Source organism: Phodopus roborovskii, unplaced genomic scaffold (assembly GCF_943737965.1).
Source record: "Phodopus roborovskii unplaced genomic scaffold, PHOROB, whole genome shotgun sequence".
In the NCBI taxonomy this organism is placed as follows: domain Eukaryota; kingdom Metazoa; phylum Chordata; class Mammalia; order Rodentia; family Cricetidae; genus Phodopus; species Phodopus roborovskii.
In genome coordinates, this window is record NW_026125281.1 from 32,023,348 (window position 1) to 32,095,436 (window position 72,089).

Below are 72,089 nucleotides of genomic sequence, written 5' to 3' on the forward strand. Positions count from 1 at the left end.
ATTGGTGTGAGCACACTGTGGGCGGTACCATCTCTGGGTGAGAGGTCCTGAGTTGCATAAGTAGGCCGAGCAAGCCATGGGGAATGATCCAGAAATCAGGACTCTTCTCTGCTTTTGGTTCCTGCTTCCAGGTTCTTGCCCTGCTTGAGTTTCTGCTTTGACTTCTCTCAGTGAGGGATCATGACCAGGGAAATAAGCCAAATAAACTTTTTCCTCCCCTAGTTGCTTTTTATCAACCTCTTATCATAGCAACAGAAATGAAACTAGGATGCTAGAGTATATTGTGGATACAGTTCATTATCCTACTCATTTGGTAGTGAATCATTGGGCTTTCCAATGTCTTTAAAAGTTCTCCAGAAACACAATTTAAAATAACTCCATGAGCTCTCTTTCTCTTCCGGTCCCAGGTGCTTGGGGAGCTGCCGGATACAGTTCAGACATGGTCAAGTCCAAGAACCACACCACACACAACCAGTCCTAGAAATGGCACAGAAACAGCATCAAGTAACCCCAATTGCAAAGATACAAATCTCTGAAGGGTGTTTAACCCAGGTTCCTGAGGAACATGTACTTTGCCAAGAAACACAACAAGAAAGGCCTGAAGAAGATACAGCAAAACAATGCAAAGATAATGCATGCACGCACAGAGGCCATCAAGGCCCTTGTGAAGCCCAAGGTGGTTAAACCCAAGATGCCAAAGGGTACCGGCTGCAAAGTCAGCGGTCTTGCTTCCATCTCTCACCCCAAGCTTGGGAAGAGGATTAGAAGATACATGGCCAAGGGTTGTAGGCTCTGCCAACCAAAGCCCAAGATTCAAACCAAGGCAGAGGCCTCGGCTCCAGCAAAGGCCTAGGCTGCAGCTCCAGCTCAGGCTCCCAAAGGCGCTCAGGCCCCTGTGAAGGCCCCATAGAAAAGGTTTCTGCCACTGTGAAGATAGATGGTACTAGGGTGTTGAAGTTTATTTTGCTCTATTTTCACGTGGTCATGAAACATTCTTATTAACTCAAGGTCCAAGTCAAATGTTCATTTCTTAAATGTCTTTGAAGTGGAACAAGGCATCTCCCTTCTGCAAGGCCTCTGCATTTGATTTTCTCTGCAGCACTTCTCTGCAGCACTTGCTTCCACTACTGCAGAGGGATGATTTCTTCTTTGGAAAGCAGCCATCTTGATTTCCTCCCTTGGTTTTTCTCTGCAATGCTCAGCATAGTGCTTTATACGAAACTTTATACAAAAAAGTGTGCAATAAATGTTTGTTGTGTTAAATGAAACTTACTGTGATTTTATTTTCAAAGATGATAGATTCCTATTACCTTACAATGGCAAGCATGGAATAATTCACAAAAATCAGTTACAAATTGAATGAATAACAATAAAAATCTCACAATAAATTTCCCCTCATGACCCAAGGTTTTATTTAGCACAATAGAGATTTATGAATCCTATAATAGTTGGGTTGAAGTTAGTCACTCACAAGCCTTTTCTAAGCCATAAACTTGAGCCCATATAATTAAATTTCACTGGGAGAAATATATCAGAAAAAGTACTTTAAGTGGCATGGTTATATAAAAAAAGAGACATATAAGCCAGACAGGCACACTTAATCATAACTTCTAATAGGGTTTGAAATATGAAAACAATAACTAAACAACAAAACATCCAGGAACGTTGAGTTAAATTACCAGGACTGATTCTGGGTGAGAATAGCTTGTTTTATTTGTACCTGGGTCCCATAGGGATACCTAGTAAAGAGATAAACATAACCCATGTCTAGGACATGTGTAATGACTGGCTACTGGACAGGAATACAGATTTAAAAAATGCTTCAATTAAAAAAGTCAAGCTCCTTGATTTTCCTTGAGAAACTGATCTGACACCCTGCTTTATTTGCCAAGTGACTTGAACATCCCAGCCATGTGCTCTATCCGCTGAGCTATATCTAGAGCCCCAATACCTTGTTTTCAGGAGATTTTATACAAATGTAGTTCTAAACAGGGAGTCACAAGTAGAGCTTAATAGTACTAGTAGATGTGGATTAATATATAATAGAATAACTTGTTCTGTGGCTATCTTTGTTTAACAAGGAGTCACCTAATGTCTGGTTGTCATCACTCGTCCATAGTGTCAGAATCATCCCCTGAAGCTGGTACCTTTTATCTGTCAGGGAAATGATTACAGAACAAGAAGGAATTCAAAAAGAACATCTTCATGCAGGATGTACATTATTTTTTAAGCTTTGAAGTTCAAATGGCACAGCTTCTGTAAGAAGCAGAAGGTCTGGAGTAGGTGGCCCTTGTTTTGATAAAAAGATGAAAGCCTTCTTAACTTAAGTCAGGGGTGCAGCTAAATTCTGCCTCACCAGCCCTCCTGCTTCCTGACTTCACTCTCAGAAGCAAACTCTTTGTTGGTCAATAGGAGGGGACAGATGGAACACGTCATCCTGATTTGGGAGTGATCTTGATGGATAAGCTAGTCTTCTCAGCAAATTCCAATCCCACTGGGTAGGTAGGAGTTACAGTGATAGTGGCAAAGGACTAATGGGCCCAAGGGAGTCCTCACAAAAAGAGGATAATTATGGTCAAAGCATAAACACCACATTAGGATAATGACAGAAAAACCTTAAAACTGGAATGCCCTTTCTGACTCCAAATGAGGCAGTACTGTAATTACTCTAACCAACTCAGATCATTGAAGGCAGAGCCAAGATCAGATTAGCATCAGAGGTGTCTCTTCTGGGATCTTGTCCTCTAATAATTTCTAACTGCCCACGATTTTGTTTCTACACTTTGATCACAGGCATTTCTTATAATTACTTATTTTATGTAATTACAATATTTTCTTGAGGTCTGTTGTAGACAAACTATTGAGAGAAAGAAACAAAGGAGAAGCCATGGGTCTAGGAAGCAAAGGGTGGAATCTCAGTCCAGATCTATGCTGTGACTGCTCCACACCACAAACTCAGTCGTGCCAACTTTTTGAACAGCTTCACTTTTTCTCTTTTGATCTTTATTACAAGATAAAGTATTGATGTGTTAACTTCAAACTCTTTGATTTTATATTTTACTTATGGATTTGATAGAGATTTTAGTTCATTGCATCTACCACTGCTCCTTTTTATGCCTCCTGCGAAATCCATTATCACTGATTACCTGGATATTTTCTTTCATTTGCATGCAGAGCAGTGGGTAACAACCGGTGCTGGCCAATCAGGGCTGAGATTAAGAAGAGACCAGCATCACTGATATGGGACAGAAGGGAGCCAAGGGTACATCTCATACTGGCAGCTGAACTTGGTAATATGTAAGAGTAACCCAGATAGTACTGGTTTTAAAGACATGAAGAAGTCAGAAAGCTTGGTATTGTGTCTCAGGGCTAAAGCTCTCTTCCAAGACAGCCTGGAAGAGGCCATTAGTGAAGGTGTGGCCCAGTTGCTATGGAGATCTGAGCATTTTAGAGATACCAGTACCATGAGAGGACCACCAATGACAGAAACAGCTATAGAGTAGACCTGGTCTGAGCCTGTGAGACCAACTGTTTGTACTTCAGGTGGCAAGGCTGAAGAAATAGAACTGTTCTAAGGCCCTCTGGCTCCCATAACACAGTGAGTGTGAGGAACTGGCCTGAAGCTATGAAGGCATTGAAGTATATCCAAAACCCCTGAGAAATATAGGAGTTCCCACCTTGCTCGGGAACCAACAGAGTGCAGCAGATAAACTTCCCCTACTTCAGATGTTCCCGTTGTATGTAGCAACAGATAAGCTGACTGCTGAAAGATCCTGGACTGGACTTCCTTTCTTTTCTATGTGACCTTATAAGGGTCTTTCCCCTGGCCCCTGCAGCTCCCAAGTATGCAAATGGAGCATCCTGACCTATGACATACCACCACATGGATCCAACTGGCCAGTCTTCCAGGGTGTAACTGTCCTCTGGACCCTCCTAATGAGCTGTCCTCAGACACACTCTCCTGGATAGTCTTTGCCATCATCTCACTACTGCTCAAGATCCCCCTTCTGCCCAACTGTGCTTGACCCCTCTCCCCAAACCCACCCCAAGTCAAGCTAGTATACAATAGTCTGGCCACACACCATACAGAGAGAAGTATTCCAGCATGACTAAATCCCAAACATTGGATACTGAGTTATTTACAGTGTTGGAGTTTGGTCTTGATTGTTCACATTGAGACTGTGTCCTAATTCTTCTCAGATTAAAAACATATGTAACTTTTTTTTTTTGGTTTTGCAGACACCCACAATTGAGAAACTTTAGATGTTTTTAAAAAGACTGAGAATGTTAAAGTTTGAAGTATTTTTTATATTCATGGTATTGATATTAATATGACAATTTAGAGGCAACAAGAAAGAAAAGGTTATGCTTAATAGTGATGTATTTGCAGTATTTATCCCTAGTGTATGAGTGGAATCAGGGAGCCCATCCCACATTGTGAGATACACTCTCAACCTAGACACATGGGGGAGGGCCTGGACCCTGCTCCAAATGATGTGACAGACTTTGAAGATTCCCCCATGGAAGAAGACCTCACCCTCCCTGGGGAGTGGAATGGGGATGGGGTGAGGGGTCGAGAGAATGGGGGGGGGAGAGGGAACTGGGATTAATTTATAAAGTAAGATTGTTTCTAATCTAAATTTAAACAATAAAAATATGGTGATGTATTTGTGTCTAAAAGACAAAAGGTCAGTTGTGCTGGCCAGTTTTATGTGAGCTTTATATAAGCTAAAGCCATCATTTTGGAAGAAGGAACTTTATCTGAGAAAATGTATTCTTCAGCTTGGCCTGTGGGACATTCTAATGAGCAATGATAGTTGACATCACTAATGTTGTTTTGTTTTATATTGTGACTGGCTAAATTTACCCAGGACTATCTGTGTGAACATACAGTTGGAGTTACTCAATGGAACCCAGTGGGCTCATGAGTGATACTGAAAGCAATGCCTGCTCCTCCTGCAGTAGCTAGGCTGGCCTGTTTGTGCAGGCCCACTGAAGGTCCGCAGATGTGAGATCATGATCTTATTGGCTGTGCTCTGCTCAGAAAATGGCATTCCACTGCTGTTATGATGGTATGCAGCTCGAGGGGAACCTTATCACGGTGGGGAACAAACATGACATCAGGCAGAACTTATGTAGGAAGTTTATTGGGGGGAAGGAAAGGAAATAACAGAAGGGAAAAGAGAGAGGGAAGAGAGACAGAGAAACCTGCTTTCTCAGAGAAACAGCAGCAAGAGAGCAGCAGTAGACAGCTTGTCTCTTAAAGGGATCTTTGTACCTGCATACAGAGCCGGGGTATTGCCTGCCATGTGTGCAGGATGACCACTCTGCCAGGTCCCCATAGGGCAGGGCCAGATTTGCCTGGATGATAACACCTGCCCTACATTCTGTCTTCCAGACCTTACATCCCTTTTGCCTTACATTTCATGACGTTTTCTGAGCCTCAGAGGGGGTGGTATAACTACCCTGTTAAGGGATGAATACTTACTTTGAGAACCTTGTACAGCAGTGAGTCTCTGCATTGACCATTGGTCAATGGAAAAAGAGGCTTTGCTGATTAAAGTTGGGTGTAGCATTTGCCTATAGGAATAAACACCAATATTTACAAGACATTTCTAAACAATGGTAATCAGTTCCTTTTTGGGGCCTATAAAAGCCCTTGAATGGGTTTTTGGTCTGGATTATAGTATTAGGCATAGGTTTCCTTCATATAGGAGCTTGAAACAAGATCCTGCTCTCCTGCCCTGTACAAAACCCAACAGTTCAACCTAAACCTGAAACACTGAAGTGTTTTTAGTCAATCCTAAACAGCTAATTACAAATACTGGTAATTGAGCTTTGCCTTTAGTGTATAATAGGTTTTGCATGTGAATATAAAAGACTTCTGAGCCTCTGTGGTGATTTTAATAAGAATGGCTTCTATAGACTCATATGTTTGAATTTTAGTCACCAGGAAGTAGAACTGTTTGAGGGTTAGAAATGTTAGGAGGCATGGCCTTATTAGAAAAGGTATGTTAGACAAAAGCCTGGCAGTTTAAAAACAAAGCCTGTAGTTTTGCTTTGTTTTGTTTTCTACTGCCAGTAGGCCCCCTGCTGATGGTGTGGCTCAACAAGCCTTAGCCTGGACAGGACATGTTTACAATTGTGGGCCAGTCTATCTTTCTTCTAACTGATCAACCCTAAATTAGTGGAGGAAGACTCTGGGGGATGGGGGTGGGGGAGGAAGCCAGCCAGGTGTAGAAGGTGAGGTTTTCAGCAGGGGGTTATCTGTGTGTCTATGGCTTGTCTGAGTTTCCCAACTCCCAGTAACAGCTTTTCTTCATTCAATCTGTCTGCTGGTCCCTGTGGAGTCTGAAACTTCTCCACAGCTACCTGTTAGATATGCTTCAGGTTTTCTCCAGCCTTTTAATTCTTTAGCTGGCAGAAAACAAACAGGTCAAAACCCCGAGAGAGTAACTTTGTTGGTGGGGATTAAAAAAAAAAAAAATTAAAAGACACTTAAGAATCAGAATAATTAAGTGCATTGTGGGAACCTTGTGTTCTGTTTTGAACAAATGGTCAGGTCCAAAGTGGGCCCCCAAAGTGTTTTTTGTTGTTGTTATTTGTTTTAACAAACTGTTAGGTACAAAGTGGACATCATTCATGACAGTGCTCCAAGCAAAAGGGTCCTGAGCTGGTAAACAGGACTATTGTTGGGCAAACAGAAGCCTAAATTCAGCATTCCTCAGAAATCTAGTAAGGTGTTTTTTCTTTTTCTTGTGACCAGGCTGGCCTCAAACTCAAAGAGATCCGCCTGCCGCCTGCTTCTACCTCCCAAATGCTGGGATTAAAGGCGTGTGCCATCACCGCCCAACAGAAAAGGCAGGTTTTCATAGTGTACCATCCCTGTGATACAAGGTGTATGAAGATGGTCTCTGCTCTCAAGTGTCTTGAAATCTAGCTAGGAGGGCAAAGTGAACAAATAAACTGTGTCCTAAAATTAAAAAAAAAAAAAAAAAAAAAGGCAGGTTTTCAGTTTTCCAGAAACCTCCTTAATCTGGCCAAAAGGTCAAGGGCATCCAGATCCCCACCAATCTGAACATCCAGTATCAGCTCAAAGCGCCCCTCCCCCTCAAACCCTGCTGACTGGTAAGAACTACTTGCTTTTCTGCAGTTTTGTTTCCTCTGCCCATAGAGAGACAGTCTTGGAAGTTTGATGCCCAGTAGCATTTCTTTCCACCCATGAAGTGGTCCAGCTCGGTGGTTTCACTGCTCCCTGTAGATGAAGTAATTGCATATCAGTTACCTACTAAGCAAAACGTGATTGTAAGAGCATGCTGGAGATTTTACAATCTGCAAAACAGTGGAAAGATAAACAGATGAGGAATTATTTTTAATTATTGAAGCTGTTCTCAGGTACATAAGGTTGTAGCATTGTCTTTAAAAATCTCCATCTGAGGGTTAGGTATATGGCTCAGGAATAAGAGTTCTAGCTGCGTCTGAAGAGGACCAGGGTTAGCATCCCAGCATCCACATGTAGACATTCAGTTTTTCCAGAACTATTTGTTAAAGGTAATTGTCTAGGTGAAAGCTCCAATTCTGCTCCTGCTCCTCCTATTCCAGAACCCAGCCCTCAGAAAGCCCACTAAGGGTCAACTCCTCTCCCTGAGTGTATTTAAGGCCCCCTCTCCCTGGGGAGCAGCCTCATGGTTTCCCCTCTTTCCCAAGACAACCTGGAATACTGTGCTCAGATTAAAGCCTGGACTTCAACTGGCTTGATTGGCTTATTGCATCTGGGGGACATTTTTACTTATCAGTAATCTCCACAAGAGGAAATAAAGTAGTTCACAGTCACCTTGCCTCCAGCTCAAGGGAATCCAACACGCTCTTCTGGTCTCTTGAAGCACTTTCACACACATGTACAGATACACACATGCACATAAATAAATGATAAAACAACTCTTTAAAAGATCTGTTCTGTGTTGAAATAAGCTTTCTCAAGCCATCCTTTGTTAATAAAACAGTGGTAAATACAAATATAAGCCTAAGACTGGTTGTACAGCAAGTGTCTATATAACAAATTTTGAGGCTGTCTCAGTCAGGGCTCTATTGCTGTTGACACCAAGACCACAACAATTGCTATAAAGAAAAGCATTTAATGGGGGTAGTCCATTATCATCATGACTGGCAACATGGTGGCAAGAATGCATGGTGCTGGAGAAGTAGCTGAGAGCTACATTCTGATCCACAGTCACATAGGCAGAGACAGAGAAACTTGGCCTGTGACTTTTGAAACCCCAAAGCCCACTCCCAGTAACAGGCTTGGAGTGTATCAACAAGGCCACACCCTCTAAAGCTTTTAGTCATATCAAAAAGTCCTGTTCCCTGGTGACTAAGCATTTGAATATGTGAGCCTATGGGGCCAATTCTTATTCAAACCACTACATTCTACTCCATGGCCCCTATAGGCTCATAGCCATATCATAATTCATAAATACATTCAGTCCAACTTCAGAAGTCCCCATAGTCTGTCACAATCTCAACACACTGTTTAAAAGTTCAAGGTCTCTTTTGAGACTCAAGGCAATCTCTTTAACTATACCCTGCCCCTCTGTAAAATCAAAATCAAAAAGCAGATCACATGCTTTCAACATATAATGGCACAGAATATATATAACCATTCCAAAAGGGAGAAAGGGAGTATAGTGAAGAAATACTGGGCCGAAGAAAGGCCAAAACTAAGCAGGGCAAATTCCGAATCCATATCTCCATGTCTGACATCAAAATGCTCTTCAAATCTCCAATGCCATTCAGATTTGTTGACTAGGACACATTTCTCTCTCTTGGGCTGGTTCCCCTCCCTGTTAGCAGGTCTCTTTGACAGGTATTGTAAGGGCATTATGCTGGCCTGCTCCTGCCACCTGGTAGGATGTACTCAGGCAGTACCTGGCCAGTCCAGGGTCCTATGACTGTTACTACATAGTCTCCATGCAGGTGCAAAGGTTTCTTTAGTAGGCAAACTCCATTCACCTCCTCTCTTTTTGACATCTCTCTGAGGAGGCAGAGAGATCTCTGTCTGTTGTTTGTCTCATCCCCATCTCTCTCTTTTCTCTGTCTCTCTCTGTTTTTCTCTGTTTCTTCTCTCTCCCCCTTCTCCCACTCCCTTCCCTTCCCAATAAAACTTCCTTTCCCTGTAAGTTCTGCCTGATGACATGTTTGTGCCTTCCCCATGGGATCCACAGTGGTCCCACCTCATGGGATAACAGGTATTCCATGGTGATGAGAGATGTCATTCTATGAATATGTTTCTCTTATTGGTGAATGAATAAAGCACTGTTGGCAAATAGGAAGGTAAGATGGGAGGGATTAGGAAACAAGGAGGATTCTGAGAGATGTAGTAGAGAGTCAAGATGTAGGGACTTGAGGGAAGAGGCCTGGGCCCTCTCTCCAGTAAGATAAGACTACATGGAAACACTTAGATTAATAGAAATGGGTTAATATTTAAGACAGAGCTAGCCAATAAGAAATGCTAGTAACAGGCCAACCGCTTTATATCTAATTCAGCGACTCTGTGTTATTTGGGACTGACGAGGCTGTGGGACCAGGCTGGCGGGAAAACTGCATATAACACCATGGCTCTGGCATCTCCAGTATTTTGGAGTCTTTGAAGAAAATCAAGACTCACCTTTGCAATTTCACACAATGGTCTCTCTAGGCTTTTATGTAGACATCCAACACATTTCTTTAACCACTGAGGAAGATTCCACGATGCTTTTCCATTTTAGCATAAACGTTAGTGATGGTAAAGCCAGAACTACATGGTCAAAGCTGCCTGATAGCTGGGCCTGGAACCTGGGCTCTTTCTTGACAAGCTTTTCAACCTTTTGGTTTACTTTGAGTCTTTTCAGAGTTGGAAGTTTATCTGGGTGGAGTCTTATTCTGAGGGCACCACTCCCTTTTTTCCATTTAGCATCAGTCTTTCTTTAAACTTTTTATCTTCTTAGGCATAGGACTTGGCTCCAACATTGTATTTCTTAGTGTACCTTTTCTTGTCAAACTGTACATTTTGTATTTCTTTTTGCCTTCTTAACTCTTTTCATTTTAGATTTACATAAGACTGATGACTAATAACTGCACAACAGAGTCGATATTATGCTGTCTTAAAACCTCCTCTGCCAGTGAAATTAGTTTAAAAAAACTCTTCAATTTAGCTTCACACAGATTTTTTTTTTTTTTTTTTTTTTTTTAGGGCAAGAACAAAAGGAGCCAAACTCTTTGTGAAAATATCACAAGATATTTGGTCTCTAGGTCAATTGCTAATGTTTCTCCTCTTGTAACCTCTTAAGCTAGGCTCCCACTGTTCACATTGCGCTCAGCACAGATGTCCATATTTCCACTAGTGTGGTTCATTAAGCCCTGGTTAAAGTGTTCAACCATTTTTTCTAATCCAAAGTCCTAAAATCTTCCATATTCCTCCAACAGGCAGCATGGTCAGGGCTATCACAACAATAACCTACTTCCTGGTACAGAGGTCAGGAGGGTGATCAAGAAGCCAGCCATCTGAGTACATAACTATATCCCCTCTCCCCATCTGTCTGCCACCAGGGAATCTAACTTCTCTCATAGTTGTTCATAAGAGAACACAACGTTTTACACATTGCATTTAACTGTTATGATTCTTAAGTGTCCTTTTATTCTTTTATAGTTTGATCTCATTTCTTTATGCCATTGATTTGGTCCTGTACTTGATTGACTCCCTTTTGCAGTCTGTTTTAACTTGACCCTCCCTCCTTTATTTATATATATATATATATATATATATATATATATATATATATTTAGATGCAGACTCAGTTGCTTGGGGAAGAAGACCCCACCTGGTCTTTTGATTTTGTCAGTTATAAAACACATAGAAACTTGTTATTGTGTCAATCCTAACAATTCTAGGAGAAAGACCACCAACCCAAATCATAATGGCCAAATTAATTAAATCAAGCTTTTATAATTTGTCTACACTGGCTGCCTCCCCCTAAGGTGGGAGGTTCAAAAGGTCAGAAGTAGGGAAGTGTAGTGATATTTATGATTTATTAAAGTTTGCCTAAGGATTCAGAAAGCAAAGTCAGTCACAAGCCATAGAAGCCAGACACACACCTTTAATCCTAGCAGCCAAAACCTAGGAGGTGATTGTACACACCTTTAATTCTAGGACTAGGATTAAGAAGTACATGTATCTCTGTCAGTCCAAGGCCACCCAGATCTACACAAGATTGATCCAGTCCTAAAGAGAACCAGCTCACACAAAGATGATCTCAGCACCTGGCATTACATGCCTTTAACCCCAGCATTAGGGAGGTATATAAGACAGAAGCAAGGTCTCAGTATTAGACATTCATTCTCCAGACAGGTTGAGAATAGGAACACCCCAGCCCTGTTAGAGGTAAACCAGGTGGTGGTGGCCTTTGATCCCAGCACTCACAGGCAGAGGCAGGCAGATAGATCTCTGAGTTCAAGACCAGCCTGATCTACAAGACCTAGTTCCAGGACAGCCTCCAAAGACACAGAGAACACAGAGAAACCGTGTCTCAAAAAACCAAAACCAAAAAAAAAAAAAAAAAAAAAAAAAACACCAAAACAGAACAAAATAAACAAACAAAAAAACCTCTCTGGTATCTTGACTACTTTGCTTCCCTGGTCTTCAGCTTGACCCCCAATATCTGTAATATCTATGTCTGGGTCATTTATTTATGGTGTTATTTATGGTATTATAGGGAAGATAAGGGGTTTTATAGCTCAGGGGTAGGGGGTTTCCAAATGGGGGATTTGGCAGCCAAATAGGTGGGGTTACAGAAGCAGAACAAGATAAGGTGGTCTTAACAACAGGTAGTTATAATAATCCTTTGAAACAAAGGTAGGGTTGCAAGAAGGCCATAACTTTTTAAAACAAAACATAGTTATCATTTCCTGGGACAGGCAGTGTGGATCCATTTGTAGTTAAGGTTACAGGAGGGGCATAGCCCAATCCTAGAGAAACAGCTTTAATTAGAAACAGGAATGAACCTAGTTTGTCTTTACTAAAAAGATGGCTTTCAAGCTAAGATGGATACAGGCTGTTTCATCAGTTGGACTTAAAAATTTTATATTTTCTCCTTTTAGTTGCTATATCTCTTTAGAAATATTCAAAGTTATGTTATTCTTATTTTTCCTGAACCAAAGATTAACCCAGTTTGGATTTACATTGACAAAATTAGTAGACAAAGTACCAGTTGTTCTAGATGATGGCCTCTTAGAGAAGTTGTATTTGATGGAATTTCTCCTATTCCAATACAAAGGGATTGTCTTCACAGGCGAAAATGGGTTAGCTATTGAAGTGAATTAAATCAGAAATGTTCTTTGTGGGAACCTGTATCAAAAAGCTATCAACTTACTTTGATCAGAATAGTCTTCCCTCAAAGTGACTGTATAGAAAGAATTGCATCAACTATGATAAGTGAATGAACTTGAAAGCAAGGGCATGAAGGGAATTTCCCAGCATGTTCACATTATCTCAGTGGGAAAGGCAAAGGCCTGGGAGTAATATTCCTGGTTCTTTTTCACCTAGCCAAGATGATAAGACAACCCGTTGACCAATAAACACAGGACAGGTCATCCAAGCCCAGAAGCACACCAATCCTGAGACTGTTGCTTATGCCTAGACACTTCCCTTATGCTGCCCAATAAATTCCCTGCCTTGAAGTTCCCCTGAGCCCTTCTCCTACCATCTGATGAGGATGAAGAGCCTGAGTTAATGCAGTTAATTCATTAAACAACAATAAATGACTTTGCTTTTGCATTTGAACAGGTCTCTTGGCGATTTTGAGGTTTAGAATCTGGGCACAACAGTGCTATATTTAAAAGGGGTTATATGTGTGTATATATGCATATCATACTTACAGTCAGGATCCAACTAGCTAACAGTTAGTGAGTGATTTTTTTTTAATTACCCAGGGCATGGATTTCCAAGACCATTTGCTTCTAGGCTTTTTCCCCTTCCTGAGGACTTTTTTGGTGTTTTCTTCCTTATTAACTTCTCCAGAGACTCCTATGTGCTAATCACTGCCCATAAATTGTCCATGTGGAGAGCACAGACAAGATTATGATTTAGGGTTCATGCTGTGTTCCTGACTGAGCTAAAGCACATGAAGTTTGTACCATAGTTGAGGATGTTTCAGAATCAATGAAGAGCAGAAAGTGGTTGACATCTACCATCTGCCTGCATCTGTAGCATCGGTACAGAAAGAGAAATATCAGTCAGGATCACTGTGCCCACAGAAGAAAGAACACACACATCAGCTTGCTCCTCAGTTCCAGATGAGTTCTGTGGTATGGACATCCTGGGGGCCTCGGCCATGATGGTGAATCTGAATCTCCGGAGAACTTCTGTTTCACCTCTGTCCAGTTTCACTGAGAATGGGCCCCAGAGGCTATTTTTACAAGCTTTTGGGTGGTTCTAATGCATTTAATAAGCATTGGGTGGTTCAATTTAGCTAGAAAAGCAGAACAACCATTTATAGGCCTTATCTTGTGTACTGGGCTATACTGTAAATGTCAGCTATATACAAAAATTGTTTTCCTTTCTTCTTTTGAGACAGGGTTTGGTATGTTATTCCAGCTGTCCCAGAACTCAACGATACTTCCACATCAGCCTTCTAATTGCTAGAAAAATTGCTATGTGCTACCTTAAGAGTGAGGAACTAGTTCCTGGAAAGATGCTATTAGCCAAATATTTTGTCACAAAATTAGTTTCCTATGTAGTCTACTTGACTTCAGAAACAGGGCTTTTGAACTTATTTTGAACATGGCTGAAAACAAGCGAATTTAAATAACATAACTACAAAATACATGATAGAAAGTACTAACAGTATTTTAAAAATAGTAAATATTTTAAAATAGCACACATTACTTTGCCTAATTAAAACAATAAGGGTGAAGTCTAGAGGTGTTCCCTTGTGGTAGATCACTTGCTTAACATATATTATATACCAGGTGAGATTCCCAGTCTGTGCCTTTCTCCCAACACAAACAGAAAATGATAGTAGTGTTAGCCAGTGAAATGGTTTCAGGACTGTTAGAGACATTTTTTCTAAGCCACAAAAACCCAGGGCTCTTTTCTACTCCAACAAATTGCAATATCTTTTCCCCACCAAAGTCTTCTTATTTTATTCTCTCACTTACGTAGGCCCTTTCTTTTGTGTGTGTATGTCTTTAAAGGTCACCAAATTGCTTCCTTGATAAACAAACAAAAAACACATCCAAGATGACTCCCATCTATAGTGTTTATTCTGATACCTATCTTTTTTTCAATGAATTTTTATTTACATTAAAAACAATCTTATTTTACATACCAATCTTTCCCCCCTTCTTCCCTTCCTCCCATTCACTAACTAACCCCCCATCCCACCTCCTATCCACTCCTTAGGAAGGGTGAGACCTTTCATGGGGGATCATCAAAGTATGTCATATCATTTGGGGCAGAACCTAGGCTCTTCCCTGTGTATCTAGGCTGAAGAGTATCCCTCCATAGGGAATGGATTCCCAAAGCTGATTCGTGCTCTAGGGATAAACACTGTTTCCACTGCCAGGGGCCCTGTAGATTGTCCAGGCCTCCTAACTGACAGCCACATTCAGGGGGCCTAGTTCCCCAGCTGTCAGTCTGGGTTTTGTGAGCTTTCATTTGCTCAGGTCGGCTGTTTCTTTGAGTTCCCCCGGCATGGTCTGATAGCTATTCATAACACACAGAGCTTATCATACATGTGTGAATATGTTCAAGTGTGTACATATGTGTGGATATGTACATTGAGGGTGGAGGTCAATATCATGACTGAATCCTTCTCCAACTTATCGTTGAGATAGTGTGTCCTACTGAACCTGGAGTTCACTTGCTGACTGGCAAGTTCCAGAGGTCCTCCTGTTTCTGCTCTGCAGTCTGGAATTCTAGGCTCATCCTGCCATGCCTGGCTTTTCCATGGGTGCTGGTGATCTGAATTCATGTATGCATGACAAATGCTTTGCTGGTGGAGACATCTCCCCTAACTATTTGTTTTTACACCAAATTATATGATACATTGTGATGCTCACTAATTGGTTTATGTGTTGGAGGCTCATGTTTCTGTAGTGGGATATTCACTTTGTCTCCTTCCACAGGTCACTTCCACCCCTGGCTCCACCAGTGACCTGTGGAAGGAGGTCTGAGGAGGAGCCTGGGAACGCTCTCTTGCTGGTGAGTCGCAGAGAAGAGAGCATCCCGTGGAACTTGCTGGTGTTCATCTGTCTAGGTTGTAAGTTATTTCTCCCTGAATAAACATCTATTCGGCCTATTTGTTTATCCTGATCCTTATTTAACAGCAATATGTCTCCTTAGCTAAATTTAATTTCATGAGGATTATGATCACAGTCTACATTACTGCTTCTGTACATTTAGAAGGAGGCATACAACTCATACAAAGAACAGCCCTGTGGCCCTGAACAAGCCAGCTGCTGAGAATTTCTTTATTTCTTAAATGAAAGGGAAGTTTTAGGTTACCCTAAAGTTTCTTCTAGATTTACAGATATGACATGTAAGGAATTCTATAACATTTACAAATGAAAAGAAAAAAATGGTTTAGATCTGTGAAGAATAGAAAGCTGCAGGTGTGGGAAGAAGCAGGTGGAAGTTGACATATTTAACTTTTGTTGCCGTCTATGTGTGTATGAGCGTGACTTCATTCATGCTGTGGCAACTGTGTGGTGGTGGTCAGAGAGGAATTTGTTGAGAGTTGCTTCTGCCATCAGTCCTGGGGTTCAAACTGAATTCATCAGACTTGGGGAACAACCACTTTTATCCACATCTCCCCAGCCTGGAAACTGGTATTTTGGGTAGGAAAACATCAACTTCTCCATTCTAGCCCTGAAAAGATAGAATAGTTATTAATAAAAATGAAGTTGGGCCCTGTGTCCTTGTGATTATCCATGAACTTTATTTTTTCCTGTTAACAACTATATATATGCACAAAGTTTCTATAGACTGGTGTGTAGTAGGATGGATGGCATAAAAAGGTAAGGCCCAACAATGATTAGGGGCTGGGATGTATGTTGGCAAAGGTACCGTAAGTTAGGGGGAATAATCAAATAAACTGCTTCAGATAAAGTTTGTTCATAGTTTGTTACACATCACCGAGGATGTTCCCAATGACTACTGAGGACTTGGCTACCAGGTTCAGTAGCTTTTGCCTTCATGACCATAAATAATCTTGTCTTTCAATCTTAAGACTACTGGTAAAGAACACAGGTATAGTTATTTATGATTTATTAATGCTTGTCAGAGGATTCAGAAAGCAAAGTTAGCCACCAGCTATAGAAAGCTTTAATCCCGGCAGCCAGAAACTAGGAGTTGGTGGTGCACACCTTTAATCCTAGGACTCAGGATTAAGAAATAGATGGATATCTGTGAGTCCAAGGTGCACCAGATCTATACAACAGTGAATCAGTCTAAAAGAGAGTTATAGCTCACACCTTTAATCCCAACATTATGGAAATATATAAGACAGCAGCAAGATCTCAGAGGGGCATTTGTTCTCCAGCCACACTGAGGAGAGCCAACAGTTTGAGACTTGGTGAAGAGTTTGTGCATGGATCAGCCCTTTCAGTCTGAGCTTGAGGTGAGGGCTAGCGGCCAGCTGCTTTGCTTCCCTGATCTTCAGCTTGAACCCCAATATCTGTCTCTGGGTCATTTTTTTTTTTTTTTTGTTACACACAGGGGGCAATCAGTATCTGGGTCAATATATGTAAGGTGCTGGAGAAAGGGGGTTGAACTGTGTATCTATGCTGTACATATAGTCGATATACTTACACTTTGACTAGCAACACTTTAATTTCCCTTTAGGGAATGTCCTTAACTCAGTACCTGTGGTTTGGGTGTATATGGAAACTGGTATATTACAGCTAACTCCCTTGACATTTGTTGTTGTTGGTTGTTTGTTTGTTTCAGACACAGGCAAAAGACCCCAGCCTGGCAGTGTACATTCCATCTTGTGGTTCTAATAGTCAGTTCAGAGGTACTCACAGGATCCCAGTGGTTCAATTCTCCTTTGCTTGCTCAATTGTTGAAGGCATCTGCTGTTAGGGAGATAAGGTTCTTGCTCCTGTTTAGAGAAAACAGAATAATACAATGGAAACACAGGCAAGATGGGAAAAGAAACGGACTCTTAAAGTCATCCTTTAAACATTTGGAGGAAAAATTTTTTATATATATATATATTTATTTTATATAACCAAGTCCATTTAAATGAAAACAAACATTTATAGACAATATTTGGGAATTTGGGCGTCGTTCTTTCCAAACTACTTCCTGCTGGTAACGGGCGCTGTCATGGGGGATTCTAAGAAGATGCAGAAATCCTGGCTGTAGTCTGTAAGGCTGCTTGGTCCAGCTGTTTTGAATGTAGAATCACCTGGTACTCTGTTTCAGGTGGTCTGGCTTGATCAAACCACATTAGTCTGGAAGGAATCCACAGCTTTTCATTTTCTATGAAAACAAAAATAGAAATCCTTTTCCCCAGTAACTTGTCCTTGAACTTAAATTTTGGAGTCAAAGCATTTTTTTAAATTTATTATTTTACATATCGATCCCAATTCCCTCTCCCTTCTTCCCTCCTTCCCTCCCTCTCTCCTTCCCTCCTTCCCTCCCTTTTACCCTCTCTACCCTCTCACCTGCACTCTAACCACCCTCCCCTCCCATCCCCCCACCCCAATTCCATATGTAGGGGAATGCCATCCCCTATATCCAGTTGGGGTCATGTAGATCTGACAGGTCATGTGAAGTAGGGACTAGGGCTTCTCTCCTGTCTCTAGATTAAGGCAGTTATATCCCTCCATGGGGGATGAGTTCGCAAGGTCCTTTTGTGCACCCGGGATACATCCTGGCTCCATGTCTGAGGTCCCTTAGACTGCTCAGTCCTTCTGGCTGAGACCCACATTCTGGGGGCCTGAGTCAGTCCCATGCTGGCTTCCCAGCTATCAGTCTGGTGGCCTGTTAGTTGGAGGAAAAATTTTTTAAAAAGGAAATTTGAAAAGACATTTTTTTTTCCTGGCTAGGTTACTTATTAGTCTTTAATAAATATATAAGCCAATAAATTTCTACACTCTTCACTGTAGGTTTTCTTAAGTCACTTAGAGTTAGGACCTGATTATTAGATCAGACTAGCCTATTTTATGATGCTATTCTCTTTACTTTGGCTGCATGCTAGCCTTCTTCACTGCTTTTTATAAAACCTGGGATGTAGCTCCTCTCCATCTGGTAACAAAAACTGCTTCTACTTCTTGCCTACAGTCCCTGCACTCTACAGTGATCCAAGGAGAAGAACCGAATTGATCAAGGTTAGGAGTATAAGGTGCAAGTTCTTTGATTTAGAAAATGTCATTTGCACCCTCAGAGTCCTTCATTGGGACTGATGCTTTGGAGACCAGGCTGGATCATAACCTCTAATTGCCTCATTTTTCCTGTCCATCTCAGAATGGCCCCATAGGACTGAGAAGCAAGGGTTGGAACCAAGAGACAGAAGAGTAGCTTTTGATGAATGTTCCCTCATGCTTTTCTGCTGTGGGCTCAGGACACCTGCCGATGCTCAGAACATCCTGGACCCTCCATCACAAGTGCTGATGGAGGTTAGGAAAACAGTACTTATCACTTGGACACAGCATTTCAAAAGCAGTATTACTGAGATTTGAAGATGAAAGCTTTCTTTTAAGGTCTCCCTGAGTCCAGTTTGATGATCATGAAAGCCAGTGGTTCTGGCAATCAGGTTGGAGGCTACCTGGCAAGTGGCTATGGGAACAACAGGGTATGCATGAGTCAATGCAAGGTGTATTTGCCATTGCACTTAAAGACTCCTTCATCGGTCGAGGTAGGGGTTCAAGGGTCTTCAGTTTGAAGTGCTCAAGGGTGAGACTCTCACCACAGTGTTGAAAATGAGGAAGAAAGGAAGGCTGTACAATCAGGGGAGGAAAAACGGTCCCAGCGACTTCAGTGTGTGGCCCAGAAATAGGAGTGTTTAGTGAAGACCTTAACAGCGTGTGAGCAGTCAGTCCAAGCAAAAATGAGGTTTCCCGGGCCAGCAGCTGCAAGGCGTCCTCAGTGGAGCCTCTGAATACTTACTCCCTGGGAATGCCTTTGTCTGGCAGCTTAGGTTGAGGTGACCTGGGGTCCTGGAGCGGGAGGAGTCAGAGTTTAGACTGCCGTGGCTCCCGGGATCCTGTCTGTGCTGCCCCTCCCTCTTTCTTTGCCTCCTCCCCACTCCTCTCCTCTCCCTTACCTCGCGGCCTAACCGGCAGTGGGCGCCTTTAAGAGCAAGCGCTGGGTACCCGGGGGCGGGAGCCATCGGCAGCCGGCTAGGCGGAGGCGCTGCCGGGCGATGCCCCGACTCTCCGCCGCCGCCTCGGCCTCCTCCTGCGCCAGGGGCTCAGAGCTGCGGAGCTGTGCTGCGATGTCCTCAAAGTTCCTGGAGGGAGCGGCCGGCATCTCCCTGCGCTCCCGCCGCGGCGCCTTTTGTGCGAGGTGGGAGCGCGTCCCGGGCGGGCGGGCGGGCGGGCGGACTAGGTGGCGCGGAGCGCGGCTTTCCCGGATTCCCGCGGCTGCACCGGGCTGACTCGGCAGGCAGCGCCCCGGAGAGGCTCCCAGCGGGGCCGCGGCTTTCTGGGGCGGCCCGACGCTCTTCGCTGCTCCGGGCCTCCTTGATCCCGTGCGCTCCAGCCGGGCCCCCCCGGCGAGCAGAGCCTCTCGGAGGGCTGGGACCCTCGGGAACTTTCCCGCCCTGGGCTCTCCATTCTGGGCTAAGACTCAGCGTGTTCGCTGGAGTGTTTTAAAGAAATCTCAGCCACACAGCTTTATGAGGAATCTTCCCTAGTGCTGGCCCAATGTTCAGTGTGGTCATTTAGTCTTTGATGAAATATTTAGGCAGTCTAGAATACTTAGGACATATGGGTATCTGCCTTAGGATGTACTCCCCACCTCTCCCCGCCCAGTGAGGTAGGGGTGAGTTTAGCGGTATCTTTTTAAAAAGAGGAGTTTCTTTGTTTATGGAACAGATTGCTTTTCATCATGTTTTTGAAGTAATATTTCTAAGAATGGTAAATAAACCCTGGTTTATTGCATAATATGACTTACTTCAGACAGTTTTACCCATGGGGGAGGTAAGTAATTACTTGATAAAACGTAATAGGAAGTTCATTCACTACAAGCACGGTCTCTTCCCAAATGCCCCATAAGTGAAGGAAGCCCCCATATGCTCACCTTCTGGCCTCTGCCCTCTTGTGTTCTGTGTTCTCCAGGTAGTGTGGTGATCTGATGTCAGATGGAAATCAAAAGCGCTGACAGAGCTGTGTTCAGTGTTGCATGGTACCACATAGCCCACATTTTAGTGACACGGTTGTATCACCTAAGTCTACCCACACTTTGTACTTAGTAAAAATTAAGCACTAGCCCTTAAAGAAAGTATCCTTCATAGGTATCTGTTTCATATACAGTTTTGTGGAGGAAAGACACTTGCTACTTGTGTAGTCCGCAGCATGGAGGTTTTGAAATAACAGAAATAACCACTAATACTTGTAAAAATACTGGATTGGTTTTCATCTTGGCATATAAATTTTTCCACTTTGCTATCAAATATTCTAGAACTGAAACTTAAAACAATATTTTTCTAGTAATTTTCAATCAACATTCTTGGAGAAGTTTGCTCAGAAGTCACATACTTTAAAATCCCATCACTGGCCTCAAGGCAAGATGGTGAGAATTGGTGTTCTGAAGATGACTGTGACTGAGCACCCAGAACTGTACTTAGTGTGACTTTGAGATTTGACTTGGGACATATATTTTATAAGGATTCTTTCTGGGATTCTTCCTCTGTACACATATGTGAATTCATATGGGTTGATGTAGGTATTATAATGATGTCACAGGTATCATGTATCTCTCTGCCATCTATGTCTGTGTCACCTGGCCACAGCCAAACTAGGACACAATGATATATATTCATGAAGAACAGCAGAGCTAAATGATTAGAAGTTAAAATTCCTTTTAGGGTTTGGTATCTTTGAACTTTTTAGTCAAAGAATACTGTTTTCTAACCCATATTTGAATTCTTATAAAGGTTGGACCAGTATGCCAGATACCAATGATTTTAAACACACACTTATCTATTAAAGTGATCCCACAACTGGGTGATTGAATCAGACATTCCTCAGCTTCAAAAATTTGCCATTAGTGGGTAAATCTCTAGATAAAACTTGGTTTGTCAAGATGATATTCAGTTTTTTTTTCCCCAGCACATCATAAATGACCTCCAGTAATTCTTCACAAGTTGACAACTTAGAAAGATGATTTTAGAGGCAAACCTTTGTGAAAACACCTTCAATGTTGATGGTCTTTGCTGTTTGATTTGAGAGTGGCTCACTTATGATTGGGTTGTACCCACAATACATTACTGCAGTCATTACTGCAGGATAACAAGATCTTCCTCCTTTGGAATATTTCTCAGTCACATTCTAAACTGATGCTTCAGAATTTTATCATCTGCATGCACATTAGAGGTAGAACCTATAACCCATTAGAGTGTTTTTGATTTGGCTTTAATTTGCTGGGTATTTGGGAAATATATTTGTATTTGGTGTAAATGCTGTTTACATTGTTACAAGTGGCATTTATCATAACCTCCCCCAACCTCTGCTTTTGTGTTCTCTTGAAATACATTAAAAAGTTCCACAAAATTTACATTATGTCTGCTTAGCTTTAAAAAAAAAAATCACATTTGAAATATTTGATTAGGAAGTTCACAGCCTTTTGAAGCTGATAGGATCTTGGTCAGGTACAGTTTAAGCTTCTTGGGGAATTTCTGTTTAAGGTCAGATGTGTCATTAATTTCAACTGGATGATGCACAAAATCAGTACTTTTGCAACCACAAAACATGGAGAGCATTCCACATAATTTGCAGTGTGGGTAGCCCAGCATGCTTTAGTGTTTAGTTGGGTTAAGGCAGCATGCCGTGATTGTAAAGAAAAGAAAAAAAAAGTCTCTGAAGTTGACAGCAAGCTGCTTTTGGATAAAATGCTTTTTGTTCCTACACCAATAGATGTAGATAAAGCTGGCATTTACGTTTGTATGACAGAAGGTTTAGGAAGCTAAAGAGTGAAATTCTAGAACACTGGGAAGTTCATGATCATTACAAATGTGATATTGCAAATGTGAGGAACACTTAGGAAAGATTTTAATATAGCTTCAAGGTTTGCAGAGGGAAATATGTGTATATGACATTAAGAGGGTAATTATTGGTCACCCGTTGACATTAATAATAAATTGTTTTCAGCATGTCCTTTGATAGACAATGCAAAAGAAACTATTGAGACTAAGATTAATTATTCACAATTATTGATATTAATTAATCCCAATTGACACCTATGCAGCCAGATCCTGTATCCATCACCTGTCCTATATGCTGATGGAGACTTAGATAATTTATTTCATGTGTATTGGTCTTCATTTTCACACTGTAATAGTTTTTATCATAGTAGAAATGACATGTTTATTATAAAAAATCTATCCAGATAAGCAAAAAGAAAAGAATTATGCCTAGATGGGATTATTGTTAACATTTTATTATGCATTTCATATATATATAGAAAATATTTTACTTTCTAACTTTATATATTGCTTTGTAGCCATTTTCCATATCTTGAAATGATGTGCAATACTGTGAGTGTTGAATTTTCTATGGGTATGCTATGATTTATTGCATATATGTTATCATAACAGACAGGGTTCCACCACTGTTGCTGCTGTTCCACGTTCTGCCACCATCTCCTTTTCTGCTACTGTAGGGCAAGGGTATTTTTCATAGCCCAATTTTCAGACTCATCTGAGGTTATTTATATCGAGTAATAGCCTAACTGCAGAATTTTGTGGGAGAAGTAAGGACATTGACCTGAAAGCTTTTTATTATCCCCAGTGTAAACGCTAGTAACCCATCAGATCAGTCTCCCCCCCCCCCTCTCTCTCTCTCTCTCTCTGTAGAGTTTATTTCTCTTCAGATAGAAGACCCAACTCAGAATTTCACCTTTCTTTTTGGCACTTTATCCAAATGAAATAATCCCAGATGTTCACAAAGACTTAGCCTTAATCTCCAGGCCATCCATTAGTGTTCAGTTACTGCTGTAAATGCTATTTCCATTTAAGGAAATACAGCAATTGACAATGTGCAGTGGTAATGTTTCTCTTTTTTCAATTTCAGCCTCCTTTAGTCTTTTCATGCTTGGCTTCTGAAGGTCTACACACTTTGAGGCATACATAACTGCTCTGAGATTAAATGAATATTGCTTATTATGTAGTCAAGTTTAAAATTGAAAGATTTTTTTTTTCTTACTTATGGTACCAGCACTTGGACTCCTTGATAATAAATTTGTAAGGGTGAGATGCACAGAACTTAGCTCTAAGCTGTGTCTGCACATGCAGGTGTATATTTTATACATGCTTATATTGCTCCTTCTTCCCTCTGTCCATAATATAAAACTATAACTTTGCCAGAAATTATATTTGAAGCCAGATAAGTGACATACTGATTATTATTATTATTATTTTTTAAGTAACAGAACAAGAGATGCAAAATAGGCATCGGCAGGAAAAGAATGTGTTGAGTTTCCCACCTCATGCTCAGAACTATTTATCTTTAATCATCTAACATGAGTCTAAGGAGTACATCATTGCTGTGGTTCCCATGCTCCATGCTCATTGTTTATTTTTAGAATTTATCATCTTTGTAGAAGATAAGCAGCCAGGCATCTCATTTTCTGGACCAGCTTTTCCCTGAGGAGGCTCCTCCCCCTAACTCCCCCCCCCCCCCCCTTAGAACAGGTGCTTCTTTCTTTGTCTGTATTAAGCTTAGTTCACTGTTTTCTTCCAAACTGGTGTTTTTCTCTGACTTTGCATTTGAAAACAATTGGTGTTTTTTCTTAGTTGAATACCATTTCTCTCTTTCTTTAATATCACAAGAATTGTGTTTGGATTAGCAAGACTTTTTGTTGTTGGGACAAACACTTAATAAAAATGTCCTAATAAACCAAAGGTTTATTCTGCTCATGGTTTCTGGAGTTCTAGTCCAAGGTCACCTCCTTTATTGCATTAAGCCTCAGGGAGGGGAATCTTGTAGTAATGAACATAGGGAGGAAGAGGCAGCTGTTTACCTCCTGGAAGTCAGGAAGCAGACAGAGAGGCAGAGAGAAGCCAGCGAAAAGATATCATCTCCTTGGACATTATCCCAGTGGCCTACTTCTTCCAACGAGGTCTCATCTCAAGAGCTTGCAGTACTCCAGGATGGGCATAAAGATGTGATTGCATCTTTGGGCTAATCCATTGATTATATAATGGCTCTTAAGATCTACTCTCTCACTTGTTAGTGACCAGTCCATAACACCTGAATGTTGGGGGCAGTACTTCATATCCAAACCATAGCAGTGTCTCTGTATGTTGGCATGGATGTAATAGACATAGGCAAATTGAACAGTTGCATTTTTTTTTTTCTAGGAAGGGGATCACCATTTATGGGAAAATCAGAATATCTTCTTGGAACCAGTTTTTAATACCCCTCCATCCTAAATTATTTCATTTCTTATTGTTTTTTTTTTTTTTTTTTTAATTTGGGACTTTATGTCAATTTAACTACATTTATGTTTGTCTGTCTCTTGTATATTTGCTCACTTTTATGATATGGGGATTCATGCTAAAGTTTAGTCTTGTGTTTTTTTTTGTATGAATTTCACAATTTAATTGTATGTTTATAAAGAGGTACTTGTTACTGTTACTGTATTTCAAAAGATAGAATCAAATGACCCATCTGTTTTTTTTTTTTTTTTGAGACAGGGTTTCTCTGTGGTTTTGGAGGCTGTCCTGGAACTAGCTCTTGTAGACCAGTCTGGTCTCAAACTCACAGAGATTTGCCTGCCTCTGTATCCCGAGTGCTGGGATCAAAGGCTTGTGCCGCCACCGCCCGGCTCAAATGTTCCATCTTATCATAAAATAAGTTTCCACTTGTCTGCGGAGCCTCGTATTGTTTCTCTCCATTACTGCTAATATATGCTTCTCTTTCTTCCCTTTTCTTTTTAAACATTGTAATATATAATCTCTCTGAACTCTTAGCTTTGCCTTCACTGGGATGTGCTTGTTTGTAACTTACTTTTTATGTGTTGATTTCCTTAACTGATTTTTAGTTTTATCTCACCCTATTCCAATCTTTTAGGGTGGATGCCTTGGCTCTTGCTTTATTCAAGGACTATAGACTCCCCTCATACCACCTTATCAGAATATTTTTTAAAAAATCATGCAGCTCTAAGTATTTTCTATGGTCTCTTTTAAATTATTAATTAATTATTTTATGTGTATGGGTGTTTTGCATGTATACCATGTGTCTGTGTTTGTGTGTGTGTCTGTGTACCACATTCCTTGGGATTGATAGTTATTAGCTGCCATGTGGGTGCTGGGAATCAAACTGAGGTCTTCTGGGTGATAAACTGCAAACCATTTTTTTTTTAGCACTGTCTTATTATTTGTTTTGGTTCAAGTCCTCAAGACTGGAGATTCTGTATATGTTGATGTTCTTGTTGATTTCTGGTTGAGAAATGCTGAGCCTAATTGTTTTGTATTTTATTAGTTCTTTGATGCTTGTTAGTGTTGTGGGTTCTAGCAGGTGTTCCATTTTAATAAACATTTTATGTAGAAATAATATATTATTTTGTTTTTAATTGTGTCAGTTCTTTATGTTTATTATTTTTTTCTACTTAACCATTCAACTGCTGAGATTTTAATTATGGACTTATCATTTTCATCTAGATAATTAATGTTTTGCTTTTTGAGGACTGTTACAAACACAAGTTCAAATTTTAAAAATGTATTTGTGGTATTTATTTGTCATATGATGATTTTATCTCTGATACTGTTATTTGGCTTAAAATATTTTTCCTTTGATATTGATGAAGCAACACATTGTTCCATATAGATTGTATATTTGGTTTTCTTCCAGGCCTAGCTGTCCTGGAACTAGCTCTGTAGACCAGGCTGGACTTGAACTCATAGAGATTCACCTGCCTCCCAAGTGTTGGAAAAAAGGCGTGCACCACCACAGCTCAGCTATGTTTGGTTTTCTACGCCATTCTTCTTTCTGCAGTTGAAGCTGGTTTGGAGGTCATAGCAGACTCTGCTTTTAAATAGAGAAGTTAGTCCTTTGTATTTAGAATGAAGATTTTATATTTGTATTTAATTATGATCTATAGTTATATATATTCCCCTGCCTTTTCTGCATCTTCTTTCCTTCTTAACCTTTTTTTTGGGGGGGGGGGCTTGATTGACCTCCACCCCTTTCACTTTTAGTATTCTATTTACTAAATGAGCTTAAGTGGTTGGAAGCTCTGTATTCTTTTATATAACAACCCAAATAATTTTGTTATGAATACTCAACTTTATTCTTCTGCGGTGATTAGTGTCTTTGCCCTCTATTGCAGAATTGAATTGTGTCCTCAAGAAGGTATATACAGGAGGCCTAATTCCCAGTGTAAATGTATTTGGAGATTGTGCCTGTGATGGGATAATTCAGGTTAAATAAACTCTTATGGGTAGAACCCAATTTGGTAAGACCAGACCTGGTCCCTCCCTCTTTGCATGTGTAGAGGAGAGGCCACATGAAAGTGCCTTCAGCATGTGAAGTTGTGCAGGGTAGGAATGGACTGATCCTGATGCCACCTTCATCTTGGATTTAGCTTTCAGAGCAATGAGAAATGCTTCTATTGTTTAGGCCACTTATGCTGTATTATTATTATTATTATTTATGAGAGCTAACCTTCCTTATTAAACTCACCAATTCCTAAGAGCACTGTATATGACCCCATCTCCAATTTATTTCTTGTTAAATTTTTTAAAATTAGCTTTTCTTCTTCTAAAATTATTTTTTTGGTGTTGTATCCAGCACTTAATGTGTAATCGTCATGACCATCCTTTCTCACCTTCCTTGTGGATCAGACCTTCTGTCGGGGGAACTGTTTTTGTCTGACAAATAGTCTTTCCTTTTTCTTTGCTGAGTGAGTATGTGGGGAGAGTTTGATTATAGTAATAATATTAATTATCTTCTTTCTTGAACAGGGATCTCCTGGGTATTAAATTCCTTTTTGATAAATAATTACTTGCAGCATATCACAAAATATGATTCTGTCGTTCTCTACATTTTATTATTGCCATGGAGAATTAAACACCCAAGCCCGTTTTGCCACTTCTGCTTGGGAAACTGAGTTCTTCTAAGATGTTTTAAAGACATTCTCTCCATAAAGATAGTTTTCTGTGTGGGTACATGTGTGTGGGCACATGTATGTTATGAATTTCAATCTGTTGGTTCTGTGTGGGAATTAAAAACAAGCACACATGATCCTGTTAGGCATCAGATGGCTCTGTTTGAACATTAGTATGTTTGTAATTCTGAAAACTTCCATTTATTATCCTATGAATGTTATTTTATGATTATCTTATACTCAAATTGCATGCTTATTTGCACATCTGTATTATTTGTTGTCTCATCTTTTGTACCACTCCTCATTCACTTCTTAGTCACATTTGTCTCTTCATAGCGCATAGTCTGTTCTAAGGTATAGTTGATTCACTTCAGTAATAAGCCATTTTGTTGACTATCAGTTATTTTCACTTCTACATTGTTGTTCAGCACTTTTCCAAATCTACTTGCTATCAATCCCTTATTGTTTAATGTATTCTTTGTCTAATAATTTCTGTACCTGAAAGTCTTTGTGGGTACCTGTTTTAGCTTCCTTTCTGTTGCTGTGATCAAACACTCCAACCAAGAGCAATGTAAGGAAGGAAACGATTCATTTGTTTAGCTTCCAGGACACAGTCCATCAGTGAAGAAGCCAGGGAAGGGACTCAAGCAGTAACTTGATGCAAAACTTAGGCGGAGCCCTGCTTGTTGCCTCTGTTTCAGTTTATGCTCAGCTAGATTTGTATGTAGTCCAGGACCACCTGTTTAGGTGCCCACGGTAGGCTGAGATGTCCCACATCAATCACTAATCAAGACAATCCCCTGCAGACATTCCCACAAGACAGTCTGACATAGGCTCTCTTTTAGGCTGACTCCAGTCACTTTGCCACATTGACAGTTAAAGCTAACTAGGACAACATGTGCCTGTCCCTTCTTTCCTCTTGCTCTTACTGCTTTCTTTGCTTTGGTTGATTTGATGTTCTGTGAGGGCACACTGCTTACTGTTGCTTGGAAGTAGTGCCTTCCCTCAGTTGCAGGTGAGCTCCTGCCATGGAGACATGCACACTTGAAACCTTACTAGCTTGGGTGCCATCCTCATCTAGGTATGGTTGATTCAGATTGTTGTTGGGGAATATTTTGTTTTATTTTCCTTTTTGGGAGATATTTATGGGCACAGATTATTTAGAAAGATTGTTTAGCCTCCCCTAATTTGCACCAGGATCAAGACCTGCAGTTTTCTATCTCTTGCAGCATAGTGAGACTTTTCTTTTTAAACTTTAATAGAGGAAATGTGTTTCTTTAATATCTCTGGTTGTTGTTAAAACCTTCTAGAAAAGAGAATCTTGTAAGCACAACTCAAATCAGTCAAATTTGATCATACTGAAGAAACTTTTCTGAGGTAAAGAGACACATAGAGATTGAATTCCTTTGTTCAGGTTAATAAGCAAACCACAATTAAACCTTAGGAGACTAAGGCAGGAGGATTGTGAGTGCAGAGCTGTCCTTGACTACATGATTTGAGGATAGCCTAGGCTACATAAGAACCTGTTTCAAAAACCTGGGAAAACAAAACCCTCTTACCTAGAAAAGAGGACACAGCGATTCCTGCCGCTTCCCTTTTAGCTCTAATTTTCTTCCTTGCCATTGTTGTGGTTCAAATGTAATTGGCCATAATCTCATAGGCAGTAGCACTATTAGGAGGTGTGGCCTTTTCACTGGAGTGGGTGTGGTCTTGTCAGAAGAGGAGGGTCACTATGGGGGCCGCAAGCTTTGAGGTCCTTTGCTTAAGCTTTGCTTAGTGCAGTTAGTGGACCTCTAGTCTGAAAGATACAGCATTCTCAGCTCCAGTATCATGTCTGCCTGTGTCCATCATGACGATAATGGACCGAACCTTGGAAACTGTAAGCAAGCCACCCCAGCTAAATGTTTTCTTTATAAGACTTGCCATGGTCATGGTGTCTCTTCACAGTCCTAAGACAGAAGTTGGTACCAGGGGTTGGGCGTAGCTTCAGATGTGTAGTGACCTGAAGGCGGATAAGCCTGGGGCAGGTGTTCTCATTCGCTGATGGGAATGGAAGCCACACCCAAAGGGGTGTGGCTACCAACACATTGACTGGCAAGGAGAACTACTACAGAGAGTTGAGTTTTTGCTCTGCTGTGCTCTTTTAGGAAATAATTTGTTGCTGCATTCTTAGTATTCAAATATTTTTGTTCCAATTGTCTCCTTGCATTATATAACAAAGCATCAAAATGAAAATATCTCTTAATCTAGAACTAGTATATTTAAACTAGAATCATGTTTAAGAATTAATCTTAAACTAGTATGCCACTCTTGGCTAATTCTTGAATTCTGGGGAATTGGGCCTTTCTGCCACGTGAGGGAAAGGTTCTTGTTTCTAGAACTGCACTGTGCAAGTCAATTGACTCAAAGGAAGGGCCAATCTCCCTTATATCTGATTTAAATGGAGATGATGTCATTCACTAAATGATATCTTTTCTAGAAATTCATTCAATTTTTTTTTGCATTTTCTTATTCAATTCTCTTCATAACAAAAACCATTACAGAGAATTTTCACATTTATTTCAGTGGCCATCAGACAAATTCCAATACTTGGGCCATGTTGTTGAAAAGGTTCTTGCCAGTATTATATATATATATACATATATATATATATATATATGTATATATATATATAATGCATATATATGTATATATATATAGTATGCATGCACCCAATATATATATACATATATACATATACATATGTATATATGTATGTGTATATATATATATGTATATATATATATATCCTTTTGTGGCATCAATTACTCTTACAGGCCATTCTTCTAGAAGAATCACACGACAAGGGCATGAGTAACATATAACAAAGCTGCAAAACCTTGTGTGGACGCAGTATAGTGGTGTTTATAATGACATTTAGTGCCTTTTCTTTCCTCCTCGTTTGTTAAGAAGCAACTCAGAAATCACAGTCCTGGCCATTTGTGTGTACACTTGACACGGAGCCAGTGAATTCCCTCTGGGCTCTGGGTCTTCAGTCTCACATGAGTTGCATCAGCACTTTGTGAATTTGCCAGCATTGACTGGTTCTTTCATCTTTGAACAGTAGAAATCTTACTGAAATGCAGCACACCTTATGTATTACCCGTGGTAACCTCAAGGATAGCAAGTACTGCACCTTCCTCAGACTTTTCTCTTGAGGTTTTCATGACACTTGATGAGATAGAGTTCTTTGGTGTTTAGAATTCATCTTTTAGGCTGGGCAGTGGTGGCATACACCTTTAACCCCAGCACTTGGGAGGCAGAGGCCAGCCTGGTTCATGAAGTGAGTTCCAGGGTAGCCAGGACTGTTACACAGAGAAACTCTGTCCTGAAAAACCAAAGAAAAAAGGATTCAGCTTTTATTTCTTTTTAATTTTTAAATGCATTTTAAATTTATTTAAAAGTTTCAAAATTATTTTATTTGTGTGCATATGTGTGTGCATGCACACGTGGAAGTCAGATAACAGCTCTAGGTTCTGGTATCTCCTGCCGCCTGCTGGGCCAGTGGTATCTCACTGTCCCGCCTTGATAATTTTATTTTTTTTAAAGTTGAACATGATTATTGCAGATTTTTCTTTTAACAGGTTTCTTTTTTGCTAAGGTATTTTTCTTGGCACTGAGTAGGGTTCATGTTGAGCATATGGAATACTTTGAGCTTATAGTGATGGTTATTGTAGCCCTTTTTATGGGGCCAGTCCCTCTGGGTTACTTGAGATGCAGTAAAATAGTAGAAATGTTTTCTTAGAGGAGATAATTTTTTTTCTTAAAATATTCAAAATTTTAATTAAAATACATTTGCCGTATTCCTCCCTTCCAGTTCCTATCTACAACCTCTCCCATGTGTCCTCCTTTTCTCTTTCAAATTGGTGGCCTCTCTTTCTTTGATTATTACTGTTATATACTATGGTGGTTTGTATGAGAGTGGACCCCATAAGCGCATATATTTGAATGGTTAGTTCCAAGTTGGTGGACTCTGGGGAAGGATTAGGAAGTGTGATCTTGTTGGAGTAGGTGTATCACTGCAGGTAGGCTGAGATTTCAAAAGCCAAAGCCAGGCCCAATCTCCCCCCCTCCTCCTCCCTCTTTCTCCTCTTTCTCTCTTAGAGGGGATAATTTTATAAATGAATTTGACCATATGACAGGATTTGGTATATAACATTTTTCAGTATTTTCTTGTATTTAAAATTAATTGTTAACTCAGTTTTATTAAAGAATTTTGTCAGGATCTATAATCATTTTGTAACATTTTATCTAAGTACAGTGAAGTACTCTTGCTTGTGGTCCTTATTTTCTTTTTGCTCTTATCCTCTGGGACCCCCCTCTATTCATCCCCCACCCAAAATACCTCTGTTCAGTATGTGAATGTCACCCTGGAGTATGAGATTGATTTAGCAAATATCATTAGTAAAGTAAGGACACCTGTAAATGATGCACTCTTGGAGCAGGTATAAAGGTGTAGTCTGGAGAGTATTGGAGTGTGTGAGTTTCCTCACTAGGTTTTCAAGTTCTGTAAGCTCAGGAGATTCTTGTTTGGTTCCTTCTCCAACTCAGACCAGACACTGCACAAATTGGTTGTTACAGTTTGAAACCCTGAAGTCCCAAGTGCTCTGAAATCCAAATTATTTTCAAGCTCTGTCATGCTCAAAAAGTTCTGGATTGCAGAACACTTCTGATTTCTGATTGCAAAACGCTCCAAACTTTAAAATGTACCCACATGTGAAACATTTTGACCCTAAACATTTTGGAGAGATGACAATCTATACTTTTGAAATAGAGAAAAGCAGGGAAGGGAGTGAGTGAGCAAGTGGAGGATGGTCCTAAAGAAGTAAAGAAATTGAAAACTGTATGTTAAGGGCTGTGCCGTATTCATAAGATCTGGTATCAGGGCCCAAGTGAGTTAGGTAAATATAGTTGGTATATAATGACAATATGGATATTGTGTTTTTGTCTCATAAATACTTTGAATGCTAATGCCAAATCATCTTTCATAAGTTTGTGGGCTTCAAGTATTTTATGTATGACCTTAGACTTTCAGAATCTTGAACTTTCTAGCGTTATTTTGAGAAATGGCAGCGATTCGAGGTCAAAACCGACCTGTCACTTTTCTTGATGAGTCCATGCTGGTTATCAGCCCTGTTCTGCGATGACATATAAAGAGCACTGTGATCTTTAGTTCTACACTTCTCTTGCATTACTTCTTTAGTTTCCTGGTCAGGAAAAAAGACTAGTAATTCCGTTTCCACTGTGTTCATCATTGGACTTGCTATAACACTGAGTTATACAATGTAGGATCAATGGATCAAGAGTCTAGATCCTTTTTTAAAGACCAGTGTTGCATGTAAAAAATGAGGTTATTTGAAGTCTCTGGTGATGTGAAGGTCCTCAAAATGCCTGCTGTGAAATTTCTATTATACCATGTCAGAAGATGTTCCTAGTGATTGGGGTTAGGTGGGATGTTGAGGTAGGGAGTGTACCCAACTATTTACATTGTCAAGAGGTTACGCTGGAACTATCTCCAAGGAGTTGTTTGGGTTTATAGTAGGATTAAGTGCATGGGGTGTGCAATATTTTCCCGTGTGTTTGCTTTATCTTTCTCTGTGTATATGTTTATGTATATATGTGTGCGCATGTGCATGCAGGTGGACATGCATATTTGTGGGTAGACATGTGTATTTGTGTGTATGCATGTAGAGGCCAGAGGTTAATGCCCAAAACTTTCGCAGAACTCAGAGCTCATTGGTGTAGCCAGGGGTGTGCATGTTTCCACTTTTCATGCTCAGCACTGGGGTTGTAGATGTGCATCTCTTCAACTGACTTTTAATGTGGGTGCTGGGGGTATGAACTCAGGGCCTCGTGCTTGCAGTTCTTTACAAACTGAACCACTTCCCCAGCCCTATTAGGTTTTAGAATATAGCATGTCATACATCAGTGTCAAACTCCTAACACAGTGCCTAAACATGATGGATGCCTGAGACATATTTATTCACTTGATCTATTAGGAATAATTAGCCAGAAACAAAACATGATGCTATGAAAAACAAGTAAGTTATATCACAGTCTCATGTGAGGATCTAGGAGTAAACTAGACAACCTTTCTGGTAGGATATTTCTGGAAAATCTAGTAGGGGACATGGAGACTTCTACATTTTTTTTTTTGAAGAAATTAGAAGAAAAAAAAAAGGAGAGAAGGAAGAAATTTATTGTGGTGATATGAAGATCTTTGGAGTACACACTATGTAGTTTCTATTACACCAGGTCAGAAGATGTGCCTGGTTGATGGTGGTGAGGTGGAATGGAAGGGTAAGTGATGGGGATGTTCTCCTGTATATATGTTTCTCTTATTGGTTGATGAATAAAACACTGGTTGGTCAATAGCCAGGCAGGAAGTATAGGTAGGGCTATGAGATGAGGGGAAGGCTGGGGAGAGGATGGAGAGAGAAGTGGCTGCAGGGGGATGCCATGTAGCTGTGGGGAAGATAGGACATGCTGGGCATTCTCTGGTAAGATAAGGCCATGTAGAAATACATAGATAAATAGTTAGGGGTTAATAATTAAGAGAGAGCTAGCCACAAAGAAGCTTGAGCCATTGGTTAAACACTATATTTAATATAAATCTTTGTGTGTTTATTTGGGGCTGAAGCGTGGCGGGACCAGGCAGACAGAAACTCTGTCAACATGTAGGGAGTCTGCATGAATGACTTTTTATTTGGAAATAAATTTCTGAGAGTTGCGTTTTTTTTTTTTTTCCATAAAGGAGGTTAGAAAATGAAAAACAAAGGTACAATGTCAAAAATCACAGTGCTGTTCTAAAGCCTATGTGAGCATTCAAATAAACAGAACTGTGTCATGTGGTTTCTTGTGGGTGAGCGTCTGTGCACATAGTATTTGTGGTTTGTATATAACACAGTATACATGTGTACTTTATTTCTCTGTGTTAACAGTTTTTCATGTGTAGTTGTACTGTCATGTCTGTTTTTTATCCATTCATTAATGGGTGGGCCTTCAGGTTATTTACAGTCTGGTGTTCTTAGGAATAATGCTACTGTGACCACATGTAGGTAAATTCTTTTCCTCCCCTCTTGGCTGAATTCCTATGAGTGAAATTTCTGGGCTGTGTGATGGTTTTTTGTTCAAGTTTTTTCTTTCTCTCTATTTTTATGGTAAGGGGGAACTGATCAGTTGTTTTCCAAAACAGTTTCTTCATTTTTCATACTTATCAGCAGTGCGTGGGGACCCTTTCAGCATTTATTGTGACTCATTTATTCACCATAGTTGTTCTGGTAGATATAATACTGATACATGTTCCCAATTGCAGTGATGTGGAACATTTTACTTGAGCTTGATAACCACTTGTCTATTATTCTGATAAAGTCTACTAATATTTTTCAGTCATTTTTGATTGGGTTATTGAAGAAGCTCTTGGTTACAAGTTGTGCTGGTTAGTTTATACCAACTTGACACAAGCTAGAGTTACCTGAAAGAAGGGGAACTCAATTAAGAAAATGTCTCCATAAGATTGATTATAAGGCATTTTCTTAATTAGTGATTGATGGTGGGAAGGCCCAGCCCATTGTGGGTGGTGTCATCCCCGGGCTGGTGGTTCTGGATTCTATAAGAAAACAGGTTGAGCAAGCCATGTTGAGCAAGTTAGTAGGCAGCACTTTTCCATGGCCTCTGCATCAGATTCTGCCTCCAGGTTCCTGCTCTGTTTGAGTTCCTGTTCTGACTTCCTTCAAGGGTGAACTACTAACTGGAAGTATAAGTCAAAGAAACACTTTTCTATTTAACTTAATTTTAGCCCATGGTATTTTGTCACAGCAATAGAAATCCTAACTAAGACCAAGTGTTCTTTGTAGGATTTGGGTACAAGACTGTTTGATATGTATGTCAGCCACCCATGGCATATCAAATTGCAGTAAGACTAGGCACCTACTCTGCTATTAAGGCTGGACAAAGTAACCCAGTAGGAACAATAGGTCCCAAAAACAGACAACAGAGTCAGAGATAGCCCCCTGCTGCCACTGTTAGGAGTCCCATAAGAAGACCAAGCTACACAACTGTAACTTATGTGCAGAAGTCAGTCCCAGATTTTTCATTATCTTAATGTCTTCTGAAGTACAAAAATTCAGAATTCTGATCTGTCAGATTTATGATTTTTTTCTTTAATGAATAGTTGTTTTGGTGTCAAGTATGAATTCCTTGATCCAACATCTCAAACTTTCCTTTAACATGCATTTTAATTATATTAACTTTTAAAGAATATTTAAAAGGACTTATTAAAGGTTGTTTCTGAGAAGTTATATTTCTGACACTTTTAGGACAGTCATTTATTTTCATGGTTGAGGCTGGAACCCAGGCTTTTCCATGTGCTAAGCAGATGCTTGTACTACTGGACTGAATGTCCACACCCTGGTGTTTTGAGACAGATTCACATTATATAACTCAGACTGACCTCAGACTCACCATGCTGCTCTGGCAAATGAGGACGTGAATTACTGCTATGCTTCAATGTGCCATGTTTTATTGATTTTTATTGTAGAAGTTTCACATAAAGATAAAAATCATAAAGGACAATTTAGTAAAAGCTGAAAAAGGAGCCCATATGTACAAAATCACCACAGAGATTAAGAAAATGTTACTGATGGGGGATGTCCTTCTGTACATATGTTTCTCTTATTGACTGTTTGGCCGATAGAGGCAGGAAGATAGATTGGGCTAGGAGACAAGGAGGATGCTGGGGAGAGAGGCAGAGAGGCACCATGGAGTGGATGCCAAGTAGCTGCCAAAGGAGTAACAGGTCTGGACATTCTTTGGTAAGCCAAGACCATGTGGAAATACATAGATTAATAGAAATGGGTTAATAATTAAGACAGAGCTAGCCAATAAGAAGCTCAAGCCATCAGCCAGCAGTCCTCCCCACCCCACCTCCCTGAGACAGAGACGGGTTTCTCTGTATTGTACAGGGAACTCACTCTGTAGATCAGGCTAGCCTCGGATTCACAGAGATTCTCCTGCCTCTGCCTCCTGAGTGCTGGGACTAAAGGTGTGCACCACTAACACCCGGCTCAACCAACAGTTTTATAATTAATATAGCATCTTGTCCACTTATTTGGGACTGAGAAGGGCGGTGGGACCTGGCGGGGCAAAACACAAAACAAAAAACAAAACAAAACAAACAAAAAACCAAAAAAAAAAAAAAAAAAAAAAAAAAAAAACAAAACAAAACCCCAAAACCCAGGAACATGTTACAGCATCTCAGAAGTCAATCATAACCAGAAGTCCCTTCCCTGCCCTTTAGTTACCCCCTCTCCTAGAGGAACCACCCATCACCTATTAGTGCTGTAGCTAACAGAGACTCTGCTATGCAATATAACGTATTTCTGTGCCTGTGACTTCTGCTCAGAATATTTTTGTTAGATTCATCTAGGTGTTGTACTGAGTTTGTTCACTTTAGTGGTGGTGTAGTTCTTCGTTATATGAATAAGTTATTTATTATTAATTCTAATGCTTATAGATACTTGTTGTTCTGCTATTTGGTTATTTCAAACAGTGTTGCTAGGAAAACGTTTGTGCCATTTGATAGATGGGTGAGAGCATTTCTGTTTGGTCAGTGCTTCGTGGGGTTGTTGTGTGGCAGAGATGACCAAATGTCCTAGCACAGCAGTTCCACTCCCAACAACAATGCAGGGAAGTCCTATTGGTATTACATCCTGGACACAGTATTTTCTTTCTTTCTTTCTTTTTTTTTTTTTTTAACAGATCTTGCCTCAAGTTTATTTGATCATCTGCAGATAGTGTGTAGATGTGTCACACCAGTCCATCTGTCTTCACAGTGGCAGAAACCATTTCTATGGGGCCTTGGCGCCTTTGGGAGCCTGAGCTTGAGCTGCAGCCTGGGCCTTTGCTGGAGCCGAGGCCTCTGCCTTGGTTTGAACCTTGGGCTTTGGTTGGCAGAGCCTATGACCCTTGGCCATGTACTTTCTAATCTTCTTCCCAAGCTTGGGGTGAGCGATGAAAGCCAGACGGCTCTGTTTGCAGCCAGGACCCTTTGGCATCTTGGGTTTTACCACCTTGGGCTTCACAAGAGCCTTGATGGCCTCTGTGCGTGCATGCATTATCTTTGCATTGTTTTGCTGAATCTTCTTCAGGCCTTTCTTGTTGTGTTTCTTGGCAAACCGCATGTTCCCCAGGAACTTGGGGTCAACCCCCTTAAGAGATTCGTATCTTTGTGATCAGGGTTACTTGATGCTGTTTCTGTGCCATTTCTAGGACTGGTTGTGTGTGGTGTGGTTCTTGGACTTGGCCATGTCTGAACGGTATCTGGCGGCCCACAGTATTTTCTTTTGCTGTTCCTTTTTTAAATTTTAGTCATTTGGGTTTGTGCTATCTTTATTTGTATTTCACTGCTGATTGGTGAGAGACAACACTTTTGCATATGTTATGATTTTTGTTTTTGCCTATTTGGATCTTTTAATGTTAATTCTTTTGCTTATCTTTCAACTTGATTGCCTGTATTTTTCTTATAAATTAATTGTCACAGACATACATGTTGTCTCTCTATATGTATGTATTTCAAATTATGAATCATATATTAGCTTTCCATCACTGTGACAAAACATGTGATCCAGTCAGCCTGTATATGGGAAAGTTTTATTTTGGTCCATAGTTTAGGCTCTATTGTTTCTGAGGTTGTGATTTGACATATAGGATGAGGGCACATGGTAGAGCAATGTTGTTCACTTCAGAGTAGTCAGGAAACTAAAGAAAGAAAAAGAATGTACTGGGATTCCAGAAGCTTTTTCAAGTGCACACACAGTACCCTAACTTTCTTTCACTAGGCACATCCAGTGGAGCTTGATCTACCTACCAGTGACAGCATCCATAAGAGAAACTGACTCCTTGCCCCAGAAGCCAACCACTGCTCCTCAATTATAGGGGTTGGAGTTCCTGAGTGCCTCCACTTTTCAAGCTGGGGCATTGGCTAAATTGATCCTATGCAGGTCTTGTACAGTTTATGAGTTTAACAGTCCTGTTATATCCAGAAGACACTGTTTCTCTCTGGACCTTCCTGAATTCTGGCTCTTAAGGTCTTTCCATACCTTCCTATGAGAGATGACCCTTGAGCCTGAGATACAGATGTGTGATATAGATGCTACATTTGTGATTGACATTCCCTGTACTTGGGCCAATTATAGGCTTCTGTGCTAACCACATTCCACTGCACTAATTGAGAGCTGCACTAATCTATGATAGAGAGATATGAATATAGAGGGCAGCTTGATACTCCATTTAACAAAAGAATAAGGAAAAGTTCATTCCTGGGGTACTTGAGCATTCTGGCCATGGGTTCTTGGCCAGATTTACAGTACCTAACCATGTATTTCCTTCTGTGGAGTGAGTTCAATCAGAAAGCAGAAAGGGTAGGGTGAGGAAGGGTCGAGGAGGGATAACTAATACTAAGGACCTTTGGAAAAGCCACATGGAAATGAATTTTCAAAATTTTAATTAATTTTTATATATGTGAGTGTTTTGTCAGATGTGTATCTATATAATACATGCATGCATAGTATCTGGAGGCTACAAAAGGGTCTCAGAGCCCCTGGGACTAGAATAACAGATGGTTGTAAGTCACCCTTTGGGTGCTGAAAGATCAGATCATGCTCTGAACTGCTATACCATTTTTACAGCCCTCTCCCCAAACCTACTGTTTGTATAGCCTCCTTTAAAACACTCAGAAGATTTAAATGGAGTTAACCAATACACAGGAGATAATGTTCATCTCAAAAGCCATAGGTTGCCAAATACAAAGCTGAAATGTTAGGTGTGGAATACCTCCTCTTGAGTTATTAATCAGAGGATCCCAGACCTCTCCCTCCCCAATACAGGCAATTGCTATTGTTCTTGGTTGACATAGCTTGATGGTATGACCCTATTGTTGACAACACTGTCCACTTTGGTCACAGGACATGGAGGGATCAAGTTAATGCTGACTAGGAAGCTTCTTCCCTGCTGGCTTAGCCAGGAGGTGTTAGCAGACTATGCAGACTTCTGGGGGAATGAAAATTATCAACAGTCTTACCTAGCTATGAAGTCTGTGAGTGAACATATGATCTTCCCAGTAGCATATTTCTATTGGTACTGTATTGGCATGACTATGGTGAAACAATTTAAATTTGAAGTGCAGCTTTACTCGCAGAAATGTCCTTGCTTAGTTATTGTCCTACTTCATTTCTTACTGGTCATCTCATTACCTCTGCACAAAACAGTGTGTGCTCTCATACTGCCCTAAGAGGGTAATGTTCTGAAGAAAATGAAGTCTCTAGGGAAGCCCCATCTAAAAATAAAACCTGAAGGTGTTGGGCCACGGATGTAGGCCAGATGTAGAGACAGCATTTTTAACTTTGCAGATTGCCATGGTGATGACATAAAAGTCACTCTCTCCTTGGATGATGAGAGAAGCAGCAAGGCATTTTGAAAAGAGATGAGATGTGGTGCCAAGAATCTCCTGGTTCTTTTCCAACTCCCCCACCCGTGCTGTGGTTACAGGCTTGCCTCTTTCTGAGCCGTTGTCTACTTATCTTCAAAATGAGGAAAGTAGCTGCTGTCTTTGGAGCAGTTTGTCAGGATTAGATAATGTCTCAGTTACTTTTCTGTTGCTGTGACAAATCACCATGGCCCAGGAGACTTATAGAAAAAGGGTTCTGGGGGGGGCTTATAGTTTCAGAGGGTTAGAGTTCATGACCATCATGTCAGGAAGAATGGCAGCTGTCAGACAGGCATGGCACCAGAGTGGTAGATGAGAGCTTACATTATCTGTAAGTAGAGGTAGAAAAACCTCAAATCACACCTCCCAGTGACACACCTTCTCCAACAAGGACAGATCTAGTCTTTCCCAAACAGTTCAACTAACTGGGTTCCAAGCATCCAAATATGTAAGACTATGGGGGCCATTATCATTGAAACTACTCTCTTCCCACCACAGGCTTGTGATGATATCGTAATCCAAAATGCATTCAGTCCAACTTCAGAACTTCATAGTTTTTCACAGTCTCAAGTTGTTTAAAAAGTCTTGGCTGGTGCACACCTTTGAACCCAGCACTCAGGAGGCAGCGGCAGGTGGATCTCTTTGAGTTCAAGACCAGCCTGGTCTACAAGAGCTACTTCCAGGACAGCCTCCAAAGGTACACAGGCAAATCCTGTCTCAAAAGACAAAAAAAAAAAAAAAAAAAAAAAAAAAAAAGCAAAGTCTCTTCTGAGACTCAAGGCACTCTCTTAATTGTAACTCCCCAAAGAAGCAAAATTCAAAGGACATACTTCTAACACACAATGGCATATGATATGTCACCATTCTAAAAGGAAGGAATGGGGACATAGTGAGAAAATATAGAAACAAAGCAAGATTAAACCCCAGCAAGGCAAACTCTAAATTTTGTAACTCAATGTCCAATGTCAAAGAGCTTAGAAAGAAGAAATCTCCAGTAATGGAGACTGGAGAATGGAAAAGACTATCAGAAAAAGTACCAAGTGACACTTGAAACTTTTAAAGACATAGAAAGACAGAGAATCAGAAGGTGACTCAATAGTTTAGTTTTTTTTTTTTTTTTTTTTTTTTTTTTTTTTTTTTTTTGTCGATGACACAAACTAGAGTCACCTACAAGGAAGAACTACCACTGAGGAAATGCCTCCATCTGACTATCTGTTAAGCAGGTCTGTGCAGCATTTTCTTGTGGGAGACTCTAGCCCACTATTGATGGTACTACTCCATGGGCAGGTGAATGTGAGCCTCAAGAGCCAGCCAGAAAGCACCATTCCTTTGTAGTGTCTTCTTGGTTCCTGCCTTGGCCTCCCTTGTGATACATAAATCAAATAAAGCCTTTCTTTTCCAAACTTCCTTTTTTTTTTTTTTTTTTTTTTTTTTTTTATCTCCGCAACAGATAAAAATCTAGAATAGTAAGATATATAATAGAAACTTTTCCTATGCTGGGGAAATAATCTGAATCTTCAGGTTGAAGAATTGTGAGAGATCAGCAAAGTGGATAAAGACAGCTTTAAACTCAGATTAATACTAGTGAAATTTGAGAATGTTATGTGAGGAACAGATTCTTAATGCTTCTAGAGAGAAGTAACACTGTCTAGCGAGAAGTAATGTTGTCTTTTAGAACTTTGCTCTTTCTCCTATTGGTGGTGGTGTGCCCTAATTCTGAACCTCCAAATCACTAAGAGACCCATTCTGATACAAAAGCAAAGTCTTTTTATTATTTAATGAGTTAACTATCTTAATTCCAACACAGCAGTTAGTGTGAAAAGGACCCAGAGAAACTTTGAGGTGGGGAATTTATTGGGAAGAGCAAGGGGTGTGTCTATGGTTACACAACAGCCTCAGGATTGGTGCACCTCCTGACTAGGGCAACCTGTTCTGTGTTGATTGGTTAACTGATTGCTATGACCTATAGGCCCTCCCAGGGCAGTTGCTATGGTCTGCAAAACACCAAAGCTACTGTAAAGCACTTCCAGAGCCTGCCATCTAACTTCTAATTGGTTCCTTGCCACATGGAGGATATCTGATCTCGTACTAACTAGGAGGTCAGGCAAAGTTAGGAAGCTCAGCACATTTTGCTGAGTCACAGGTGAGTGAGATACCGCCCCCCCCCCCCCAACACACACACCTGTAGCACCTACCATGCCCATTTGGGCATAGTCACAAGTGCAGACTTGATAGAGGATAGGACTAGGTCTGGGGTCCCAACCCGGGCTCGATCTCTTGCTTCTAGTTAGGTCAATGAGAGCAGCCTGTGTGGATCCTTGGAGCGGGAACTTATGGTGGTCATAAGTTTCTTCTGTAAGTGCCTTCTCCCCGAATAAAATTATATTAACCTTTCTTAAGCCCAATCCCATGAATCTTGATCCGTGTATCCATATAGAGGCCTACATCTTGTTCGGTATTTTCTGCAGCCTGTCATGGCTGCTAAAGAAGCAGGGGGCTGGGTGAGGGTCTGGTCCCTTCATTGGGAGAAAAAGCCTACCAGCACTTTAAGCTGGTTTTGTCTTGTGAGGAAGGAGCCAGAAGAAGTTTGCCATCATTATTATCTATCCATGGCTCCCCTTCGTCTGTCTGTTAGCCTGTCAGGGATCTGTCTAACTCTTGGTCCCTCAATAAAATAACACTCTTAGAATGACATTATAGGCTAAGACGATAGACTAATGTTTGTTTCAGTTCAGGTGTGGCGGAAGAGTAGGATTGATAGGTATGTATCCATGAAAGGCCACCAGTTGTGACTGTTGTCGAGCGTATTGCTGTGTGTCTGAGCTGTATCACTGTTGTTGTGTCCAAATTCTGAACCCCAAAACCATCAAGAGACCCGTTCCAATGCAAAAGCAAAGAGTCTTTTATTGTTGTTTAACGAGCTAACCCCATTAACTTTGGCCCTTTGTCTGTCCAGTGAGAAGGACCCCAAGAAACAAAGAGGCAGGGGGGTGGAGGTGGGTGGGGGTTGGGGATAGGGGTGGAACTTATTGAGCAGTGTAAGGGGAATGTCTAGGTACCCCTAGCAACAGTCTCAGGATTGGGCAACCTGTCCTGTGTTGATTGGTTGACTGGTTGCTATGGCCTATAGTCCCTCCCAGGGCAGTTACAATGCTCTGCACATCACTGTCATTCCATTTTTACTGTAAACCTCTGTAAAGCACATCAGCTAACTTATGATTGGTTCCTTGCTAAGTGGGTATCTGACTTCCTCATGACTGGGAGGAAGGGCAAGCACATGATGAGTCTTTTCTGCAGCCTGTCATGGCTGCTAAAGCAAGGGGCTGGTCCCTTCATGTTAACATCCTCCTTGTGAAACCCTCTAGTGTTAAGGGCCCCAGGGAAGCAGGGCACACACAGGAGTCTTCCTTCCTTCCTTCCTCCCTTCCTTCATTCCTTCTTTCCTCCCTCCCTCCCTCCCTCCCTCCCTCCCTCCCTTCATTCCTTTTTTGTTTTGTTTTTTGGTTTTTCCAGACAGGGGTTCTCTGTGGGCTTTGGAGGCTGTCCTGGAACTAGCTCTTGTAGACCAAGATGGTCTCGAAATCACAGAGATCCACCTTCCTCTTTCTTCCAAGTGCTGGAATTAAATGCGTATGCCACCACTGCCCAGCTCCATTGTTTCTTATAACTGTATGTTATCTGAAAATAACCCCCCCCCCCCCCCGCACTGAGGTGATGCCCATTTCTTACTCTGGTGTGTAGTTGAGATCCCAACATCCAGACACCATTTTAAAACCTGAAAAATATATGTTTAAGTTGGAGCAAAGAGATTCATCAATTGGTTTAAAATTAATTTGTTATGTCCATCTATGAACTTGTTAAGAATCGATTCATTTGAAAGAATGAGCTGGAGTTGTTTGTATTTCTTTACTGTTTGTGTTCCCTAAAGACTAGTATGAAAGTCAATAAAAAAGGGTTGGTTCTCTGGATGTATTCCTGGTACACAAAAGGACCTTGACACATCCCCCATGGAGGGACACTTCCTTGAACTAGAGACAGGAGAGAAGTCCTAGTCCCTACTTCAAATGATTTGACTGATTTACATAACCCTACCTGGATGACATAGCCCTACATGTGGAATGGGGGTGGAGGGATGGGTGGGGAGGGTGGTCAGGGTGCATGTGAGGGGGGAGAGGGTAAGACGGAGGGAGGGAGAGGGAACTGGGATTGACATGTAAAATAATAATAAAAAAATAATAAAATAAAAAAGAAAAGAAAAAGAAAAAAGGGTTGGTTCCTCACATCCCAACTGTGTTTCTCCAGTTTTAAAAAAAACTAAAGCCCATTGTTGGAGCATAGATATGGATGATCTGGCCATTTTCATGGATGCTGACTCCACCCCTAGACACTAGCCAACACACACTCTCTGATTTACCGGAAAATTAGTAAAGGTGGGGGATGGTCTGTAACCTGTCCTAAAGTTACAACAGTTTTAATTCTGTGAGTGGTGTTGCAAAGGCTTGGAGACTGAAACAGTTTAGCCAGAGCCTTTGGATTGGTTCTATTTAGTTTGCATGGAAATCACTGCAGTGTTCTGCAAAAGGAAATTGTTTTTAGCAAGTTTCCATGCAGATGGCTGCTGTTTATTGGATGCCCTTTAGTCTCCAGTTCCTGAAGGCTTGCTATCTTTATGTGTATTTTTACAAAGAAGAAGTAATAGGGAGAAGGAACAAAGATAACTTCTGGTTTCACATTAGAGACCTTTTCTCAATACATACATACATACATACATACATACATATAATAATAATTAGTGAAAGAGGCCATGAATTTGAAGGAGAGCATGGAGAGATGTATGTTGGGGGAATTTGGAAGGAAGGAAGACATATTGTAAATCTATTCTATCTCAAAAATAAAATATTATAGTTTGGATATAGTTTAAGATGAACTGCAAGCCTCAAAGTAATTTTTAAAAATGACAATTAAAAGAAATTAGAATTTTTCTCTTACATAGGTAGGCCTGGCAAAGATGAGGATTTTTTAAAATGTGGCTAATTCTTTTTTCATTTTGAATTTTTTTATTTTATTAATTTATTTTTTACATTCCAAGGATAAGGATTTTGAAAACCCATTTTTTTTCACTTTTAAAGAGGCAGTAGTAGTCAAAATAGTCTTAAGATCCTTAAAATGTTTGTATTTATATATATTCCCATATATAAAATATATCAAGAAGTACAGTTATAAGTTATTCTGTGGAGTAAAGAGTTTAGTATCTCAGGGAAGAACTGTTGTCCTATAGGAAAAACACCTATTCTTCAGTAAGAGTAATTACTTCTTAAAGTTAATTATACCCTCAAGCAGTGAGTAGATTTTTTTTTTTTAAAAAAAAGAATAAACCAAGATTTTGAACATTAAAAAAAGAGATGGGTACAATGATCAGAAACTGAAATTGGTACATGTTAAGGAAACAGCTGTGGATAGCTGGTGCCATGGATATAGGGGCTTCAGGGTATGCTGAAGTCACTGAGAATCAGAGAAGCAACAGAAAGGCAATGGCTGGCACATACCCCTCACCTAACCCCACCCAAACCTCACCCAACCTCCACCCAACTCCAACCTTCTCCACCCAACTCCACCTGACCCTCACCCAACCCCACCCAACTTCCACCCAACCCCAACCTAACCCCTATGGAACTTAACATTTCCAGAGACACCTGTTCCACTGAGGAAAGCAAAGTATTTAGAAGTCTCAGAAGTTTTGGATATGCCTAAGATGTTCAGCAGAGGAGTCATGAAGTTGGACCATTCTTCTCCACATCTGATCTGTGTCTTTAATTAATTTGTAGCACAAAAGGAAGTGAACCATATTTGTCAGAATTTTTGTGTTAGGGAGGTAGCTAAGTTCCTGTATTAACCTCAGTGCCAGAGGGGTCAGTCAGGTATTTGAATGGTTTTAATGGTTTTCATAACTTAGTTGTTTTTTTTTTGTTTTTCGTTTTGTTTTTTTAATATTTATGTTGACATAGTCTTGCTGGGTTGCCCAGTCTGTCATGGAACTCACTAGGTATTCCAGGTTGGCCTCAGACTCAAAGCAATATTCCTGCCTCAGGCTCTTTAAGGATTTCAAGCCTGAGCCACCACTCCCAGGTTTAGACTTAGGGCTTTCTTCTTCCTTCCTTTCTTCCTTCCTTCCTTCCTTCCTTCCTTCCTTCCTTCCTTCCTTCCTTTCTGTGTGTGTGTCTGCAGGTGCATGCACAAGTGCATACCTGTAGAGGCCAGAAGTTGAGATCAAGTGTCTATCAATCTCTACTTTAGGTTGGCAAATGAGCCTCTGTCTTTGAACCTGGAGCTTACTGAGTTAGCTAGACTGGCTTGCTAGCAATCTCTGGGGAGTCTCCTGTCTTCACCCCCCTCACCTTGAGATTACAGTATGTGCCACCATGCTTATCCTTCTGGGAGGGTGGATGCTGGGGCTATCAACTCAGGTCCTCATGCTTAGAAGGCAGGTTACCATCTAGGCCATCTCCTAACCCCTAGACTCAGGCTTTACTAAATTATAATTTTGAGGCTTTAATTCTTTCTTTTAAACACATTAAACATAGTTTTGGAGATTGAAGGCAATTTATCTTTTCTCTTAAGAGTAACCAAAGCACAATAAAATTCATATTTTACATGCCATTAACATTCAAGTTTGGCATTTGGGTAATTCTCTCTCTCCCTTCCTCTCTCTCTACATGCAGTATAAATGTCTCAATAACATCACATTACAAGCATCTCTCTGTTTTTCAGGTCTGTTGCATGAAGGAAGGGGTGGCATGGGAAAGTCTAACATGACTGCCCTACTTTGCTTTCTGTTATATCGATACAATACAGATCAAAACCTATCTGAGGAACAAAGAGTTTATTTTCACTTACTGTTACCAGCTATCATGGTAGGAAGCCAAGGCAGGAAATCTGGAAGTAGGAACTGAATCAGGCCAATGGAGAAATGCTGCTTACTGACTTGTTGCTCTCCATGGCTTGCTCAGCCTCTTTGCTTAAACTATCCAGAATGACCTGCCCAGAGGTGGCATTGCCCACTGTGTGCTAGATCTTCCCACATTAAGAAAGTGTCCCACAGACAGGGCCACAGGACAGTCGTATGGGGGGCAGTTTCTCATTTGAAGTTTTGTTTTCTGAGATATGGATAGGTTTATGTCAATTTGACAGAAGCCAAAACAGCACAAGGACTGCTCACTCACTAAGTCCTGTCACTCTCAAGTCAGACTGTGAAGAGGTGATAGATGAACATCGGGTTTGGGTTATGCAGAGGCCTGAGAAGATTCTCATCAGAATGTAATAATTGGGTGTAGGTATGGAAAGATGGTTCAGTGGTTAAAACCACACACTTGCAGAAGATCCCCAGTTCTTTTCCTAAGATCTGTCTAGGTTGGTTAGGTGGCTCACAACTGCTTGTTAACTCCGGCTTCGGGGGAATCTTCCGCCCTCTTCTGGCCTCTGTGAGCCCTGCACTCATGCCTTCATGCCCTACATAGACAACACACATATACATGTAAGACTAGAACTCAGAAATTTGGTTTGGGCCACAGAAACACATTTTTTACTTATTTGTATTTAGATAGCAACTGGAGAAACAGACAAGGAAGGAGGAGATGAGAAGCAAAAGACCAAGCTAGTAGATTTTCTTTTTGTATGTATCTTGTTAAAATTACACTAAATTGAATTGCTTTTAAAAGACGTGGATTTCACATTTAATGCTTATTCTTCCTGAGATGTACTAAAACAAAACGTTTTGCCTTTGTTCTGTATATTTAGTTTTTGGGTGGTGTTTCGGTTGCACTGAGGTTTGTTCCAATAGAAATTCATGTTGAAGATCCCAATAGAAATTCATGTTGAAGATCGGTCCTCAGTATAGCATTGTTGAGAAGCGGTGGAACTTCTAAGATGCTATTAGCACTTGGGGGGGTTCACCTCCAGGAATGGGTCAGTGCTGCTTCCGGGAAGTGATTTTTCGCTCTGTGGACTGGACTGGTGACCGTGAGAATCAGTTGTGCTGATCTGGGGCTGCCTGTCAGCAGTCAGGGAAGTAGGTGAGAAAAAGCTAGTTCTCCTGTAGAGTGTGGCCATTCTCATTTGATCCCGTTTACAGCCGGACGTTTTTGCCCAGCCTTGAGCTTCTTGCACGGAGCTGTGTGTTTGCTTGTGATTGCAGTGAGAGACAGGCCTCTGGCAGGGTTTCCAGTCCTAGTATTCAGTCACTTTCTTGTTTCCATCCTCACCTGAGATTTCTATGGTCACTGCTAGTCAGTGAAGATGTACAGATATTTTGGTTTCCTCAAAACAACATTTTTCTGGAAGTTCTGGAGATGAAGGCTCTCTCTTCTGTGTTGTTAGGCTGTTTACCATAGCAGCAACTAGTTGGTTGGTTTGTTGCCTAAAAACATTTAAAAAAAAATACTAATGAACTTTAAATTATACATCTGATTCTTTTTAATATATATATATATATATATATGTATGTATGTATATTAACAAAAATCCATTCAAAGTGATTTTCAAGATGCAGTGTCCTTCTTTGGTTAATCTTCTCTCTTTAATCCAAAATCCAAGACAGTTTGTTAATCATTTTCCTTTTAGTGACTGGAACATAGAATGCCCTCAATAGATATCTGAAGGCTGAGTAGTAATTGAGTTAGAAGTTTGTGTAATGGGAAGCTTGTAAAACAAAAGACACTTTGGTTGTGTATGGATAATATTTTGCTTTTGTTTCTCCCTATTTTTAATTGTTGTTCTTCATCATGACCCCCCAAAACTAAAAAATCCTAAATCTAATTTAATTATTTGTAATCAGTTAATTTTATTATTTAGGAAGTAGAATCTAGGGCCCCTTGCATGCTAGGTGAAGGCCCTAGCACTATACTTCCAGCCTTAAGGACATTAAGTATTTCAAACTTACCATTGCAGATTTGATAGATGTTTGTTGAAATAGAATTTAAAATTTTATATTACCTTTTGCTTATTTAATTATTGTGTGTATGTATATGGTAGATTATGTATATGTCACAAAACACTTGTGGAGATCAGTGGACAACTTGTGGGAATCACTTCTCTCCTACCACATGGGTCCCAAAGATCACATCGACTTTGTCATTCTTGGTGGCAAGTGCTTTTACTCATTGAGCCATCTTGCCATCTCTGAAAGGCAGTTTTAAACATTTTAGCTCAATTGGCTGAACATGATTTAAGCTGTGAATTTAGGATTAAAATACCTATTTGTTGGGCTGGAGAGTTGGCTCAGAGGTTGAGAGCACTGGCTGTTCTTTTAGAGGTCCTGAGTTCAATTCTCAACAACCACATGGTAGCTCACAACTGTCTGTAATGAGATCTAGTGCCCTCTTCTGGCATGCAGGTATACATGCAGACAGAACATTGTGTACATAATAAATAAATTAAAAAAATACCTATTTGTTGATATGGTTTTCTCTGGAGGTAGGTCTGTACCAACACTGATTTATGTACACATAATATTAGCACTGCATACTTGGGGTCTTTCTAAGTAGACTGACATGATTATGGTGAGAAACTATAACAATTTTTGTTCCTTTTCCATTGCCTCTTGATGATTATAGATTTTCATAGCCACAAATTTAATATAACATTTTATCCAAATTTGTATTTAGAGTGACTATGAGGTTATATAAAAATCTAGTAGGTAATGACAAAAATTATCTATACAATGAGAGGAAATAGTAAAGTCAGTATTTTATGCAAACCAACTGCTATTTTTCTTATTAATAAAAGCTGTCTACATAGGACAGTGGATTGTAGATGCGAAGGTAGTAGAAAAACCTTGACTGGACTGCAGGTGCTGGATCTTGGATCACAAATGAGATCCTATCTCTACCCTTCACACCCCAAGAAATGGATGAATGAAATATTGACAGTTACCCTTAAAAATCAATGGCTGATTCTAAGGCCATATAATGTGTGAATTGTAGTTTTGTTTTAACTTTCTGTGTATTACTTCTAACCTTTTAAAGGTTTGCCAAAAGAATCTATCCAGAAAAATGATCCTTTGTAACTAAAGAGATTACCCCCTCCTCCCAGGCTAAGAACAACAGAAGGGAGAAGCCATGTCAGAATGTGGGTTGATGTCGATAAGTACTTCCCTTATGTACAATTGAGGGCTAAGTAAAAGGTAAACAAATCTCTGAGAAAAGGTAACCAAGTATCTTTGTAAATTTTCTGAGTATGTTGTGGACATGCAGCTATTTTTCTCCCCCTCTTCTTTAACACCATCTTTGTTACTTCTCCTGGCAAATTGCTGAGTTTCAATTCTTTAGGAGAAGAAATAGAAGTCTGTGTATCAGGGAAAAAAAATGATGAAAACGGACAGGCTTGCAGCTGGAATCTGTATTGATGCTCCTGGCCCATGTTGCTGTCAAGGACACACATGGAAGCCTGGGGTCTGGGCCACAACCTATGACCATGTTAGTGTCTAAGGGCTATGCAGCTGCTGAGGCCAGGCTGACTTGGTGGCCAGGGCTGTCAACTGGGGCCACTGTATTGTTTGGATCAGGCCTGTGGCAGAGGGCCGTGTCTGGTTCCGTGACCTGACCCTCTGGTATTCCCCCTACAGCAATCAGGAGAGAGGGCACCTTGCCTTGAGCAAAACAGTAGAGGTGATGCTGGTAATGAGAGAGAGAGAGAGAGAGAGAGAGAGAGAGAGAGAGAGAGAGAGAGAGAGAGAGAGAGAGAGAGAGAGAGAAAGAGAGAGCGCTGGATCCAAGGGCCTGAGAGCAGAACTGGTCCCTTTCCTTGCTGTAGGCTGCATTGGGTGAGCTAGCCAAGGCAGTGCTGGGGAGCTTATCTGGGTAGTGAGGATGAGGGAAAGCTAGTGAATTGACCAACCTAGTTACCAGCCAGGTCCAGAACAAGGGCTATGAGTTGGCCCACTCCAACATTCACCAGATCTATGAACTGTTAGAGCATGTGAAGGAGATGAATCTACAGATCTAAAACAGCAGGATCTTCATGACACAGGGCAACAACAGCATAGCCAAGATGAACTCTGATGAGAGCCCATTAGCAGTGTTGTGGCAGAAACCAGAGGCCTCAAGTCAGACCAATGACTCATGACAATAAATACTTGCAAGTAAAGATGAATGGATTAAATGGTAAACTGTGTGACTCAAAGGGACACACTACAGCTCCCATGTTGAGATTCTTCTAGTTTTGTTGCTCTGTTTTGCTTTGTTTACTTTTTGTTTTTTAAGTTTGTTTTTTTTTTGGGGGGGGAGGTTGCAAGGACAGAGAGTGTATGGGAGGTGACAGGGAGATGAGTGGGATCGGAATGCATTATGTGAAATCCACAAAGAATCAATAAAAGTAAAACACAAAATAGACAGGCTTAGAAGAAAAGAGAGAATATGAGAAGAAAGCTTAGGAAAAATAACTCATTTATCTGAATGTCTTTTTTCTAGTGTGTTTGGTGGGGAATTTTCTGGAGAAGGGAATGGCTATGACAAAGGAAAAGGAGAAGATAGAGAAAATGGGGGAAAGAGGAAAAGGGGCAACAATAAAGAGGCAAAAGGGAGAAAGGGAGGAAGAAAATCCAAGAAAATTTTCAGATCTTAATTGAAAATAACACCATTCTTACTTTTAAGGGCTGACAAACCTAAAGTGTGCTATTACCACATATTAAGCAGGAATTGAGGTTAAGTTATTTTTGCTATCAAGCTTCATGCTAATGTAAAGATGGAATAAGAATCCGTAGGAAAGAACTGTTGAAATTTGTTCTAAGAGAATTAGTGAAATGATTATTAATAGTGACTGTGGAAAGCTATGATGCTACTGAAATTTTCTGTTAATTTTAAAAATATTTTTATTAATTCTTGGAGACTTTCATAGAGCGTATTTTGACTATATTGATACCAAGTTCTTTTCTCAATCCTCTATGATCCACTGCCCCTTCCCTCTACCCCCAACGTTGTGTCTTCTTTATTTGATTCAATAATCCATTGAGTTTTGTCTGTGCCATCCATTTATGCTAGATGTAGGGTCATCCAGTAGAACTTGGAACTATACTCTTTAAGAGAACTATTTCTCCTCCAACAAGGCTATCAATTATTCATTGCTTCTCAGTTAGGGATCTCATGAACCCACTTCTGTTCCTTGATAGAATCTTGACTGATTGGCTGTATCTTGTGCAGGTCTTGTTCAGGCATCCATAGCCGCTGTGAGTTCATAAGCACAGTGGGCCTGCCAAGTCCAAAAGGACCATTTTACTCAGATCCTCACTAACCTCTGACTCTTACAATCTTTTCCCTCCTCTTCCCCAATGGTCTAGGACTTAGAGGAGAGGGCTACTGCATGCAGTCTTTTAAAAAGCATCAACCATAGGTTTTGACTTCTATCTTTGGTTCATTAATGTATTTCAAAATCCATCTTGCTTTATTAACACATATTATAAATTTTCCATTATAATTAGTTAAACAATACAACAGTGACATTTTAGTGTTGGTAGGTTAGACAACACAGTTTTAGAGGTTTAGAAGGAATAAGAGTGATCCTATATGATGAAAGATTTAAAAGTCAAATGTGTCTTCAGCCATACTCTCCTGAACATACTTAGCCTCATCTGACCTCAGAAGCTAAGCAGAGATGTATAGTCCTTGCTAGTACTTGGATGTTGTGACAACAGCAGAATAAAATGTGTTTACTAATCTTATCTCATGTTCTTATTTTTAGGCAAAAGGATTCTTGTGGAAGATGGAACTTTGTTTGTTTTCCAGTATGTATATCCAAGCCCATCAGTGGAACCTGATCCTACAGTGCTGTGTTGAAATGCCTGAAGAGGACCCACGTTTTTACCTGAGCCTCCTATCCTCCTAAAACCATGGTTGTCTCAGCAGTTTTGACTGCATCCCATACCGGGACATCCAACACAACATTTGTAGTTTATGAAAACTCTCACGTGAATATGACAGTGCCCCCACCATTTCAGCATCCAAGCCCTAGTCCGCTGCTTAGATATAGTCTAGAAACCATGACTAGCACTGGATTTAGTTCCTTAGCAGTGAACAGCACAGCTACAACCCCAACACCAGCAGTTTTTAAGAGCCTAAATTTAGCTCTCCAGATCATCCTTTCGGCTATAATGATATTTATTCTGTTTGTGTCTTTTCTTGGAAACTTGGTTGTTTGCCTCATGGTTTACCAAAAAGCCGCCATGCGTTCTGCGATCAACATCCTTCTCGCCAGCCTGGCTTTTGCAGACATGCTGCTTGCCGTGCTGAACATGCCCTTTGCCCTGGTGACTATTCTTACCACCAGATGGATATTTGGGAAATTCTTCTGCAGGTTGTCTGCTATGTTCTTCTGGTTGTTTGTGATAGAGGGAGTTGCTATCCTGCTCATTATTAGCATTGATAGGTTCCTGATTATAGTTCAGAGACAAGATAAGCTAAATCCATACAGGGCTAAGGTCCTTATTGCAGTTTCCTGGGCAACTGCTTTTTCTGTAGCTTTTCCTTTGGCTGTGGGAAATCCAGATTTGCAAATCCCTTCCCGAGCCCCACAATGTGTGTTTGGATACACAACTAATTCTGGATACCAGGCTTATGTGATTCTGATTTCACTCATTTCTTTCTTTATACCTTTCCTGGTGATACTGTATTCATTCATGGGCATCCTCAATACCCTTCGACACAATGCCTTGAGGATTCATAGCTACCCAGAAGGAATATGCCTCAGTCAGGCCAGTAAACTGGGTCTCATGAGTCTACAGAGACCCTTCCAAATGAGCATTGACATGGGCTTTAAAACACGTGCCTTTACCACCATCTTGATCCTCTTTGCTGTCTTCATCGTCTGCTGGGCCCCATTCACCACATACAGCCTTGTGGCAACCTTCAGCAAGCACTTTTACTATCAGCACAACTTCTTTGAAATTAGCACCTGGCTACTCTGGCTCTGCTACCTCAAGTCTGCATTGAACCCACTGATATACTACTGGAGGATTAAGAAGTTTCATGATGCCTGCTTGGACATGATGCCCAAGTCCTTCAAGTTCTTGCCACGTCTCCCTGGTCACACAAGGCGACGGATACGCCCTAGTGCTGTCTATGTGTGTGGGGAGCATCGGACGGTGTTGTGAATACCGAAACTCTTAAGATATTTTGGGACATTATGGTTCTTTATTGATGACTTTTTTTTTTTTTAATATGGCTCTAAACTTTTATTAGTTTCTATTGTGTGTGTGTGTGTGTGTGTGTGTGTGTGTGTTGTAAAGAAAGAGTGGTAAGTACTTTGATCCTGAAACTAAGGACACACTGTAAGAAAGTGGTCACATATGTTACCTCTAGATTAAGAAAACTTTGTGGGAGGTGTTTGTTGAGTGGTTTTATTTTTTAACACAAATCATGATTGTGCATCATGGCACCTGCAGTTAATTTGAATTGTAGGTGTTTTTTTTATGCTGCTGAGGCAAGCTTGGTTGAGTTAATCAGTTCCTTTTCCTTTTCTACAAGACACTGCTGCTCTTTGACATCAGATTGGAGTCAAATCCCTATGCATCTCAGTTGGTAGATACTTAGTTTTATTTAAAAAACAAAACCCAGGGAGGTTGGTGACATTTTAAAGATTATTACAATTTACTTTGGTGCACTTTAAGAGACAATGTACAGATTAATTCAGCTGTGTTTTTAGAATTGTTTGTATATATGACATATTGTGCTTTGGGAGACATGCTTATAATTTCTAGGTAGTTTTTATTAAAAATGTTTTAGCTGCATGTACAATTTTCAAAGGAACATAGACACAGGGATTTTTTTTTCAAGCATAATAGTGAGTTCTCAGAGTGCCAGGGAACCATTGAGGAGGCACATTTCAGGGAGGAACAGAATGGGAGGTTGGCTGGTCCAGCTTGTGGCCATCTTGCTGATTGAAACATTCTCACCAAGTTTAGAGAGAAGGGGTCATCACTGCAGTGGGTGCTGTGTACAAGGCAGTGAGCAGTGCTCTGTTTTCATGGATTTCTGTGAGGTAGGTATCATTTGTTTCCTCTGTAAGAGTAAAGAAATCCAAGTTTCAGAGGGATAAAAATCCTCTGAAAAAAACCTCTGAGGTTTTGATACACCTGCTGGGCTCCAAGCATCTGAGGTGCAAATGCCGCTGTCCCTTTCTGCCACACAGACTCCTCATTCAGTTGGAACCTGTCAAGTCAAGGGGGATGCCTCATACTTTACATATTTTTATTCTCTCTCACCTCCTCTCTTCTTCTCTTTTTTTTTTTTTTTTTTTTTTTTTTTTTGAGACAGGGTTGCATGGAGACCAAATAGGCCTTGAAGTTGCTATATATCTGAGAAAGATTTAGAATTTCTAAAGGAAACAAATGAGTTAGGCCCACCCTTTATAGTGGGTGGGCCTGAGGATAAATATAAAAATCAGATGATTTTTCAATCTCTGAAACAAGTGACTGACAGTTCCTGAGTGCCCAGGATCTTGCCTTGCTGCTTTGGAGGCTTCCAGCCATCTAGCTGGGTTCTAATATAATCAGGAGTGGGACCTTTTGCCTAACAGAGCTAAAGTTTGTCAACTTCAGAGGTATGCCTTCCCAAGGGAGATAAACCCTGGTCTGAGCTGAGATTAATTTTAGTAGGTTAGGCTTTGGATTTTTCATTCTTTTTCTTAAGTTGTCTGCCTGTCCTGGTGAATCCAGAAGCTTGGTCAGCTTTGCTCTGCTACCTTATAAAATAGCCAACAGGGGTGAAAGAGTGGCCTTCTGACTGCACTCTGGGCGAAGGCAGATGTCAATGTGTCTGTCCTTTAACAGGGATGGGTAGCACCTTTCCTGAACTTTTGTGCTTTGTGAGCCATTGGGACAAACAAGTCTGTGCTTCTTCCCAAACTGGGTTGCAGGAATTGCTGAGGTCTTACCCAGCCCTTAAGGGTTTTTGTTTTGTTTCGATTTCCCTATGTGAGTATAGTTGGAAGAGCCCAGCCTACTTTACTACCATTATCTGGTCTCCAGTATTACTTTACATTTGCGTTGTTAGCTCTGTCTTAAAATGGTGTCTGAAGGGCTCTGGCGTGGTCATCAGGAATCAGGATGTTGGAAATTTGTTGACAGCACCAAGAGGCAATTGTAATCATGTTGGAAATCCCCTGACTGTTTAATCAGTTTTAGGGACTGGTGTATACTATTTACCACATTATGTTGAGATCATTGGATATGATAGCGACCTACCTCTTTAATTTCTAATTTATGTTTATCACAGGTAAATATGTCTTTGTTCATTGGGATCTTATAGGACTGGAACACTGTAGTAGATAGTAGTAGCACATTGAAATGCATTTTGCTTTCCGTTGTCAATATAAACTGGATTGGAAGTAGACATTAATACAGATGCTGAAAATCCAACTTTCAAGAAAGATAGCACTGTGTGTTGATGCACTCTGCTAACCCTTGAGACTCTTTTTGTGGTTGTAGCTGAACTGTGTTTCTGTCTTCCGGTTCGTGTGCAGTTGAAGGTACTCTTTTCTGGTTAGAGGCAGCTACACTTGGCAAGTACACCGGAGAGACTGCTGAGCCAACATGTGAAAAAACTGTGGGGAAGGAGACACTGAACAGCAGCTCTCTTTACACTGGCTAATCCTTTCAAATGACAGTTTACAGATCACTTTAAAGGTTTTTTTTAAAGTTTGTTTGTTTTTGTTTTTCGAGACAGGTATCTCTGTGGCTTTGGAGGCTATCCTGGAACTAGCTCTTGTAAACCAGGCTGGTCTCAAACTCATAGCAATCCACCTGCCTCTTGCCTCTTGAGTGCTAGACTCAAAGGCGTGCGCCACCACTGCCTGGCCATTTTAACATTTTTTATTGTATGTACCTTTTGAAAGCTTCAGGAAAATAATATTATGGTGCATCGTCAAAGAATGTAGGCACAACATTGCATGCTGCCTATTATCCCATATTTTCTTGATGGGGAAATACCACTATTGACCACTGTTGACTGACATCATTAGAAATTATTTATTTTTCCTCCTAGCTAATATGATGCATGAAAGAGGTAAAATATTTATTGTCAGAATAAAACAGTAAAGAAAAATTTCAAGTAGTTGGCAGTAGTGACATTTAAACTTTAATAAGCATTTGAATATCCCCAGGGAAGGTCAATACAAATTCCCAGTCTCTGGGTCAGTGGTTGGGCACAAGAATGTTTATTTTTATTATATTGAATATTTTGCCTGATTCTGGTTCATATGGTGACTGGGGCACAGTTCCAAGAAATACTCCTGTAGAAAATAAGTATATCATTTAAATACTGTCTTTTGATCTGCCTGCCTCTGCCTCCCGAGTGCTGGGATTAAAGGCATGCACCACCACCTCCCGGCCTGGCTGTTTTATCTTAAGCAGTTGTGTGTTGGAAGGCAATGGTGATTCACAGTGAAATAAAATCTACTTGGTTTATGCCTGTCTGGTGGGCACATGTGCTGGTGTGTATTTGGCCAGCAGCAGCTTTACTTTCTTTTCACTGGAAAAATTTGATGAACCATGTGGTTTCACAGTAGGGGGTCAAAGAATGCCAGAATGCTAATTAGTATAGCATTTCTTTCCTGCAGATGCCTCTATAGGGCATCTCTTCATTACGTGTAATTTCCTGAAGAGAGTGAGGGGAATGTAAAGACTTATCTAATTTTTAGTTCCCTGCCTAGGCCAGTTGTTCAATTGAAGCATGAAGTAAAATAAAATAGCCTTTTAATCTTCATACTTTTGTTGGAGACAAAGATTTAATTTCTCTGATCTTACTTTGTTTACATGAAAATATGTCTGTATATATCACAAATATTTCCACATGCTTGCTGTTTTATCCTGTCATGATTTATATTTGAGATTAAAGTAGAGCTAGACTCAAATTTATTTCCATAACCATAATTTTGATGAACTGCCTTCATTGAAAACTTTTTATAACAATGAATAAGAATATCAAAGCACATGTTTGTTATTACAAGTAAATGTTAATACATTTCTTAGCTATCTATAGGTACTTGTCATTTGTAATTAAATTAATTTATTTTAAAGTGGTACTCAAGTTTTAATGATTGAAAAACTTTTAATTAGGAGTTGTAACATTTAAATCTCAAAAGTATGTTTATTAGTTAATATTCTTATTACAACCAAGAAAAGAGCTACGAATAAGAAAAGGAATAAATATTTAATATTTCTAAAGTGCAGTTTTGTTTTTATTTAAAAACTTCATTTCATCCTCGAAAAATTTGGCTATGAATAATGGAAAACTGAGTTTCATTTCAAATTCTATTCCCTTTGGATTATTGACTTTAAGTTAGCTGCCCAGTATATTTGTGCAACTATATTCTTGTTTTAGAAGTTCTAAGTGAAGTTCTGGATAGAATGAAACCTAACAGAAGATGAATATTAGGAGACAGTGAGGAGATTCTGTCCTGGAGAGTTATGAAAATGTATTGCTGAGTCATTTGAATTGATGAACATTTGTGAAGCAGAGAATGCTGCTATGTGGATGGTATGATTCCTGCTGCAACTCCAATTCTAGGAGTTCCTTTAGATAAACATGGGGATTGTTTATCTGAATATCAGAGTTGCAGCTTTGTGCCTATTAGATAGGGGGAACAGATTTCCTCTTTTTCATATGCAGCTGAATGTATTTTTTCTTTAATTCTTCAAAAGAAGGTTACATTGACTATGTAGTTATTGTTTTCTTCTGAAACAAAAAGGTAAGAGAGATTTAGCAAAAACAGTTAACATGCTGTATTTAAACCTACTCACAACTGTGGAAATAATGAATCCAGCAGCTTTTACCTTGACACATCAAAGTGTAAGCAGTTGGCTTTGCTGTGGAATGAAAACAAGTTCCATGGCTATGTGGGATCAGATCTACCCAGAAAGAGAATTCTAGTAGGAGACTGAGACATTTATTGAAAAGAATTAGTTAATACAATCATTGGGCTGGTTATGCAGAGCCAAAGGGCAGAACTGGATGGACAGACTGGTTCAAAAGGGAGGTGTCCATGGCTGGAATTTCGTCTTCCTTGGAGAAACCTTAGTGCCTGCTTTTAAGGATTTCAATTGATTTAGGCCAGGGATTTACCTGCTCCTCCTCCCATTGCTAAGAAGATGCCATTAAGCTTGACCTTTTTTTTTTTTTTTTTTTTGTTCTTGTTTTGTATTCCATGTGAGTTCTGGGAATGAAATTTGGGTCCTCATTCTTGCAAGGCAAACACTTTACAGCCTAACAATTTCCCTAGTTCTAATAGAGTCATTTTTGTTGGTATGGAGGAGAGTAATGGAATTTTAAGTTATTTATGATTTCATATGTTCATGAAAAAGGATGCGTTTGTAGAGAACCAAATAGGCTGATGTGGTAAAGTTAGGAACTGCTGCTTCTCAGTGGCTGGATCAGTAATATGATCTCAGTCTGGGCTTCTTAAGATGCCAAAGCTGAGACTCCACCCTTCACCTGTTCTGGAATTCATAGCTATCACCTTTGCTCACTGGACTGGAAACTTCTTGGGAAATTGCTTGTTGCCAGGCATTTCTTTCTGCTTTGACATCTTTCTGGACCATTCTTGTTAGCATTATATCTGTGAATGACACAGAAAACATTTTTTTCTATGACAGGGAGAAAAGATTTTTTTTCTTGTGCAACTTCACCAAAAGTATAGTCTCAAAAGCTGTGACTAACTTAGATTGTAAGAAGCCACACTATTTTGGGTTTCTCTGTGTGATGACTACACTTGCTGAGCAATAAATAGGTCCTGTGTGATCTTTCTTGAGACAAATGGCTTCTCATAAAAGCATAGTAAAACCGAACGAAGGTAGATGAATAAAGGACAGCAGTGTACTGTCTCAGAGGTATAATGAAAGGAATAAACATGCTCTCAGCCATTTCTCTCCCTTCCCTTTGGGCTCACAATTTTCTGGATACTACCATTCCTGGAGGCAGAAGCCCTGTGCTTGCTCACTGTTTCTCTGACTTCTATCATTGCAGTTCACAATGAGTAGTATCCCCCAAAGTCTAGAAATGAACCTTCTTATTGTAACAGACTCTTGGAAAACATCATAGGCTCTAAGCAATGAGAGCTGAGTCAGGGCCCATTCCAATGACATACCCATTCTATTGACTTGCTTCCCTAACTGGAGGAGAAAGTAATTTTGGTTATCAAGTAAGGTGGGTAATGAGTGCACCCAATGGAGATGGTTGCTAACTTTTTATTTGCTAGTCCTGATAGCGTGAAGAATGGACTACATGTGTGAACCTGGGTTTTACCCTGTGATCTCCAGTTCGTAGCATAGAGGAATCTCTCTGTCCCCATTCCTTTAAGGATGGTGTGTGACTTTGTTTGGTGGCTTTGAGTAAATGTGCAGGACCTCTGCTTTTCAAAGGAGAACATGACACATGATGTCACTGAAATATGCTCATACCAAGGGATGGTGTATGCCTAGGACTGAGTATGCTAGCGTGAGAACTATGCTGCCTCTGTTCTGTGTGGTCTCAGTGTCTTTATAGATGAATGATGATGGTGATATGGACAAGATGTGTACTGTTCCTTCCTCTGTCATGAAAATGTGGCTGGGAAAGATTTCTATTGATGGTGTTTGACTTCCATATGTCAAATACCATTTTAAACGTTTCCAATAGCTCTGTGGATTTGAAATTACTTTCACCACATATTTGGCAGGACTCTATACATTTCTTTTCAGCTGTTCTTCCTGATTGGAGCTATAAATAGTTTTAGGGAAGTGTATAATTATCTCAAAGTAGGAGCTAAAGATAAAAAGCTGCTTGAGATTTCAAAGGAACATTTAATAGTTGTTATTATGTAACATTTATTAATATGCTCACTGTGCTCATTGTCTTTGCCAAGAAGAAACTGGGAAGAAACAGTCAATCCAAGATCTGACACGTGTTCATAAAGGTACATTAGCATCCTACCAGGACAATCCCACTCCCTCAGCTAAAAATAGGAAAGTTTAGAAAAAGAAAAAATGATAGCTCAATCAGACTGGAATCTTACAGATGTACAGAAAACTTACGCATCCCAACCAATCTGTAAAACAAAGATGGCTGGTCACTTAAGAGCAGAGTGGTACGTATGGTGTATATGGGGTGGTTATAGGAGCAGTGCTCTGCTTTTGGAAGTCAGCTCAGAAATTTGTCTTATCTAGGTGACCGCTGTCTCTCATGAATAAACAAATACTAAAAGACTGAAGTACTAAATAAGCATGCAGTACTAGTTAACACAAAGTAAAGATTATAAGTGGGTAGTTAGGTTTGTCAGCTCCTGTCTAAGGCTGCTACTATTCTTTAAAATCATAGAAAGTCTATACCAAATCACATTAATTTCAACCATCATTTATTTAGTGTCTGATTGGTGATACAGTTGTCCTATAGTCAGATATCAGATAACCAGGGATAGCACCAGTGCCCAGTGCTTTCTGGATTTGTTCAAAATAGCCAGTCCAGAGGCCTCTTTCCCTGTCTCAGTGATTTCTTTCCAAGGAAGCCATCAGCAAAGTTTTAGTCCCACAGTGAAGTCCTCCTACCTTTTAGCATACCCTGGTGATTTCTGTGTTGCTCCTTGTATTGTGACATATGCCCTTTCCAGGGACCACTGTCAGTAGAATAAAATAATTTCAATACAGTCGTCTTGTAGTTGTGTACCGTCTTGTAGTTGTGTGCCATGATCTCTGTAGAAACACAGATTTAGGCTAAGGAGAGATAAAAGAATGCCAAGGAATTGTGTGTAAAACAAGCACAGAAGCCTCAAGAAATTAGTAGGGTGGGTAACTGGTTGTTGGAGGTGAGGGCTGACATTCCCTGGATTTGTACATTTTCTTTATGCCTTTATTACTCCCTCCATTATCACCCAAGGAAGCAAAATCTTTGCTGCCCCATTTCTGTCCACAGGCCACGTTGTTTGGTCTGATTGTCTCCATGGTCTGCATGCAACCCAATTCACTCATGAACTTTCTGGTGTAAACTTCCTTACCTAATTCTCTCTTATGAATGGCTTCATCTGTTGACTTTGATGTCCACCAATTAGCTTTGCTCTTTTCCTATACATCATTGCAATTGTCTTCCTACCTGTATGTTCTCAGTCTCCTGATGAAAACCTTCCCAATGTGGCCTTTCCTACATTGGTATCCTTTTTCTTTTGTCTCATTGAGTTTAACAAAGATTAAAGTGGTGTGTGTGTGTGTTCACCTATGTTATAGCCAGAGGTTGACATCAGCTGTCTTGGTTTCCAACTTATTTTTTGAGACAGCTCTCTCTCGGAACCTAGACAGGGATCCTCTTTAATTTGTATCCTAGCTAGGGCTTTTACAAGGTCCCAAACCTGAACTTAAGATGTCATGTTTGAGCAGGAAGCATTCTTTCCCAAAATATTTTGAAAACCAGGAGTATATGCTTGTCCCCACTTACTTATGGTACCAGGTCTTTAGCTTAATTCAGTCAAGTTCTACTCCTTTTATCACATGTAATCATTTCCTGCTAAAGCCAGCAGAGATGTCCATTATAGCAAATTTAAATGATAGCTAAATGAGCCTCTCTCTGCCTTCAGCACGTAAATGCCAATGTACTAAGATACTGGGAGTATGTGAAGGAGACTGGCTACCTGGGAGGTATTTATAGACCATACCTTGAAGTTGCATTTGAGACTGTCATCCATATCACGTGATAGAATTTGGCCATGTAGATGAATTTTCCTGAAATGGAGACTGGCAATCTTCTAGCTTTTTGTACCAGATGAAAAAGAAATGAGCACTGGCCTAAGTCACTGTTTGCCTGTTGTTTTTGTTTTTCTTTTGTCAAAAACTACGAGTTCTGGCTAGTACCTCAAGAAGAGAAAATTTTCACCTGGGACAATGAGCTTCCTTTCATAAGAGCTACTCCCTGTACAGTAGAGCCATTCAAGTGTGTGTGTGTGTGTGTGTATGTGTGTGTGTGTGTGTGTGTGAGAGTGTGTGTGTGTGAGAGTGTGTATCTGTGTGTTTGCATACGTGTTTGTTTATCAGTGCATCATGTGTGGAGGCTGGAGGTCAACATCACTGTCTATTGCTTATCACACAATCTATTATTGTGAGTACTTTTTATTATTGAGTACTATTATTATTGAGATGGCTTCTCTCACTGAACCTCTGTCTCACAGTGTTGGCTAGACTCATTAGATAGCAAGACCCAGACATCTGCCTTTCCACTCATCCAGCACTGGCTTTCAGGTATGTGTTTCCATGCCCAGCAAGTCTCCATACTTGACTTTCCTGTGAGTTTTGGGCATCTGGATTTAGGTCTTCATGCTTATTCAGTAAACATTTTAGCTAGGGTCATCTCTTCAGCCCAATCTTCAAATTCTTTCTATTATTCATTCTGTATTCTAGATGGTAGAATATATGGGTGGCAGTCATATTGTGGCTGAGAAGTAGGATAAATCAATGACCAACTCTCCCTTGGGACCAGCTAAACTCTTCATGGGGCATGGTGTGGATTTTATTTGTCCCTACTCTGGCAGAGCACCTGCCAAAGCAGCTTCACAAGGGAAGGCTTTGATATACTGGCTCATTGTTCAGGGGATAACAGCCTACCACTGGAAGTGTGGGCGTGGTGTGGTGCTGGAGCAACCCACAGCAGGAGCATGAGTCGTTGCATTGAGGTGCCAGGAAAGGGGCAGAGAGCTTGTGCTGGAACTGTGACCAGGTAATAACCAAGAATACCCAGCCCCCAGAGAAAAACACTTCCTACAGTAAGGACTTTGTCAAGTTTGGACAACCTTCTCAAACAGTTTGAGCAGTAGGGGACTAAGTATTCAAATCAGCTTGTGAGAGACATTTTACACTCAAAACAAATAAAGCACACAGCAGGAAATCTGGAACTATTTCAGGCCTTGTGAGACCATTCTGTCCTGGCAAGGAATGGTTGCCCCCTGTGCTGGCCATTGGCTGATGTGTGTCTGAGTCTCTAAGTCCAGTTGTCAAAGAACATTTTATCCCAGGGTAATGAGAGTCAGGGTGTCTGATAAATCAAGGCTTTCTAGGGGTACTTTTAGGATCTATTTTGATGTATTACAAATACATCATAAAGACAGTTGTGTGTGCACAGCATGACAACCGACCAACTAGCAATAACCTTTCATTAGTGAGGGGCTGTAAATAAAAAGTGTAAGTGGAGGCAATAGGCTGCCACTATATGAAAGTGCCAGTAGTGGGTGGATTACACTTACGATGCCAAGGAAGTTAGCAACGTCTGTAAATATTGCTCTGCCTGTTCACAGTACCTCCTGTCAAATGATTTCACAAAGCACTGCTGGTTCTCCTCCCTCCTCTCCTCATCCCCCTCTCCCCCCTCTCTTCTTCTAGTACTTTCTTTTTTTATAACACACTTTCTCTTCTACACATTCTATCTGGTTGCTGACAGCACTGATATGGGCTAGGTACAGTTCTAAATAATGGTAATTGTAGACAACCCTGCCCTCCTCTTGCTGGTGTGTGGAAGCCAGCTACTAATCTGGACCAACATTGTTCAAATCTGAGTAAACATTACTAATTGCCTCTGATGGATGGGCACTAGATAGAGCTTATGATTCACACCATCTGAGTGCGGTGTCATATGGAACTTATTATATAGGTCAACTGAAAACAGGTATCCCATGTAAACTGCTCCTGTCTCATAGCACTTGCACTGGTGATGAACCATGAATGCTATTCTCTCACCTTGTGATTTTATTTCATTTCATTTCCTAATTATTACATTTATGCACTCACTTTATTCCAGGAATTAATGCCCAGTTTTAAATTCCTATTGTATTTCCTTGTTCTATCCAAATTATGCCCCTGGTATCCTTGCTGCAGGCTTCCCAAGGAAGTTTTGCAGCTGATTGAGTACTTTCCCGAATTCCTGTAGAAGGTGCACACTTTAATCAACAATGCCCCTGAAAAGGCTTCCTGAGACACAGGACATGTGACTCAGGCGAAACCATTTTAGCAGATTTGGCTCAGTGAATGTTCCCCTAAGTTGTCTATCATCTTAGTTTGTCCGTGTCTGTCACTGTCGTATGTCTGTCTGTCTGCTTTTCTCTCTTTCTCATATTTTACAATCAGAAAATTTGACTTACTATAAATAGTTTTTAACCAAGACTTTCTGAACCATAGCATCCAATAAATTCCCCTATTGTGTTTCCCAGGCACTCTACTTTGTCTGTTGCTTTCCATGGGTCATTTCAGATGGGTCTTAGGAAGCCTGTTAAGAGTTTCATTTCTTAGCAGTTTTACTTTAAGTTAGTAAATCTTCAGGATCCTGGGATGTGGTTTAGAGCTCAGAACAAATTCCTTAGCAGTTTGTAAGGGTTCCTACCCACAGTTCTTTGAGTCTCTAGAACTAGGGAGCAAAAGTCAGGCACTATGTTAAGAAAAAGCTTAAATTGTGAAACTGGGCCTAGTGATTTCAGTTCTCTCAATAGCTGGCCCTGCTGTAGACATTGACTCATCTATTTGGCCCTTGTTATGATTTAAACATGAAATGTTCCCCCAAGAGCTCATGTGATAAGCATTTGGTTGCCAGATGGTGCACTATTTTGTGAGGTTCTGAAAACCTAAGGAGGTGGGACCTAGCAGGGGGAAGTAGGTGTCTTGGGGTGCAGGCATTTTGTCCCTGGCCTTTCTGGCCTGTCTTCTCCTTCTCCTCCTTCTCCTTCTTCTTTTCGTCTGTCATGTGACTTACTCTCCTCCATATGCTTCTGCCACAGTGATACCATGTCTAAGTGTAACAGGGCCCCGGACTTAGTAGGTCCTGAGGCCTTAGCACAACTGATTTCATCCATGATGGAGATGTTATTCAGGATGTAAAATTCAGCACATAGACAGCACCACCTGCCAAAACTAAAACAAAGGTCTAATATATCAAAGTTCATAGCTGTCACAAAGCCTCTTAATGTACTAACCTTACGTTTTGGCTTCTGCAGTTCATCTTCTGGCTAACTGGTCTTGTTAACTGAAATACATCAATCCAGAATATGGTTTTTGTGCTTAAAAGCTCACCAGGAGAAAGTCTCAGGGCTGTACTGGGATTGTGAACACCCAGTATAGTCCCTGACTGGTTAATAAAGACTTTCTATTGGTTTAAATCCATGTCCAAGTAGTATTCTTTGGTGAATACCCCACAACACATGGGAACAAGCAATCAGAATTTGATCTTCTGAGATTATAAGACAAAACAACTATGTCAAGTCCTGTGATGGGAATACTTCCTCACTATCAACTAAATTGTTTCTGAGGGGTTGACTTGAACTTGATTTATGGCAGAAGTCTCCAGTTAGGCCTGTCTTCAGTTGGTTACTCTCTTTGAGGCCTTGGGGGTACATAGCAACAGGTTGAGAACACTCCCCACTTTCATCTCCAGTAAGATTTTTTCTGTTCTTTCCACCATGCACCTTCATTGGCAGCACATCTCCTACATGCTGCACTCTGACATCATTGATTGGATTTTAAAATCAGGTTGAAAGCTGTAAGGAGTACGGGTTTTCTCTGCCTGCCGCCGCCCGGTCTTGTCCTGCTGCCGCGCCAGCCCCAAATAACACACAGAGACTCTGTATTTGATACAATGCTGTTGGCCTGGTTACTTGTTTCTTATCGGCTAGCTCTGCCTTAATTATTAACCCATTTCTGCTGATCTATGTATTTCTCTTACCGGGGAGCCGGCGGCATACTGCTTTCTTCAGACTCTCCATCTTGGCTCCTCCTTACTACTTCCTATTTCCTCCTTGTCTCCTAGTCCCTCCTATCGTCCTTTCCTATTGGCCAACAGTGCTTTATTATTAACCAGTATGAGAAACATATACAGAATGACATCTCCCATCATCTCCTCTTTTCTGTCTAAATAAAAAGAAGGGTTTTAACCTTAACATCGCAAAATATATTACATAACAGTTATCAAATAAGAATCACAGTTAACACTATTTAGCCCATTAACATTTAGCAAGATTTAAGAAAATATTCCATCATCTATTCTATCTTTGTGTGTCTAAAGTCTATACCATAACTATCTGTCTTCAACTCCTTCAAAGACCACAGAAGGATAGTCTATAAACTCTAGAAATGACAGAGACATCTTGCCTTTTCAGTCACCTGAAGTTCTTCTGTAATCTTCCATCTCCAGTACCACAGCCATATTTGTCCTTCTTTCCTGTTTAGAGATGGGCTAGTTTTGGACTCAGTCAATCTTTGATTATTGGCTGGCTAGCAAGGGTACAATAAATAACCCTACCCCTACTCTATACCTGTCAAGGCTTGTACTGGCAAGGCTTCATTCCCAAGATAAAGGTCAGCATATCACTGTTCCTTAGCAAGGACTGTCACTTGCCTGCCTGAGATGGACAATCCTTGTTCCTACTGCCCAAGCTACCTACTATATCTTTTCTTTCATCCCTTTAGACTACTTCATTTCCAGTAGCTCTTTAAAAGACAGTGAGTGGCTAGAGCCTTTCCATCATAAGAGACAGGAAACTAATAAATAGAACTGGACCTGTGGGACATGCTTCACCCTGGAGCCCAGAAATGCATGGGCTGAAGGTGACATAAAGAGTGAACAGTGCCTAGGGAACTTAGTATACAATTACTAGCAATAAGTATGAATACTGAGTGATCAAAACCAACAAATTCCCACTTTACTTAGTTTCTCAACTGCTAATGTTTGCTTAAGGCTGTCACCCAAACCCATATGTTGGTGATTCAAATTCTTTCAGTTTCATTTTAATCTCAGCCCTGCTCGGTGTACTCTTTACATTGCCTTGGCTATCTACTTACAGGTTCTAAAAATAATTAAGATGTTTTGGGTTGTGAGCCTAGTTTTTAATGGCTGAGCCATCTCTCCAGCCTTAAAGATAATTATTCTTAAGCTTCATCATTCTTTGGCTATGGATAAGTGAGACTTCTCTTCCCTTTCTGTTCCTACATGTGCAAATTTGTCTAGATTTGAAACCACTTTGTTTCCTTTCTGGCTTCTGTTTTCTACAACCCAGCTTTTCATCTACAAGGGAAGCCCTCAGTTTTCACTGAGCCATCTCTTTCTTGTATTTGTACACCTTTCTTTTTATCAGAATTTCACAGTCAAGGCTTGATGGATGCGGTCAATAAAGTCTATTTAAGTTTCAGGATTTTCTCACTCTGGAAGTGCAATATCTTTATTCTGTCCTTAGAAACTCTTTCCTTTGTGCCTAGGAGTTTGTAGACACTGGGGCCTCCTAATTGAATTGAGAGCATTGTAATTTAGTTTAATGTGATTCATATGCAATTCAGTTGTTATTGCTAGCAAGCCTCATGTAGGAATGGATCCAGGAACACTTCCATTACTCACTGTGCCAAATCACCATGCCCATTGAGGACATGAAGATACTTTGAGGGCAAAGGTGGAAACAATGTTTAAAGAACTGGGAGTGGCAAACCAATAGGTAAGGAATTTGTTCCAATTTTAATGTGAAAAGTTAGGTTTCCCAGTGAAAAGTTATAAGGAGAAAACTTCATTTCTCATTGATGTCTAGGAAAATCAGAATTTCTTGCTGTGGTAGGAACATACTTAACAGTAAATTCAGCTCATGTATGTGTTTCTTCTGAGATAAGAATAAAGGAAAGTAGAACTTACCTGAATTCTAAAGTTTTACATTTTTGACAATTAATGATAATAAAGTAATCTTGGCCAATCATATGAAAAGGATGACTGAATTAATCTCTGTTATGTTTTGTAGAAAGTTAGATTATTTTTATCATACAAAGAAATAATCAGCATATATGTCCAACATGTAGGAAAATATTATTAGAAGTTTAATATTTACTTTCTAGACTGAGTGATTGGATTTGCATATTAATTTATTATGATGTTTCCTTTCCAAGATCAATCTTAATTCCATACCTTAACCTAAATTTTAATGCCTTGCTATTTTTCTTTTTTATTATTAAACATATTTATTTATTTTACATCCTAACTGAAGTTTCCCCTCCCTCTTTGCCTCCTGCTTCCTCCTCCTACCTTGACCCCACATTCCTTCCTCACTTCAGCAGGATTTGCTTGGTCTAATGTGTGGCTGTGGGTCTCTGCATCTTTTCCCATTACTTACTGTATTAAGGCTGTCTGATGACAATTGGGGTAGTAATCAGTCTATGAGTATAGCAGAAAATCCTTAGGCATCATTATGCTGACATTTTGTTTATTTTCCAATTGTGTTTGGTTCTATCCTTGGTCACTGGGCCATCTGACAATGGGCAGTGTCAAGGGTGGGCTCACTCTTGTGGTATGAGTCTGAGGCTGGACCAGTCATTTGTTGGCTACTCCTGCAATTTCTGTGCCCTCTTTACCCCCCTCCCATCCCATAGGCAGGACAGACTGTAAATCAAAGGTTGTGTGGCTGGGTTGGGGTTCTAGTCCCTCCATTGGACATCTTGCCTGGTCACAGCAAGTTTACGCTATATATTCATTATTGCTAGAAATCTTGGCTAGGCCATCCTTGTAAATCCCTGGGAGTTTCCCTGGCACCAGGTTTCTACCTAACTCCAAATTGCATAACTCTCCATTTCCAATGACCTCTTTAAGTACTCTCTTCCTCCATTCACTCCCAACCTGATCCCTCATGTTCCCATCTCCACCCACCCCCAGTCCACCCGTGAAATCTCTTCTATTTCCTCTTCCCTGGGAAATCAGTATGTCTGCTCTTGGGCCCTCCTTGTTACCCAGCCTCCTCCCTGGGTCTGTAGATTGTAGCATGATTATCCTTTACTTTATAGCTAATATCCACCTATAAGTGAATACATACTATGTTTGTCTTTCTGGTGGATATTATAGCTAATATTCACCTATAAGTGAGTACATACCTTGCTCATGATGATTTTTTTTTGTCTAGTTCTATCCATTTGCCTTCAAATTTTATGATTTCATTGTTTTTAACAGCTGAGTAATATTCTTCTCTCCCAATTACACATATTTCATTTTCTCACAAAACCTGGATTCTTGGCTATTTTCTGGAAGTGTGTGTGTGTGTGTGTGTGTGTGTGTGTGTGTGTGTGTGTGTGTGTCTGTGCGTGTGTGTCTGTGTGTGTGTATGTACATGTGTGTTTGTATGTTTATTATCCAATGGCTAACTACTTTTCTCTAACCAATTAGTGCCAGATTTCTGGAAAGACTGGTTTACTTTTGTATACACACTTTCCAGGTATTTCTGAACCCTTTGTATTTGGATTTTACTTCATTTGCCACTATCCCTTCTAAAACCGTGACTCTCAGTTGTGATTCCTTTCAATTCTCTTCATCGACTCATCTTCAGCCTATGTCAATCTCCCATTTCTCTTCTCAGGTTCAGGCTCTGCTTTGTCTCTGGGGCCACTACCTCCTCTTCAATATTTACCAACATTTCTGGGGCATTTTTTATTTGTTCCTGGGTAACTTATCTTTGGTGTAGATTTAAAGTATTGATAAGGCAAATGATCACTAACTTGGTGGCTTAAAACAAGACAATTTAAAAAATATTTACTTTTTTTTTTTTTTTTTACTTGTGTGAATATGTATGCTACATGTGCCTAAGGAGGCCAGGGGAGGGTACTGGATTCTCTGGAGTTGTAATCCACCTAATGTGTGTGATAGGAACTGAACTCTGGTCCTTTGTAGAGCAACAAGTGCCCTTAACTGCTAGACCATCTTCCCAGCTCCCAAGACAAATTTTATTTTACAGTTCTGAATGGTAGAATTTTGAAATGGGTCTTTCTGGAAAAGAATAAAGGAGTTGGCAGAGCTTTATTTTTTTCTGGAGATTCCAAGAGAAATCTATGTACTTTTTAGCTTCTAGAGGCCAAGATGGCTTGTGGCTCCCTTCTCTATCTTCAAGGTTAGCAGTGTAGCATCCCAATCTCTCTCTGACTCTAACATCTCTGCTGTCCTCTTTGCTTATGAAGATACCCATCCTTAATACCTTTCCAACTCAAAACCCTCAAGTTACTAATGTGTGTACAGCTTTGTTTTCAGTGTAAGGTTAACATGTTCTTAGATCTTAGAATGAGGCCACAGGCATGTTCAAGGGGCTGTTATTCTTTATACCATGGACAGTGCTGTTTCCTTTGCTCTTTGTTCTGTATTCCTATCTTAGCATCTCATTTCAGAATTTAGTCTTGCTCCCACTAATATGGTAATACATAAGACCCACATTTGTACATATACACATTCTAGCACAGAAAACTATGGCTCACTATATCTTCATTTGGATGTTCCTAAAATATAAAAATATAAGTCTACATTAAAAAAATCATTCTTAATTTTCATACATACCCAATAGCTGCACCAATGCAATTTATTCTCCATTTGATTTAAAGTGGCTTTTTTTTTTTTCAACTTGATCCAGCTAGAGTCATTTGGGACTGTAATTGAGAAAATGTCCCCACCAGCATGGCCTCTGGGTAAGCCTGTGGGGACATTTTCTTGATTGCTGACTAATGTAGGAGGCACCTGCCCATTTTTGTTATTCTTACCCCTGAGCTGTGTAAGAAAGCAGGCTGAGGAAGTCATGAAGAGCAAGCCAGTAAGCAATTCCTCCATGTCTGTTGTTTCAGTTCTGTCTTCAGGTTCCTGCCCAGACTTTCCTCATTGGTGAACTGCTTCTTACATGGAAGTATAAGAAGAAATAAACCCTTTCTTCTCCACATTGCCTTTGGCCATGGTGTTTTGTCACAGTAATAGAGACCTAACCAAGATAGAAATTTGTACCAGGTTCATGGGGTATTACTGTGACAGACCTGGCCATGTTGTTATGGGAGGATTGTAGACAGGTTTTAACCTTTGGGTTGGAAAAGCTGTTTAGTGATCACAAACAATGGGCTATTCTGTGGGTGCTTAGGAGATAAAAATGTGGAGAGCAATGTAGGATATGGAGGTGTGGCTTGCGACGTTTCAGAGGGAAATAAAAGTTCTACCAGGGCTTTTCTCAGTCATCTTGTATTAAGACTCTCTCCTTCTAGTTAGTAGGGACAAAGAATCTCCTACAATTAACGAGGACTGGAACCATTTAAAGTAAAGTCTTTGCTTTATTGGGGCAATGGATATGGATCAGTTGAAGCTGAAAAATTAATTGATATTAAATAAGAAGAGACTAGCATCATTGAAGACAGATATTCTGTGAGTATTTTTTATAAGGGAGTAAGGCTGCATCTTATGCTGGCAGCTGAACTTGGTAATATGTTAAGAGTCACCCAGGTGATACTGGTTTGGAAGGCAT

General features: G+C 40.3%; 1 protein-coding gene and 2 pseudogenes across 1 annotated transcript; 2 read left to right on the forward strand and 1 right to left on the reverse strand.

Moving 5' to 3' along the window:
• Positions 1-439: 439 nt before the first annotated feature.
• Positions 440-935, forward strand: LOC127233450 (60S ribosomal protein L29-like; annotated as a pseudogene).
• Positions 936-19,323: 18,388 nt separating this feature from the next.
• Positions 19,324-54,237, forward strand: Gpr63 (G protein-coupled receptor 63). Its single transcript, XM_051198648.1, has 2 exons — positions 19,324-19,546; positions 52,560-54,237. The coding sequence occupies exon 2, from the start codon at positions 52,708-52,710 to the stop codon at positions 53,965-53,967; it is 1,260 nt and encodes a 419-aa protein (XP_051054605.1). The 5' UTR covers positions 19,324-19,546; positions 52,560-52,707; the 3' UTR covers positions 53,968-54,237.
• On the reverse strand, positions 37,180-37,660 carry LOC127232526 (60S ribosomal protein L29-like; annotated as a pseudogene).
• Positions 54,238-72,089: the final 17,852 nt, after the last annotated feature.

What these genes read in the sequence shown, in the direction of transcription:
- Gpr63 (XM_051198648.1), top strand. Translation starts at nt 52,708, where the DNA reads ATGGTTGTCTCAGCAGTTTTGACTGCATCCCATACCGGGACATCCAAC.